This window comes from Puma concolor, chromosome C2 (genome assembly GCF_028749965.1).
Source record: "Puma concolor isolate L17-30 chromosome C2, mPumCon1.1.hap2, whole genome shotgun sequence".
Lineage (NCBI taxonomy): Eukaryota > Metazoa > Chordata > Mammalia > Carnivora > Felidae > Puma > Puma concolor.
Genome location: NC_141675.1, coordinates 56,059,576 through 56,131,664, shown reverse-complemented (window position 1 = coordinate 56,131,664; position 72,089 = coordinate 56,059,576). Strand labels below are relative to the sequence as shown.

Genomic DNA, 72,089 nt, shown 5'->3' with positions numbered 1-72,089 from the left:
TCAAGAAGGTAATTGAGGTTAAATGAGATCATTAGGGTATGACCCTAAAAAATAAGCATTTTTAAAAAAAATATTAATAAACTTTACAAACCACTAGTAAGATTCAGCAAGAATAACAATGAAAACAAATCACAACTTAAATAAGGGAATAATAGACATCAAAAGGAAAGTAAATAGATATTAATAACTATAGTAATAAATAGGAAAATTTGGATAAAATAGAAAATTCCTTTAAAAATACCACTTAGTAAAACAGACCAACGATAAAACTGAAAATCAAAATATACAGTTATCTAGTTGAATCCATTATTTAAAACCTTCCCAAAAATATAACTCCAGGCCCACACACCTTTGTCCATGAATTCTTCCTAACCAATCTAACATAAACCTTTTATATAATAGAGGGGGAAAAAAAGAAAGAAAGAAAATTGTCCCAACCGTTTGGAAGGAGCTAGCACAATCTTGACAACAGAAGCTGATGAGGACCAAAGAAACTAGAATTACAAACTAGTCTCTCTCAAAAACACATTTGTAAAACTCCCATGCAAGATATTATTAAAGATAACTCAGCAAACCTAAAAAGGATCGGACGTGACCAAGTGAAGTTTATTCCAAGGTTCAGAATTACAACATTTACAATGTGATTTTTTTTCTAAAATCTTAAAAATCTCTATTTTTGAACCAACTTAAAGTAAACTTTATTGATAAAAACCAAATTAAAACGCTAGGGCATAAAAGCATTTCTGAAATACTCTCAAAGTATATTGTGCAAAGGTCTTGAGCCTCAAGTAATCTCAAATTCAGGTCTAACTTGATTCTGCAGTTCCGTTTTTTTATCAAGGAGTTAAAATAACTAATGTTATTCCCCAGAAATAGTATTCTATGATTTCTCTTTTCTTATAAATCTTTTCTTATAAATGCATCTTTTCTTTTCAAGCCAATGGTTTACAGATCATCCTTATAAATAAAATTTATAAATTTCCAATTACAACATTATTTTAGGCTATTGCACACAAAAAAAAGATGTATTCACTTTCACGTTACCTGAGAGCAATACATCTAATTTTTGTCCAGTGTCAGTAAATAATCAAGATATCATCAACTTCTTATTGTACAGCCAGAATTTCGTATCTCTCAAAGTGGTAATACCAAATTTAAACCTGCTAAGATCAGGTAGCTTAAACATTTCTGTCATTAGAAATATGCTGAGTTTATATTATGACATGAAATTAATTTAGCTATATGCTGAATTTCATTATTTTCAAAAAAAGACCACCTCTCTAATAAAGGAAACTTCATCTCTCTCGAGTTAATTAATTGAATGATATATAATCAAATTTTAACATAGTCACTAAAATTTTCCAGGAGCTTATTTCAAATATGAGTCTTCAAAATCTTATTTAAAGTCATAAATTATAGTTAAGATCAATTTAATACTACATCCCATTAAGATTTTGAATGAACTATTACTTGCAACTTTGCAACTAACCAACTGAGGGTTTTATGGCTACATATACTGTTGTTAATCAAGTTTTATTTTCTTTATTGGTCATAATAAAGTATTAAGACTACCCCTTAAAATGTTCATAAACCTAATTCATATTTTTACTTGAAATATTTGTTCAATCATCTTGGGAAAGTCACAATACTGTAAATATATTTAAGCATCATATTTTTCTAGTTACCTAAAAAAATTAAAAATTAAAGTTAGGGTAATGTATTGTTAAGTACAGAAATACAATGTGTATAATTAAGATACTATGTTAATTTTTTTTTTTTAATTAACGTTTATTTTTGAGAGAGAGAGACAGAACACAAGCAGGGGAGGGTTAGAAATAGAGAGAGACCCAGAATCTGAAGCAGGCTCCAGGCTCTGAGCTGTCAGTACAGAATTCGACGCAGGGCTCAAACTCACAAATTGTGAGATCATGACCTCAGCCAAAGTGAGACGCTTAACTAAGCTACCTACATGTTCCAATACTATATTAATTATTTAATGCTTATTTATTTTGAGAGAGAGAGAGAGAGCGAGCATGAGCAGGAGAGGGGCAGAGAGAGAGGGGGGGGGGAAAGAGAGAATCCCAAGGAGACTTCACTGTCATCACAGAGACCAATGCAGGGCTCAATCTCATGAACCGTGAGATTATGACCTGAGCAGAAATCGAGTCATATGCTTAACTGACTGAATCACCCAGGTGCCCCAAGATACTATATTCCTGAATACCAATAAAAAAATGGGTACATTATCTATCAAACACCAACTACAGTGAATTTTTTACCCAGTTACTTTCATTCTGTGTAGAATAAATAAATTTAGAGCTATTTATTTGAAGAGATAAGTAATTGGAGAATAAGTTCTTCAATAGTTTTTGGACAGCACGAATTTATCCATAAGGATGCTGCCATCATCCTAGAAGATGTCAGAGGACACGATAAAAAAACAAGACTCATGTTAGATGTCAAAGCCCTCAAAGAAGAAGGTGGGTTACCTGGCAGTTCAGAAGAAAACGGCAACCAGAGGGGTATCGGGTTGACAATCAGGTAATGTATACATGAAAGCAGAAAAGTGTAAAAGTGACCACAAGAGCAAGGAGAGCATCAAAAGCAGAACCTAATTCAGTGTCTGACAAAGATTACATACTCATTAAATATTTGTTAAACAAGCAAATTAAAAAAGAAATAGATCAAAGTGTTAATACCACTACTGCTTCCTAGTATATCCAGGCATGGAAGAGTAAAACTATACTCAAGAGAAGAAAAAATGAAAAGACAAGGAAAAGGAAGGGAGGTGGGAGGGAGAAAAAGTGAAGTCCCTCAAAAAGAGTTTGATGTGTATTTAGTCAGGGAAATAAGGGCACATTCTAAAAGGAGGGATGTTTATGAATGAGAGAGGGGGTATAGAACAGCAGGAAAGGAGGCAGATCATCAGTGCCTAGAACAGTGACATATTTATAACTGGTGTTCAAAAATGCTTGTTAATAGGATTAATGGAGACCAAGAGGAACTGACTATGGAAGCACAAGTACATCATTCTTTTGGAAAATATTTTGTCCTACATACACTCCTAACACCCTTATAAAACACTCATTTGTTTTAGAGTCTCACTTCTCAAGTAGACTATATTTCACGACTGGGGAAAAAAAAATGTTTGGCCTTTCACTACTTAACCCCAGTACCAAGTGTGGCACACATATGAGTATGTATACACTGTGAAGGAAGACAGAAGGAATGAAGGGAAAATGAAAGAAAAAAAAAAAGGAAGACAGGGAGGAAAATCAGATGGAGGAAGGAAGCGAGGGAAATGGATAATGGGGGGAAATGAGGTTTGAAAATATAACCACACACACACTATTCCTTAAATTTCATTCTATGAGGCAAATTTCCCAGAACAAAAAAGATGCAAAAATCTTCAACCAAATATTAGCAAACAATTCAACAAGGGGTGCCTGGGTGGCTCAGTAAGTTAAGCATCCAACTTCAGCTCAGGTCATGATCTCACAATTCATGGGTTTGGGCCCGGCATCAGGCTCTGTGCTGGCAGCTCAGAGCCTGGAGCCTGCTTCGGATTCTGTCTCCCTCTCTCTTTGCCCTTCCCCCACTCACACTCTGAATGTCTCTCTTTCTCAAAAATAAATAAATATTTTTAAAAAAAATTAGAAAAGGAAACCATTATTAAAAACAAACAAAAAAACACTACATCAAAAGGCTTATACACCATGAACAAGTAGGATTTATTCCAGGAATATAAGGACGGTACAACATCTGCAAATTAATTGTGATAGACTGCATTAACAAAATGGGAATGAAAAATCATATGATCATCTCTTTAGATACATAAAAAGCATCTTATAAAATTGAACCCCCATTCTTATTAAAAACTCTTAACAAACTAGGTACAGAGGGAATATACTTCAAAAGTAAAGTTCATAAATGACAAACCCACAACTAACATCATACTCCATGTATGATCAGAAACAAGAAAAAGATGATCACTTCTGCCACTTTTATTTAACATAGTCCTGGCAGTCCTAGCCAGAGCAATCAGTCAAGAAAAAGAAATAAAAGGCATCCAAACTGGGAAAAAAGTAAAACTGTCTGTATTTGTGGAAAGATATTCTATGCTCACAGATTGGAAAAATTAATATTGTTAAAATGTCCATACTGCCACCGTGAACTACTGATTCAATGCAAAGCTTATCAAAATTTCAATGGAATTTTTCACAGAAATAGGAAAAGCAATACTAAAATGTTTGTGTGAAACCACAAAAGTTTCCCAACAGTCAAAGCAGTTGTGAGAAAGAAGAAAAAGCTAGAAGCATCACACTCCTTATTTCAAACTACGCTACAAAGCTATATTAATCAAGAGTACTGTAGCAGCATAAAAACAGACATAGATCACTGGAACAAAATTAATAACTCAGAAACACACCCATGCATATGTGGTCACAATCTATGACAAAAAATAGTCAAAAATATAGAATGGTAAAATGAAAGTCTTCGCAAGAAATGGTGCTGGGAAAACTGGATAATTACATGCAAAAGAATGAAACTGGTCCACTCTTATACCACGCACAAAAGTCAACTCAAAGTAGATTACAAATGTGAATGTAAGACCTGAAACCAGAAAATGCTGGAAGAAAACAAGCGGTAAGCTCCTTGACCGCAGGCTTGACAATGATTTTTGGATTTGACACCAAAAGCAAAGGCAACAAAAGCAAAAAACACGTGGAACTAAATCAAACTAAAAAGCTCTGCAAAGTAAAGGAACCATCAACAAAACAAAAAGGCAACCTACAGAATGGGGGAAAAATGTTTGCAAACCACATATATGATAAGGAGTTAATATTCAAAATATATAAAGAATTCACATAACTCAATAGCAAAAACAACAAAATTCTGATCAAAAACTGGTCAGAGGATCTGAATAGACATTTTTCCAAAGAATACATGCAGATGGCCAACAGTACATGGCAAGGGGCTCAACATCACTAATAAAGGAAATGCAAGCAAATGCAAGCACAATGAAGCATCACCTCATACCTGTTAAAATGGCTATTACCAAAAAGAAATAACAGGTGTTGGCAAGGATATGTTGAAAACAGAACACTTATGCACTGTTGGTGGGAATGTAAATTGATTCAGCCACTATTGAAAACAGTAGGAGTGTTCCTCAAAAAATCAAAAATAGAACTACCATATGATCCACTAATCCCACCCCCGGGTATATGTCTGAAGGAAACAAAGCCACAGTCTCAGAAAGATATCTGCACCCCCATATTCACTGCAGTATCATTTACAAAAACTAGGGCATGGAAACAACCTAGGTGTCCGTCAAAGTTTGAATGGATAAATAATATATTATACATATAATGGAATATTATGTGGCTATGAAAAAGGAAGGGAATGTTGTCATTTGCAACAATACAGACAGGCCTTGAGGGCATTATGCTAGGGGAAATACGTCAGATAGAGAAGGACAAATACTATATGTCTCATTTTTATGTGAAGTCCGAAAAAAAAAAAAGTCATTGAAACAGAACAGATTGGTGGTCACCAAAGGTAAGGGCTGGGGGTAGGGTAAATGTGTGAAGGTAGCCAATTATAAAAAATTATAATAAATAAATATTATAATAAATAAATAAAATAAGTAAAAATAAACCAGTTATAATAAATTCTGGGACTGGAGTATACAGCAAGGTCACAATAGTTAACAACACTGCATTACATATTTGAAGGTTGCTAATAAGTGGATCTTAAATGTTTTCATCACAAGAAAAAAGGTAACTATGTGAAATGCTGGACATTAACTAAATTTATTATGGTAATCATTCCATAATACATACATACATAAAATCGGTATGTTGTACACCCTAAACGAATATAACACTATATGTCAATTGTATCTCAACAAAACCAGAAGAAGAAAATAAAATAAATAAACTGAGCCCTTGAATCACTGTCCAGGTTTTGGTAAAATACAATCCCACTATCTGAATTCTAAACAATGCCAAGTGTAATAAGCATGTTTCCAAATTTCTGAATCAGTATGATTTTAAATTTTGTCCCATGTTTAGCATAAATATATTTCTCCCTGACAAATTTGGTATCTCAGCTAAAGCTCAGAAAATTATGATCAATATTATAATTTAAGACCAAGAATTTTGTTAATTTTACTTATAACCTATGCCCTTTAAAGTTATCTTGTCTACCATTTACGAAGAACCCTAGACCATTTTCTCTCCTTAAACAAGAGACCTTTCCAACATGCCTAAGAACTAAAACTTTTCCTGAAACCCCTGTACCCCCAGGGGGCTTAGTCATCTGCAAAGAGACTCCTTCCCTTATTAACCAATTGTACTAATTGGCAGATCAGTCACCAGCAATTACCAATTTCCTATGACAGTTCTCTCTTGCTTATCTCCTCTGAGCCCTTAAGCATTTTTTTAATTGTAAAAGTAATGAAAACCTTATTGTTTAAAAAAAAAAATTAAGTATCCAAAGAATGCAGATATACACACAGATCTCTTTGACTACAACTTTGAGTCTTTAAAGTCTCACTCTTCTAATAATCTAACTAAAGACATAAGTGCATATATCCTAATGTCTTTCTTGCTAGTAAGCAGTATGGCTTTTCTCCCTAGAGTTTTCTAAGGACTTTTAAACTCAGTTTAAGACTTTGGGGAGGGGCGCCTGGGTGGCTCAATCAGTTATGCATCCAACTTCAGCTCAGGTCATGATCTTGTGGCTCATGGGTTCGAGCCCTACTTCAGGCTCTGTGCTGACAGCTCAGAGCCTGAAGCCTGCTTCAGATTCTGTGTCTTCTTCTCTCTCTCTCTATCCCTCCTCTGCTGGTGCTCTGTCTCTCTCTCTCTCTCTCTCTCTCAAAAATAAAATAACCATTAAAAAATAATAAATAAAAAAATAAAGACTTTGGGGGGATAAAAGACTGTGAAAAGAAGTTCCAGAAAATTTAACATCTATTGTCTATCTATCCATATATTTATTTATGATTACCAAGTTATTTATTCAGTGGCTATTTTGTTTGGGACTGTGGGTAGTACCCTAAAGTTACCACAGTGAATAAAAGACACATCACCTGTCCTTAAGAGCTTACTATCTAGTATAAGAGGTAGGCATAGAATGATAACTTATCTGCCCCATATATTTATCTCAGTCAAATTCAGATTTGCCAGATCTGCATGTGGACAAGTCTTTCGTCCTCATTTATCTTGCTCCTAATTTATTTTGCTAGATACATCCAAGTGTGAATGCTGAGAGGGAAGAGCCCAAGGAACACTATCCCATGATTCTTCAGACCCAGAGCCAAAAAAAAAACCCAAAAACACACAACCACATTTCTTATTTCATATGGCATAGAATCAGTTTTTTGAGGTGTCTTGTTGCTACTAAAATGCCTCCATTCTGAAATCCATCAATTATTGAATCATAGTAATAGAATGAAACCTTGGAGATTATGCAGTCCATGTGTCCATTGTGAAAATTGCTTCTCCAACATAAATAGTATATTTGTATATCTCCAGGGATAAGGAATCTACAAACTTAGGAGGAAATCAGTTCCATTGTCAAATGGACCTTTGTTTCTAAATCAAATGGGAATATGTTTCCCGAGGACTTCTGTTCATTTTTCCAATTTCTATTATTTGAATCCATATAAAACAGATCTACTTCTCTTCTATTAATATTCTTCAGACTCTTAAACATGTCAAGGAAGCCAAACTAGATGAATATGTTCGTGCTTTGGAGTCGTCAGGGCTTATTGAGCAAATATTACTGGCAACTTGGGTTAAAAGATGTATGAATGGCAAACAAGTCTTGAAAGTTAATGACAGAGGTATCTCCCCTGAAGCTATTTATTTATGGTTCAAAAGGTAATAGACCCAGGGATCAGCAGTTTTTCTTCCCAGAGATGATTTATATCATTTACGTTACAGAACAAAGCTCTGTCTCATCCTCCTCCCTCCTTTCCTCTGTCTCTGTCTCTCTCTGTCTATCCTCCCAGAGGTGAGGAGTAACAGCTGTGCCATCAACCCCTAAACAAACTCTGAGATTCATAATTTTGGAGTTCCTGTCCCCGCTGTATGTGCAGATGACATCTTTCCTCATTATGTCAGCCCATGGGGGTTTAGGAGGTAGGGAACTGATTAAAATGTTCGTGAGTAATTAAAAGTCTGTCTCTGAGCCAGAAACCTCTTATTTCCTGCCATAATAAAATAAATAAATACAGATATGACAATTTGGCAAAAAACATCTATTACTAAGATTTTGCTTTTTCAGGTTGAACATCCTGAGACTCCTCAAGCCTCAAGCTAATTATCAATCCCCTTAAGCACATTAATAAGAGTTCTCCATTAGCATGCCAGTTTGCCAATGTCTTTCATAAAATAGGCCCTTAAAATAAAATCATAACCAAAATATAAGAAATTACATGTCAGTCCTTTAGTCCAACTTTACATGTTTTTATTAGTATATGGAAAAGTGCCTTTCTCTATGTCTCTGTGTTGATCGGGCATGGCGTTAGGTCTTCCTTAGACTACCTGCATTAACTTGAAAACCTATCCTCAGCTTTCTAGAAGTTTGACTGTGCATGTCTCCTATTATATTCCTTGGCACTCTTGGAATCTTGCCTGTAGACTACTGGAAGAGGTCCATAGCATTTTGAGTCACAGCAAAATCTCAGGAGAGGGAAAGCAGGCCCTAACATCTGCTTTCAAGTAGTCTTCAAATATGATCACATAAAATAAACTAAAATACGGATTCAACATTTAAGTTATATATTTCTGCAAGGTGAACTCCTTAGGCAATAGTGAATGTTATGAGGGGAGGGAGATTATTTAAGGACACTTGTCTGTCTTTAACAGAAGGACAATAAAGCCAAAGTAAAAGTTTGCCTAAAATCTCAGCGTTTGGGGCTTGTGGCTTTCAATTTGGATTCGCGAAGTCTCCGAATTTGGTTAGTCAAAATGTTTGGCCAACTCTGACATGTAATAATCATTCTTAAGCATAAGCTTTTACTCATTTGATGTGAATATTTTTGTGCCTCCTAGAAACAGCTGATGGTCTGACACATCAGGTGCTTCCCTAACACATTTACAGCTCTGAAAGTGACAATTTACTCAACACTCACATATTGTCTAAAGAGAAACCTGAATAAGTAGAAAGCCATTTTAAACATATATCTCTTATTAGAAAAATTTACCCACTAATGACATGATCTTTTGCTTATATGACCAGCGTGACTCTATTACTGTCTTTCAAAAGACCTCTATTTCATGCTATAAACAACCTCACCTACAAACTGTCAGGGATATGATTAAGTATGTATTAAAGAGTAGTTACAATCCTTTAACTCCCAACGGTTTTTAACCATTGCCCAAGTCAATTTGAAATTTTAAAGTTATTAATTCTCCTCCATTAACAACAATGATCAGCAAGGATTCATTTACATGATTACTATAAAATAAAACACAATGGATCACTTATTTTGTTGTTACCAAAGATACAAGCACTCAAAGTAATGTTTCTTTGTTCCACATCCCCAAATTTCTCACACTCTATAGTCAGTTTCATTCTCAACAGAGGGAACAATTTTATCTATAACTGGTTGCATTCCTCTTAGATGTGCCCATATTCATTATTTTTATTCTGGTGTTCTCCTTTAGAAGTTTGCATTCGGGACTGAGCAACTTTCAAAAAGAGACACTCTGTGTCTAAACAGGGGCCCCCTTTCTTTAATGCGGGGGTTGACAGGGTCCAAGAGCACTCAAAGGGAGTTTACGGAGCAAATGTACTTCTCCTTGAAATTGGCAACAGTCCACACTTCAAATGCCAGCCGTTCCCTGTGAGCCTGAGACTGTCAGCTAATTTCAGCTACAAAATGACTCCTATGGTGATTTCTTCCATTAATTATGCTTAAGAACTTGTTAATTGTCGGCAAGGTGTTAACAATAACTTTTTTCAAAGGTTTGTATTAAAGCTCCTCTGCACTTTGTTGTCACTGAAAAGCCGTGATACTCACTGCAGTGAGGCGCTCAGCATCAGGTCACGCCTCCCGTCTCCCGATGCAGCTGATCCATGCACTCAAGTGACAAGGCTGTGCCACCATCTCAGCCTTTCCAAGAACCATCCAGCTCGACGTCTTTTTATTTTTCAAGATGAGGCTCTATAGAGGGAAAATATTGGGGGAGATTACTGTTGTTGTTGTTGTTGTTGTTGTTGTTGTTGTTGTTACCATCATCACTCTTATCAATCTCTGAAAATCAGGCCATGTGTTTTCCTGAGATCACTCTCCTTCCCCAACAACAAGCCAACAAAAATAAACAAGACAAACAAAAATAAAACCGTGGCTTAGCATTCACATCAGCACTTTTAATACAGCCCAAATTAGTTTAGCTATAGCTCAAAAAACACTTTGTTGTCTCAGGTTGTTAACCACAATGTCTTATAAAATGAAGCATGTTTACTGTCATTTCGCAAAAGCCATTTCTTCCTTTATGAATTTGGCAACGAAGAATTTCAAAGATACCAATGTGGGACTGTTATCGTGCCCCCAGCCAAAGCCGTCAGGCCTCATTACCTCCAAGACAAAAATTACAGACTAACGTATTGAATGCTTGAATAAAAACACACCGCGCACCATCTCCGTCCTGCGGTAATAGGATGACACCAGCAGCCCGCACGCTGAACTACAGCCGGCTCCCCTCCCCCTTCGCATCGGCCGTGCACAGAAGTGCAGAGATGATACACATCCCCGTCAGAATCGAATTGTTGGATTTATTGTCAGCAGGACCAGGCAGCTGCCGCTCCTGCGAAGGCAGTGAGCGCATTCATTTTCACAAACCCCATTTCAAGGGGTCTGTCGCCGAGAAGACAGACACGCTTCTTATCTGGCTGAATATTAGCATGGCAGCTCCCAGGCCCAATTCATCTCTTTCAAGATGGGAACTAGAAGTCAAGTTGAGGGATTTGTTCTGATTCTATAAAAACAAATTGATTTCAGTGATTACATAATGATGTCATCCTGGCCGAAGGGGATTGGTTTCTTTTTTTTTTCAGTAGTTTTAAGTTTCCAGTCACTTTTTACAATTCGCTTTTGTTTCCCTATGAGGTTCATACTTCCAGACTTCACAGATAAGTCCTTGACACATTTTGCATCCCTAAAACAGACTAGTGAGGTCATATTTTAAAATCCATCACACTGACAGTGACTCTGAACTTCCTCTCCTCCTGCTTTTCATCTACTTTACACACCCGGGGGGGGGGGGTGTAGAAAAAAGAACTCCAAATTACCTCTTTCTGCCTGAATTTAAGCTGTGAACTCCAGCCTTATCTTCCTAAATCGTTAATGTTTATGGTGGACACCTACAAGATCTAGGCTGGCAAGAAGAAAGCGATGGAACTTAAATATATGACAAATATGTTGGTCTGCCCACGGTGCAGAGAGAACCTGAGCCTCATTCTAAACTGGAAGGAGTCACTCTCTTGTCCTCACCAGGCAAATGTATAAGCATGCCTCTCATTTTTTCTAATCTGGAAATTTCAAAAATTGTCAAAGCATGGAAAACTCATTTGGGAAAGTAAGGCAAATTAGGGAAAAAATGGGGCTTGGAGTGAAACTGACCTAGGTGGGCATCATGGTTCTAGTACTTAACCAGTTAGATGACCTTGGGCAAGTTTCCTAATCTCAGTTTTCCTTTCTGTAAAATGGAGGCAATTAATGCCTACCTCATAGGCATTTGGGAGCAGTAAGAACTATAAGGTATGAAATTCACTTAAAATAGAGCATGGCACACTGGAAAAATTCAGTGGTGGTTCGAGGTTATTATTTGATTGGGAATAATTATCTTAATTCATCTATTAAATATTTTCATTTGCCAAAATGTTATCAGCTTTATAGTCATGTCATAAAAATCTAGGCTATTATAGCAATAGTTACTAGGTTACTGCCTCTCTCCCTACACCCCCCCCCATCCCTTTTAATGTTGATCAGTGGCATTTAATGTCTATTCAGCTGTGAACAGCTTCCAAGTCTTAACTCTGAGGCTTTGGTAAGTGACATTGATGCACATGGACATGTGGACATAGTTTCACTCTTAAGTCCACACCCCAGTGTCCCCTACCCCATGGCTCTACCATAGCCAACCAAATATTGATCAGAAATCAAATACTTTATTGCCACTCATGTTTTAGTTCAATATGTCACTTCTGCTATCCTAATATAATACACATTAGTGGCTTTGGAGTATAATTTAACGCTTATTTTCTTAATTGAGTACCTATGATGACCAATGCAGCATATGTTAGGTGCTAGAATAGATCAGAACATAGCCTCTTCCTTCCAGGAGGGTGCATTCATTTCAGGAGGGTAAGATAAAATGATACCCAAATGGCTTAGAAGGTGAAATGGCACAAGTGCCATGTGAGAAAAATTAAATCCTAAGGAAATTGCATATATTAAGGGGACCAGAAACAGCTTATATGAAGAAGTATTTAGCATAAGCCTTTAGGTACACTTAGGCTTTCTTTAAATTGGAAAAAATGGGCTGGCCTGGGGAAGAATGGGTATAAAAGGAAGGACAACAATTCAGGCAGAGGACAATGTATGTATAGGGATTAATAGCTGTAGATCATATTGTAGAGGATCTCTAATGCTTTGGTAAAAATTGGTGCTGAAATTGTAAGCAATGGTTAAACACTCAAAGTGTTTGAACGCGGAAATACTATGATTTTTAAAAATTGCTTTAAAGAGATGAACCTTGTAGAAACGTGAAGGTAATATGATAATGAGGAACAAAGAGATACTGGGATTCAATAGAATCCTATTTTAGGAAATAATTAGCAAAGGCCCAAACCATAAGCCCCTGGGTGATACAACATAGTTCACCTGGTAAAATACCTATTACAAAGCTTTGTTCAATTAGGTACTTGACAATTTTGAGGGGGATGGATGCATTCATATTAAATACCCAGAACATCTCTATTTTCATGAATGGCAACTCCTTATCATATTCTCTTTCCTACATATTCATGGAAAAGCCTAAGATGGCAACTCTGTCTTACCTGCCCCTCAGTGTGGTGTTGGGAACATTGGGAACACTTTCCTGCACTACAGAAGGAAGAGTGACCAAAGAGCAGACCAGTAACTGACTCCATTCCCAGAGTCCTGTTTTCTGAGATGCCATCACAGGTCATGTAAGGACATAGGCAGCCATGAAAAAGTAACTAAAATTTTCTACTTTTATAAGGCATTTTTTTCTCCAATGGACCAAAAATGTTCTTTTAATAACTCTTTCAATAGCCCTCTGAAGGAAAATGTTGTACAAGAATTATCATTCTGTCTTTACAGATGAGGAAAACAGAGACAGGGAGATTGAGTGTCTCGCCAGAGGCCCCGTAGGCAAGTCAATTTTAGAACCAGGAATAGTGATCTTTACTGTGTCTCCAGTGTTTTGGTATCATACTATATTATTTTGAGTGTGTTCCTTGTAATCCCTGTGAATGGCAGCAAGTATTAAAATGATGCCCACATTCTAGATACTGATAAATATATACCAATCTTATGAATGCCACAGATGAACTAAGCTGAGAGGAAGATCATTGGGTTTATTCCTATATCTCACTCTTTTTCATATAGTTAACTTACTTAAAAACTTCTAGTGTAACCTATACTTAGCCTTAAATTTTTACTTTTTTTTAATCCAGTTTGTCACCAAAGCTGAAGTCTAAACAATGTAAGATTTTGCCCTATGGGATAGCATGTTTCTCAGAAACATAATTTACTTTTTCTTATTATTGTGCCTCTCACAATAAAGGACACAAAAATGTTGTAAGCTCCAGAAATGTTATTCTATGCATTCGGTACTTATATTAGTTTGAGATGATCTAGGCTATAAGTAACAGAAAACCCAACTACCAAGAACTTAAACCATAAAGATAATTATAATTTATTTAGTAAGAAGTGTGGATGTTAGATGATCTCTCAAGTGATTCAGCAACATAATGCTGTCATCAAATGCCCAGGCTCCTATACTGTTATGTTTTCAATAATGATTCTTTTTGTTACCTCATGGTAATGAGAAGGCTGCTGTAGATCATGCATCAAATCCTTGTTCAAGAAGGGAAAAAAGAAATGGGAAGTGGCAGTACCAGCAAGCAACCACTAAGTGCTTCTTTATCAGGAAATAAGAATCTTTACCAGAAGCTTTCCAGAATTTTATTTATATCTCATTGACCAAAATAAGGAGTCCACTTTAGCTTAAAGGCAAGCTGGAAAGAGATTAGCTTGGCTTTATAGGCAAGAGAAAGAAAGGAAAATAAGGATGAGAACCAACTGTCATGGCCACAACTCTCATGTCAATCACTGGAGATTCATAAAACACAGTATGCATGTTCTTCATTTAACTGACTTTTACAAAGCTACCTTTTGGTAAGGTACAAAAATAATTGGAAAGAAATTAGAGAAATGAAGGAAATAAGAGTAATAAATGGATAAATGTTAAAGGGAAATGATTTCACAAAAAGGGAGAACTTTGATATGATTGGATAAATTAAAAGGTGTCTTTTACAAGAAAATTCCTTATGCACTTTAGAAATATGCTGTGAAAATCAGCAGAGAAACGGGGCATGTAATTCAGCTTATCTGAGCTCACATGTGGAGTTCTCAATTTTTAACTCCTCCTTTAAATAATAATGTCACGGCCAGGATTGTTTTATAAAGATAGTTTCACATGGCATTACGTATACCCTTTGAGCAAAATAACTCTTAACTTTCCAATCATTCTGTAAAACACTGGAAATAGAAGAACTCACTGAACTTTCTTGTTTCCAGTATCTGCTTCAAGTATACTTAAGAGATTCTGGATGTCTCTGCATGATTGGGGCCCCAGCAGATAATTAAGTTTCCTGGCCACACACCTTGGGAGTCAGAAATTTTCCCCTGGGTGGCCCTAGCTACAGCAATGACTATCAGGAGTCAACAAAACTCTAACTGGCAAATATGCAAGGCAAGAAAACATTTTAAATGACACCTCAGAGCTGATAACGTAACAATTTCTTATTGCTACTGCCACTCTGCCATATGCATTTTAAATAAAAGAATTTTCCTTTTCAGCTATGCCCCGAGGCAAACCGATCCAGAGTGGCACCAAGTCATAAATTTAATAAATAAAATTATGTTGTCCCTTGTGACATCTTAATGCCAGGCACACACAGGAAAGGCTCTTTGTCCTTAGATTCCTAAGCTCCAGTGAGTACTAAGTGTCCTCGTTGGTAAAGAGAAAAGGTGGGCTGAACTGCTGGTCCTCCACACTGTTGGTATTTACTCCCCTGAAAATAACACAATCAGCAGCAGCATAGTAACAAGTGTCTATGGAACAATTATAATGTGTCAGCCCCTGTGCTAAGCACTTTATGTAGCTCTTCATGTGTTCCTCACAATTACTCTATGAGGTAGACCACATTATCCCATTTTATAAAGAAACTGCGGGCCAGAGATATTAAGTAACCTATCTAGGATAACACATCTTAAGTCATCTGTCACAGAGCTAGCATGAGGACCGAAGGCATACAGTTCATACCAATACTCCAAAAGAAAGCTTTCTCTTTGTAGTATAGCGTTCTGAGACTACTAGAACCTCTCAAACCAGGAAATAAAAGTATTTCTAATATAAGAGTATGTTTCAGACAGTACAGGGCTAGCCATAGTGCAAATTCTTAATAAATGGTAATTAAATTGAAATGCACTGTTTAGGGGCACCTGGTGGCTCAGTTGGTTAAGCATCCACCCTCGGCTCAGGTCATGATCTCATGGTTCGTGAGTTCGAGCCCCACGTCAGGCTCTCTGCTATCAGCACAAGCCCACTTCAGATCCTCTGTCTTCTCTCTATCCCCCACCCCAACCCTCAAAAATAAAGAAACATTAAAAAAAAAATAAAATGCACTTTTTAGTTACTTGTGTGTCTTTATTTTCCAAGAAGCACTGCCCTTATTAAAATAAAAGTAAATACCACAGAATGGAGAGACAGGGCATTTCAAGTTACTGCCACCAGAAGCCTTCATATACCATCTGACATGAGACACATGGTCTAACAATGCAGACCCAGTGGTTACAGGCAACCAAGAGGAGTCAAACAGTTCATACCCTAATTGCCTTCTAAGTTTTTATAACACCAAGAAAAGGCTTGACCCTCCCAAGCAAGCTTGCAGGAAAATATGTCTTCTTAAAGCCTTCTGACCTTGAAGCACTCATATCAAAAAGCTTCTTCCACCTATAGGCAGATAAGTTTATCCATCATTCTGGGTGTGAAAGAAAATGAGTCTACTGAGACAAGTTTCACTAAAAGAATTACAGATTAAAAAAAAAACCAAAAACTTGGGTGCATTGGTTTCTCATTTCCAAAGGAATGTCATGGGAAAAGCCATGGGAAATGCCACAGTGAGAGTATTTCCAGGGCTGAACTTTCCAACTATTTACACATCTCAGGGATAACTGGTTTCTAAGGAATATGAAGCTCAGTACCAAACAACAATTAACATTCTTTTACAAAATAGCATAAAAGTTTCGGCAAATAATGACTAAGTGTTACCCAAATAATATTGCTTTTAAAGTACCTATTCATTATTTTTACAGGACTTGGTATCTCTTGTTCTACATCTTTAAAAACTTCTTTTAAAAATGCTATGCCCTGAATACCCACCCCACCTCCACCCGAGACACACATACACACACGTGTGTTCACACATAAAGATGTCTGTTGTAGTTAAAAGAGTGATATTTTGGAAGTCCTACCTGGGCTATTACCTATGATATGATCTCTTGCCAGCTACCATTTACCTGATTTTACTGTTTCCTCTTGTGTAAAATTGAGCTAACAGTACAATGTACACTTGGTTGTCATTATTTACAGTAGATATAGTCTATAAAATAGCCACAAACACTGAATAAGCAAATACTTAACAGCTGTTCTTAGGGAAATGCAAGTTTCGGTTCCTGCAACCCTCTGGTCATATTTCCATCAGCCAATAAATATTTACCTCTGTTATGTGTGTTTCTGTTTTAAGGCATCTTTTTAAATATATATTGATGAGTTATTAACATTGAACTTATGGCCAACAGCACTATAACTCATGCTGAGAGAAGCTTTCCTGTTCCACATTTTTTTCTTTCTATAAGGTACATCGCAACCTTCTTGCAGTTAAAAATGTAGACAACACCTGAGCCTTGTGTTTGGGCGCCATATTAAAGGAAAAAATCACCACAAAAAAAAAAAAAAAAAAAAAAAAAACGTACTGAAATGTGAAAGAACTGGCATGAAACTCAATAAACCATGAAAGGGACACGTTTCTCTATGAGAGCTGAAACAAGAAGGCAGGACATAGCTTTGTTCACCTTCAACAGAGGACATCGGCATTGGGCAACTCAAATTTCACTACACCATGCTTGTCTGCCTTGAAAGTGCTAGGAATGTTGATTTTGGGGTTGCAAATAAATTTCAGCAAAATAGGTAAATGTGTAAACACAGAATTGGCTAATCGTAAGGATATACTTGGGAATATTAAAAATCAAATTCTGATTTTCTCAGATAGGATTCTTTATATTAAATAGAAGTCCTTATAGAAGTTATTTGCCATTAACATGCCAAGGGTGTGTAGATCTGCTCTAATTTTTGCATGACCTTGGGTGTCAGAAGATGAAGAGAGGACGGTGCTCCAACAAAGAGTCACGAAGGTGTTGACTTGCAAGAGCCCAAGGAGCGAAAGCAAGAACCGAAAGGCTGCTTCTGAATTGTTTATGCCACACTGCTTTGAAATGACTTCCATTCGTTCATTTATTCAGCTAACAATTTAACATCATAGGGACTTTGCCAGGCAGCGGGTACACAAGGAAGAATGTAATACAGGCACTCCTGTGCAGGACTCTTCCAAGCTTCTGTGGAATTGTACATAGGCCAGACTTTTGTAGCTCTGTGTGCTCATGTAGGAAATGGCAATACAAGCTTGTATTTGCTTCCATGTGTATCTTGTCAAACTAGACTGTACTCCCGGACAGATCACATTGGGAAAGCGGGTGAAATTTTAAGGCAAAACAATGACTACCCCCCATTCCCTGTGGGTTAGTAAAAGACTATAATGCATGTGAGAGCAAGATAGAAGTTGACAAAGAAGATATTCATGTTAACCTATTATTATTATTGATGAGGAGAACAAAACTATATTGTTAGCATAAGTCACCAGCCTGGTAAGGTAGTTGTTTGTTTTCCCTGAATGAATGACTATTTTGAAGAAGCACCACAGATTGATTTTTAGAAGGCTAATGTTTTTTAAGACATGCTGAAAACTGCTGGTATGTGCTCTCCCCTGTGGTTTAAGGATTTTCAGACCATCAATATAACCATATAACAAAGCATTTATCATGCCTCTGCTAACAGAATGGAAGCTGAAATTCAATGCCGATACAAATAATTTATATTCCGGGAATTGAATTTTTAATGTATAAAATTAAGAAACAGCAACACAAGTTCACTTGTAGATGATCTGAGTCTGAATGTACTGCCCTGAAAGTGATTCACGTCTTCTCAAACTCCCCTTGTCAGTGATGGTCGTGTCATCAATCATTCCCGTCAGTATGTGACAGAAAAGAGTTTTAAAACCTATCTCAAAGTCAGTTTTTCATCATTCTTTTCTTAACCTTAACTATCTAATTCTCAGGAGTTGGATACCATGCATATTTTTATTCTCATTTTTACTGTACTCTGTTTTAATGGCTCCTAGGATGTTCATTGCAGTCCATCATCAATTTCATCTTTTCTGTTTGATTATATTAAAAAAGTGAATTAAGAAAGGAAGTAATTGCACCATTTCTTCTTTGTTAATAGAAAGCTAGAGTACTTATAGGGTCTTTGTATGGCAAGGCAATAGCATTTACCACTCGTATAAATATTAAAATTCCAAGTGGAAGAACTCAATATCAGTAATCATGTGACTATAACTTTATCATGGCATTACCATCAGCACTAACGTTAACCTACACATTTCTTACGAATTGACTAATACTTCACAAATCATCATTCTTTAAGATCCTCAGTGGCTTCAATCATCCACCAAAACTAGCTAAATTAGGTTTTCATGCAAGAACAGTACCCAAGCCCTCGTTTATTTTTCTTTAGATATGTTCCACACATTCCAATGAGCTGTTGCTCCTTATTATTTAAGGTGTTACTCTTCATTGTTCCTGAATATGAAGTGAAGAGATCACAAGAGCAAGAACCTACTTAAGGAAATAGGGTTCAGAAATAGAATCATGACCCAATAGATGATACTCTGGGTACAGTTGTACCTATCAAAAAGTTATCAATTTTTCTCAATTTTCATAAAACCGGTGGGGTGAGGGAGTGGGGTGGGAGATGTGAGTGGTCAGTTATCACCCTAGAATGTGGAGCAAAAATGATCTTGAAAATGTTTAAATAAAGATCATTATCTATGCAGTCCATGATAAATATCAAATTGTTGCACAAATCTGAAACAAGCTCTTAAGAGTTTTGTCTTAAAATGTTATTAAATGCATGGTTCAGTCAGCTGAGCATCTGACTCTTGATTTCAGCTCAGGTCATGATCCCAGGGTGGTGGTATCAAGCCCCCCATTGGGTTCTGCACCTGAGCGTGGAGCCTGCCTCAGATTCTCACTCTCTCTCCCTCTGGCCCTTTCACCCCTCATGATCTCTCTCTCTCAAAACTAAATAAGTTTTAAAAAACAAAATATTTTTAGAGTCTCTGCCCAACCCCTGAAGTTGGTTCTGAGTATTTACTTTTTTTAAATTGACTTCCAGGCATTTTTCTTTTACATGCATAACTATGGAAAGATATTTGTATAAGACAAGGTTGATGTGTTTTCTATGGGATACCTATACTGAAAAATAAGGTGATGTAGCATCCTGTGGATTTTGAGACCTGGGACATGGTAATGTACAGTTATCATATGCACCTGCCTAATCCTGTGGCATGCCCCCCAAAAGGCAAGGCCAGTCATCCGTTCAGTGTTTAAGTACTAATTGAGGGTCTGCTACTTTCCAGGTATGGTGCTGAAACAGTGCTGGTAATGGGAAACAATTTGATCACATTACCTAATTTAAATGAAAATTCAAGTGAGGTTTCATTCTGTGCCCAATGATTAATACTGCCACATATCATTTCATGTCTTAATTAAAGAATGGAAAGTAAAATCGTATTTTGCCTGCTGACTCTGTGTTGGGTACCATACCGGAAATGTTTTCGTTTCGTTTTCCTTGTGTTGCTGTTGTTACTTTTACGAGAGATCTCATTTAATCCTCGCTGAACCCTGAAAGGAACTTCACCCAACTTTTACAGATGAAAAAGCTGAGTCTCAAAGAGCCTAAACACATTGGAACGTAACACATGATTTGGAAGTGGTAGAGATAGAAATAAAATCCAGTATAATCTGCTGTATTCCTTACCACTCTTCTTTATTTAGTCTTTGGAGCTATGAAGACTTTTCTGTCTTCAGGAATCCACTATAGCAACCCAGATGCCCTTAAGGAAACCATACCCCATGTTCCTATCAGAGCGGAAATGCCTTCATTTCCAGTCAGTGCTTCGGAAAAAATATACTGTCACCTGTACACTAGAATACAGCATTATAGCTGGAGAACAGATCAAGAGCCTAGAGTGAAGAGGGAAAAGAAATTTAAAGTTCTACTTCCAGTCTAAGAGCCAGCCTAGTCTATATAATTCTTGTTCCTTGGTATTTTGTTACAGTGGATTTACCAGAAACAGATACATTCTTGAGCTACATAAGCCTACAAAATCCCTAGGAGAAAAATGGGGTTTCCCCCTTTTGGGATATCAATATACACAACTCTCAAAGTCCCTGGGAAATAATAGGTGATCCTATTTCTCACATTCTTGTATCTCTTTTGTCTCACTGATTGCAAATAACTCTGAGTATAGACTCCCCAATGTGTTTTCCAAGTGTTTTTCTCTTGCATAAAACATGAAATTGTCAAGCGTGGAGGACTACACAGTTCACTGCAGCCACCAGAAGTCATTGATTCCTGAATTTATTTTTTCCAGATTTCAGATCTATTTTTCATGCTGCTTGTCATATAGGGTTGACATGTGTCACAAGATGCTGCTACATGTTGAAGTGATGCATAACCATCAGGCAAAATTCTCAAAGAATAATGCATTTTAAATGCTTCTCTATTGGGTCTAATGTACTCAGACAATTGCCAAAAATCGACATCTAGGGAGTAATATAAAAAAAGTTATCTCTCAATTAGACCCCTAAAAGCCAAAAAAACAAAAAATGAAGAGACAGTCTCCAGCTTTATTATTTTCTTACTTTAAATTCATAGAGTTAACAATGGTTATTAAAATGCCATTGAAAGGTTGATAACCTTTCAAGTCTCTTCTTCATACTTAGAGGGTTGGAGGTCCCCCCAGGATTCTCATTTAATTGTGGCACTGATTTTCTTTGAGCTATGTGCAGATCCCTTCGTTTACTAAGGATCCATTTTTCTCATCTTTCAAATCCTGTCTCTTCTCTGGAAATTATTATTAGCAAAAGGAAATGAGGACTATAAGATGAAAATCATTTTTATCCTATATCATGATATTTATTCAAGGATTCCTGTGATAAGGCGAATGTATGTAGTCTACATTTATAAATAAATCAGCATTACTGAGTTATGTCAATAGAATAACATTGGTACAAGGTAAGTGGTGGGGCTTGCTGTAGCTGACAGCCCATGGTCTATGCAGGAAATCTAGATTACAGGTCAAAAGAACTAAGTCACCATCTCTGTTTCACTGTGAAGTGTTTAAAAGCAAAAATAAAGACTCATCAGGGGACACTGCCTTCTCTACTGTTGCGCACACATACTATTATCTGGACACATGTCTTATACAGAAGCAGAGATAAAATGCTGGCACAATCTTCTCATTGGTCCACTGTCTTTGTACAGAGTGGACACAATGAAATGAGGCTAAAATGAGATAAACAGTAATGTGGTGAAAAAAATATAGCATTCCTTCTAACAAAATGTTAGATGCTATTCATTCTCTACTAATAGTGCTCCTACTTGATACTTGGCTTTGAGTCATTTGGAAGGAAAGCTATGTAATTCACTCATTTCACATGGCTGTCTATATGGTGCCCATTCATCTCTTCAGTGTCTCAACTCCTGCCACTTGTTCTCCTTATTTCTGCCCAGTTACTAATCTATTAGGTTGAGCTATGTGAAATCACCAATATTGAACCTTTTAGACTATAAAGACAGCAATTTCATGTTTCAGCCCATAACTCTAGTTTACTGGTCTTACCATGTTACCTCTCTCAGGACTCCAGCTTTCATTCAGTTAGCTTTTCTTCACTTGCTTCCCCATTCCCAGCCCCTTCCTACCTTTACTTGGCTAATTCTGACTCATCTTTTAGGTCTCTGCCTATATTCCTCTTTTTGCAGCAAACTTTTCACTGAAAAAAAAAGTGGGGGGGGGGAGGGCTCTGTGCTCCTCCTCATCAGAAAATATATAGGGTCCAACCTTTGCTGTTCTTACCAACAGCTATGTGCAGCATCCATTCTTTGAAACATAGCCCCATTGAATTCCTTTACCTGCTTTATTATTATGTTTCTGACAATTTATGCCACACTAGAAATACTTGCATAGATTGGGGATTTATTCATTCTTCATGGTAATTTAAACTTATTTTGATGGCATTCACCTTCCTCAGCCAAATAAGCAATCACAAATAGCTGCTGCAAATGTGCTTTTCTCTAAGTTGCATAAATTCCTCAACCTCTACCCATTTTGCTCAATTGCCTTTACATACAGACAATAGTTTCTATTATAGTCACAGAGAAAGCTATGTTTTCACCTGATTAGTCATCAGTACAATTCCAGGTGCTGCCAGTGCCTAATCTGATTCTTATCGATATGGATTGAATATCTGTTCTGACACTAGGATGCTTCAGGGAAAGAGCTCTACAAGATGCTATTATAAACCTAAATATTACTCCTACTGGAGCCTGAGCTTGAATGCTATAAAATGGATAAAACTTCCCAAACTCAGCAAAAATCTATTGCTTACTTTTAAGGGGATGTTTCTAACACATTCCCAGTAGATTGACAATAGTACAGACTCAAGTTTTTATTCTCATTTCCAGGAAAAGGGACCACCATAGGAGTATAGCAATCACTGATATAAACGAAAAAGTCAATCAAAAAGTTTTTCCTCTAAGAAAATACACCTTGACACATCCTTTGCTCTAATTATTAACAAACTTGGACAATAAAACCATTCGGACTGCCAACAAGGTGATGTTAGGTTATTTAAGGTAATTTTTGAAGAACATTTATGGCAAAAAAAAAAAAAGCCACTAAATTTAATACAGTTATAAACAAAGTTAAAGTTAAAAAATAAAAATTAAAAATTAAGAAACAAAGAACCCAGAAAAAAATAAAATAAAGTCTTATCTATAAAAAAACATAATCTTTTCCTGAAATATGTTCATAGACCTATCAAAAGGATAAATGAATTCTAGCACTACAAGTTTCACATCAAAATCAACCTGATTAAACAATCTATTGAGTGAAATGTATTTATTTCATTTAATGACTGTGCAACATCGTAACCACTGTTTTACTGAGTACCAAGAATACAAGGCCAGTGAACACAAGTTGGCACACAGAAGCTTTCAGTCTAATACAGAATAAGAATAAACAAACGAAAAGGAAAATGTATCTAACAAGCACCATGTTTCATGAGTCTACCAATTGTGACATATGGCAAGAGTTCACAAGGACATATTTCTGTAGGACTTTAGCAGATCACACAATTTCATAGGACAGTCTTAACACATCTCTTGTCACACTGAGTTGCTTCCGCCAACAAACATATTCCACCAACAGACGAATACTTAAGAGAACCACCTTAACTCTATTTGGCCATACCAGAGATTTTGGATATTTGCCAGTTGTTAATTGCTTTTGATTAATTAGCCACAGAGACATACCAAGGTGGACAAATATTACTGAGATTTATGCTCATAATCATTTTTCCACGCCTCTACTTTCCAAAGGTTCACAGGAGTTTCCTTCACATCCAACACCAACATCTCCCACACACACTCAAAGAGTTTAAAATTAAAAGGCCTTTCATGTGGTGGCAAATAATAACAGTAATGATCATAATCTCCTGACTATCCAGAAAAGATCATTAAAAAGGATTATTGTGCTATAACATAACAAAAGAAAGCAGCAGGCAGAGAAAAATGAATAGGGAACTTTAGGTATATATTTTAACAAAAGACAGGATTGATTTTTTTTTTTCTTGGAACTAAAGCTTTGAGATGAACTTAATTTTTACACAGAAAAACCCAGGCTGAGAAAAAGATTTCTTAAGTCAGGTGGGAACTTTTCTTTGTCAGTGGCCTTTAAAGTTGTTGAGCTGAACTTATCAATGGGGTCGATTCCACTGCACCTTGTAAGTACATATGGATAGTTTTTTTCAATTTAAAGTGAACACCTACCTTTAACACAAAGAGCCACCAATAATGCAGAGTGGGATTTTGCCCAAAAGGTGAAAAAAGAAATTCTTAATCTTACACACCTTGAGTTTGAAAACCTACTTATATCATCTACTGAATATTTTTAGGGCTGGAGATGTGTATCTTTTTTTTTTTTCTAAAAAATAAAAATACGTGAAGTCATTATCTAGAGAAGATACAAAGTACTTGCCAACAGTGACAAAATAAAATAAAAGTTCATGTGCCAGATGATCCTGATTGATGTGCTCAATTGCTATGTTTTGAAAATTTAGGACAAGGACTTCCTCTCCTGACCAAGATGGAGTAACAGGAACCACGTTTACTTTTCTGACTACAACAACTAATAACCTAGAATATTTAAAGGAATAGTTATTAGACATTGGACATTAGGCAGTGCATAACTGTGATTCCTGAGAAAAAACAAAGTGAGCCCCATGATGGTCACTTACTTCCTCAAAAAAGTTTCCAAACTGCAGCAGCTAGATGGAGACCAGATACAGCCTCGCCATCTCATTAAATGAGGAGATAAGCTGGGAGTCCAGGGAAGACAAGGCAGATTTGAAGGGAAAAGAGAGAGCTGAACATAGAGAAAACTCCCAACACAGCAGGGGTCCCAATCTAGTCTTAGACTGATTAACTCATGCATGTGAGGAAACTACTTGAGGCCAGGATAAGAACCATGAGAACAGATTCGGAGGAGCAATCATCAGAGTTTACACAGGGCTGGAAATAATTTGTATTGCCACCAGCCAGAGTGACAAAAGGTCTTGTAATCCACAAGATATCAGGTACAGTACTCGTGATGAGTGACAGAGTGCCTCATTAGTGGAGCAAAATCCAAATTAAACTAAACAGAGATGTGCCCCTCCGCCCAACAAATGTTAAAAGATCCAAAAGGATCAAAAACTGAACTGGGTCTTAGAACAAAATTCATGCATATTTATAGTAATAAAAAAATATCCAGCACCCAACAAGGTAAAATTCAATTTTGATATCCAAGGGTATCAAATCAAAAATTAATAGGCATGCAAAGAAGTAGGAAAGTAAAACCTGTAACAAGAAGAAAAATAAATTGATAGAAACACACCCAGAAATCACATGGATGATAGAATCTGTGGATAAGAACATTCAACTAGCTATTCAAACTATATTACAGATGTTCTAGAAGGTAGAAGGAGATTGAACATGTAAAGTGCAGACACACATTCAAATCAAAATTCTAGTAATAAAAACTATAGTTTCTGAAAGGAAAAGCACATGGGATGGGATCAGCAGATTAAACACTAAAGATTATTTAACCTTAAAACATAGAAATAGACACTAATGAAAATGAAATACAAATAGGAAAGTATAGGGGAAAAGGGAAGAGCGTGCATCTGTGAGCTGAGAGACAACTTCAGGAAGTCTACTATACATGCAGTTAGAGCCTACAAAGGAGAAGAGAAAGAGAAGTGGAAGAGAAAAAAATATTTAATAATAGCCAAAATTTTTCTTAGTTTTATATGAAGTATAAATCCTCTTCTCCAAAAATTTCAACAAACTTTTCGTACTAGACACATCAAGAAAACTACCCAAGGTAATACCATCAAATTACTGAAAAAGTGACAATGAGACATTCTTAGAAGTACACTTTTTATACAGGGGAAGAAGGATAATCTATCTCTCTTTTGAAACAATGCAATCCAAAATACAGTAATGTAGTATCCATAAAGAAGTGAAAGAAGAAAAATTAATCCAGAATTCTATACCCAGCCTTACTAGTTTTTTTTTTTCAAAAATGAAAGAGAAATAATTACTTTTCCGGCCATCAAAGTGTTGAAAGAATTCACCACCAGCAGATCTGCACTGCAGCTAATGATAACAGAAGTCCTTCGGAATGAAAGAAAATGATACCGAACTGCAATATGGATTTATGCAAAGAAATAAAGAGCACCAGAAGGAGGAAAAACCCGTATCATATAAAAGGAGACCAAAAATTGAGACCCTAATGCAATAGATACTAAAGATTAGCCGGATTCCCACGTGCAACATTTAGAATGGAGAAAGCCGGAACTACTGTGCTGAGTCCCGCACCCTCAGCCAGACAAGATACGAAAAGTGGTCAGAGGGCTTAGGAGGGAGAATACATTGCAGGCTATTTATTGGCAGAGTGTTGCCAAACAGGTTCCTGCTACCTCCTTTGGGGGGAATATGGAGTCCTTTTCCCTTCACCTCGAGCTTGGGGAAAGGAATGCATATGGAAACACTTGGAGAATTTGTCCTTGGAGTCATGGAGTGTTTGTCCCTAACTCACAGCTGAGAAAATTTAAGCCACCTAAAGCTGCAGAATAGAAACGAATGTATAGTATGTCCTGACTCATGTTTCTAAGAGCAAGGGATACGTGGCTATTTCCCCGGGGTAAGCACAGACAGTAGCAAAGAGAGCCAGTATGACATGATCTTAGGTGCTGTCGTACAGAGCAGTCCTGAAGGATGGTCAGATGACAGCAGCAAGAACATGGATGTATAAGTGAACACCAGATTTCAGGAAAAGGCATCACAAGAAACTATCTGGAAGAGAGAAGCATCATCCAGGTCAAGAGAATTGCAGAAAAGTGATCTACAGTGCAGCAGTGGGAATTAATTCAGCAAAGTACCCCCAGTGTCATCTTTAAACATTGGCTAACCTAAAAGGATACAAAGTCACTGAGCCAAGAATCACCCTAAATCTTTGCTCTCTCTCCTCAACTTTTTTCATCTGTTACAATTTATCAGGGTACAAAACAATAGCCATCACAAGTAGGGCAGGAGTTCTATGGGGAGAGAAAGCAAAATCAACCACACTCCTCCTCTTGGAAGGCAGAAAGCCACCAGCTTCAGGTCAAAACACATAAAGGGGAATGAGACGTACCTTTGAAGAAAGATTATGTTGAATTTTACAAAGTATGAAAAAACACCCAGTTAAAAAAAAAAAAGTCAAGACACCTGTGTGGTTCCGTCAGTTAAGTGTCTGACTCGGTTTTGGTGCAGGTCATGGTATCTCAGCCTATGAGTTCGAGCCCTGCATCAGGCTCTGCACTGACAGTGTGGAGCCTATTTGGGATTCTGTCTCCGTCTCTCTGCCCCTCCCTGACTTTCTCTCTTACTACTTCTTAGTAAGGAGAAAAATCATGTCTTCCATCATTTTTTTAAAGGTTATTTTGAAATCTGTTGAGTTTTGAAAGAAAATATATATACGTATATCTATTTATGGGTATGCAGGCAATTTTTGAAGGTACACACCAGGAAATGGTAACTAATTAAATTTTGGTCTTTTCCCAGAAAAAGCCCAAACATTGAGGACAGGGAAGTTTCACTTCTATCTTTTTTACCGTTTGAACCTTCTTCTTTCCTCACCAGGTACATTGTGGCATTCACTGTCAGTTGCTACTCAATACCCATTCACCCCTTCCTGCTAAAAGAATCCTGATTTTGTTCAGGACAGCAGTGTACCAACCCACAAGAAATGGATCTCAAATAAGCTACACTGGATTCCCTGTGAAACTAGAGGAAGCGTGTATTTCACTTCTAAAACAAAAAAAGTCACCAATAAATACATTGCATGGCACCACCTTTCCCCTTTGTTTTCTCCATCTGCCATGAATGCAGACTGATGGCTGGAGCTGGAGCGAACATCTTACAGCATTGGGAAAGGACAAAAGCATCACAGAGACTTTGATCCTGACCTCATGGAACCTGTAAATAGAAACCAGAACCTCCCAACCTCTTGTTATCTAAGATTACAAGTGTGTCGCTCGGGTGTCAGCAGTACCACTCAATAGCTTGTTAGAAATGCAGAACCTCAGGGGGCACCTGGGTGGCTCAACAGGTTAACTCTGACTTTAGCTTTGGCTCAACTTCCGAGGTTTTTGAGTTTGAGGCCTGACTCAGACTCCATGCTGACAGTGTATAACCTGCTTGGGATTCTCTCTCTCTCTCCCTCTCTCTGCCCCTTCCCTTTTCCTGCTTGCTCATGCATGCACACACTCTCTCTCTCTGTCTCTCTCTCTCTCTCAAAATAAACTTGAGAAGAGAAGAGAAGAGAAGAGAAGAGAAGAGAAGAGAAGAGAAGAGAAGAGAAGAGAAGAGAAGAGAAGAGAAGAGAAATGCAGGAGCTCAGGCCTCACCCCAGACCTACTGAGTCTGAAACAGCATGTTGAGAAGATTCCCCAGGTGAGTCATAGACACATCAGAATACGAGAATCACTGCTCTACAAAAAAAAAAAAAAACAAAAAAAAAAAAACAAAACAAACAAACAAACAAAAAAAAACAACCTTCCTGTTTAAGTCATCAGGTATGTAAACTGGAGTTGACATTATTTAAATCATACATGTATGCATTGTGTTCTCAATAAAAAATAAAACTACTTGAAATGATATAGTATAATAATAGAAAAATACTTACATAAACCTTTTAAAAGATGTTTAGGTGCTATTTATTTCCCTTCAGCACAGGTAGCAAAGAGCAAAAACTATAGTTGCGAATGAGGTTTCTAATCCTTTCAGAATGAAAAAAAAAAATTCAAATAAATTCCAATGCTAAAGTTTCAAATGAACTCCAAATGCCACCCTGTATTAAGGCTTAACATTAAACAGGCTCCAATAATGGCATAATATAGATACATAGCTATAATCAATTATTTTTTAATTTTGCCAAATCGTTCTTGTTTACTCTAGATTTGAATTTAATCAAATGTAAGCTCTGTGATAATTTTATCAAGGTACACTTTTTGTATATAGGGGTGTTTTGGGTTTCTTTTTTGTTTTGTTTTGCTTTTTTTGTTTGTTTTTTTCTGGTTTAAACCCTAGATGCTATTTTAAAGCACGGACTGAAATCACCTGCGCTAGTAAAAACAAACTCCCACCACCAGCATTTTCCATTTCTGCTGGCTGCACAATTGAACTGCTTATGTATCCTGGCTCTGCTGTAAAGAAATTTTGGGCTCAAATCCCAGGATTGATTCCACTGCAACAGGATTGTCAGCTACAGAATTCTGTAAAAGTTTCCTTCCTTCTACATTTATTTAACCCAAAGATTTGAAGTCTTGGTCACCTAAAGTTTTGCACTAACCAAAATTTCACAGGATAACTAAGAGAAGCAGAAGAGGTGGCTGAATCAATTTTGTTCCCATATTCTGAACATATTCACAGAACAGAAAATGTATCTATTTGATAACCCAGAAAGCTATACAGTATATTCTATAAATATATTTTGTAAATGTGCATGCAAGGTTGAAGCGGAACAAGGTTCAAGGAAAACACTTATGCATGTAATCTGCATCAAACAGGTAACAGACACACTGCCATTGAGATTTCCTAACCACATTTTATGTAAAGAAGAGAGGAAAATGATATTAAAGTAACTACACTTTGGTTTCACACTGATACTGAAAATATGAAAACGATTAGAACTACATAAAAATCCATGAAACTGATGATGCATTGAAAAAGTGTGTTGTTGTTTTTAATTTCTGACTACCTTCAGTGCCCACTTCTAGTGGCCATTTTTCAATAGGTAAAGTCTGAAGGATATCATACATCTCACAGCACTCTATTTTTCTCTATTTTCCGTATGTATATATCTGTGTCTCCTACTTGACTAGGAGCTCCGACCCTAGGATTGTGCCCAGCTCCTAGTAAGTACTCCACTTTTGTTTTCTATTTAGTTTTGTGTTGGGCTCACTCTGCTGCCACTGCTCCTAAAAATGGTTGTTCTGATGTGCTTCAACTTTATCCATTTTATCCACAGATGCCCTAGAATTTTCTCGCTTGCCTCTAAGAGACTAGTTTTAAAGGTGGAAATCAGGACTGAAATGATAAAGTTGCCATGGGGCTAGGTGGGGTTAAAATCTAAGAACTTGGATTTCTGTCTGCCAATAATTAGTGGAAAGACTTTGGGTAATTCTTCTTGTGGTAGAGCCACTCCCTAAGGAATGTGGTGAAAACCTCAAGACAGGGGAAGGCAACCTGTCTATGTGTGCATGGGAGACATTCCTCATGACTCTGTAACATGAGACCACCCAATCAGACTGTATGTTACTATATATGGGAGACAAAGGAGCAAAAATTGTACACAATGCTACACCCCACTGCACTTGGGCTCAGCCATTTCAGCTATGGCCGAGCCCATGCCAACACAACAAATTTGCTTCCTGCACAGAAAAGCCTCAGTGTCCCGTCTCTCTGTGCAAGAATCCTGCTACATCCTAACCTCTCTGGGCTTCATGTTCTCTGTAAAATGAGGGTTTTGCTCTACATTTAGTTATCTTCAGGGTCCCTCCTCATCTTCAACCTTTTGAGCTCTCTACTCTTCCAGTCTTCCAACCCCACCCTCAACACCCTCGTTGCCAAGCACAGGACTAAGAAAATAAGCTTAGATGGGATCACTCAGAGTTCATGGCTCATAACATTCAAAATCCAATCACAAAAGGCCTTTCTAACCTGATCATTTTTTAAACTACAGGTAAAAGGTCGAAGTCCAAGTACAACTTTTAATGGGTAAGCACTAAATTGTCCTACCTTTAAGTGATGCTCCAATTCAGAAACAAGTTTCTCCTCCAAGATTAATTACCGCTGTCTGACACTATTACCCATTGAAATGTTCTATAAGACCACAATACCAAGAGTTTCAAAAAGTGTCACACACCAGCAATTCCTATTACTGAAAACATGAAGATGACAATTGAATATAGAGGGAGGGGGGAAGCTGCCCCCAGGTGGTTTTTCTGAGCTTAGCTTGCACCTCGACAGGGGATGATGAAAGCTGGCACTGACCTTGGCAGGACTACCCAGAACACCTTTCTATTAAGTTAAGGTTTCCTTTAAAATGCTTTGGAACAGAGGAAATAGAGAGGAATTCTGTTGTCAACAACCAAATGTGCTGCTTAGTGTCACCTTTTCAGTTTCATGACATACACATTTGCATAGCAATTGCTTGAGAAAATCTTTCTTTTCCCTTCTAATTGGATTGAATTGCTCCTAGATCTTTCTTCTAGTCCCAAAAGCGATAATGAGGGGGTGGAATATCTTAAACTAAAAGGTAGAATTATTTAAAGCACTCACTTTGGATTCCAAAGCCACTGTAGGTGTTTCCTCTTTCTCACTCTCTCTCCTTCCTCTTTTCCTCCCTCCTTCTCTTTTCTTCTTTAATGAGTTTCCTGGGGTATATTTTTCCTTACGGATATCCAATAACTTTGTTTTCACGTTGTCTTTGGGTGTGTGATTGGTCATGTGTGGCACTGAGCTGTGCTAATGTACAGATCAGTAGGAGCCCCTGCATTAGGAGAACCTCACAGTTTTTATAAGCCTTCTGACACCCATTTCTTGGGCTACACAACCCTGGGTGTGGAGAGGAGAAAAGAAAACTGTTTTGAGGCAAGATCTGTTCCTGGTACTTGGAGGAAACCTTTCTCAGGGCTCTTCACATGGCTTTGAAAAGGGAGAAGGCAAGCTGAGGGCAAAACACAAGCTAGCACACACTGCACCCCACCCCCTCAGATGGGATATGTATGACATTTATCAGGCATTTCTGGCTGCCCAAGAACAAAGGAAAGGAAAGGAAAGAAATGGTTACTTGATAGAGATCACAGACCTGCAGGAACTGAGTCTCCATCAGTTTACAAATATCTTAGTAAATTACAAGAAAAAGTCAATCTTATCAATACCCCAATCTCCAGAAACCCATAGACTCAGTTTCCTGGAGCTCCAACATCACCCTCCCCTCCACAGTGATGTGGGGAACAGAGGCAAGAAGGAAATGGCAGGTAAAATTAAATTTCCTTATAACCTGCAGCCCATTGACAAATACTTGAGGTAAATACAGAGTATACCATTTCTAGAAGGAACACAACCTTAGCTTGACAATAGCAAGGCCTCCAGTATCTTAAGAGTCTTCTTTAGCATATCAAAGTCCATCTGGAGGCCTCCCTTTTGCCTTTACCTCCCCTAACTCCACAGTATATAACCAGTCACTCTTCACAACCCCAGTGCTGCTCTTTCTGCCCAAGGGCCCTGTCCCCATGCTTTAATAAAATCATCTTTTTGCACCAATGGTATCTTCAAGAATTCTTTCCTGGCTATCAGCTCCGAACCCCTACCACTCCAAAACCCCATCAGCTTTATAGAACTTTTCTACCTTTTCCCCCTTCCTTTTCCTCTCCCCCTTTACCCCTTCTTACCCTCTCCCTTCTCACTCTCTGAGAATGCCAAAAAGAGATCATCTCAAATAAGGATATATGCAAAATAATAGGGTCCAGATGCAAACCAAAGGAGAACATCTTTTAGCATGAAAAGGGTAAGATCTTAAAGGGGCACATCAGTTATACACTCGGTTAGAGGACATTCCAAGGAAATGCGAAGAAAACCATTGTGGACGGGGACCAGAATTTTATATTCTTCATCACCCTCACAACAAATAAAAGTACCATCAACAAAGTAAGAGTGTAATAAAGAAACAAAACATAGCAATAAAGAAAGGTCAAAAAGAGTCTAATTTGACAGAGGATTCTTAAATGGGAAGAGGCAACTGTTCATTTAATTCCAATGTGCTTCTTGTTCCCATTTTAATAAAGGACAATGGTGTGGGGGGAGGGGGGCACAGGGGATGCTTTGAGTAACCTGAAGGGGTACAACACATTTATAGATGTCCAGTTCACATGATGGCCACTGCTCTTTTAACCATTTAACACCATGGGTGTCAGGGAATAGATTAGAGGAAAAGTTTAGTTTCCAAAGATCTATTATTATATAGGGGCCAAGGGCCACCCACCCATGATAAGCCACTTCAGTGTAAAAGGTTATTTTGAGTTAAAGAATAATCAAAACCCAGTAGATTTAGGAAAAGCTCTGTATCTCCCCCTCAACTGCCTAAAAAGAATTTAGATGGAGAAGATGCTCCAGGAAGGAGCTGTCACCATAGATAACTACATTATGACATGAACCAGACAGGGAGGAACCCGGAAGACCTGTTTGATCAGTCTTCTACATCCCATTGTTTCCCGAATGGCTCAGTGAAGATTTGTGTACCAAACATCTACTCTTGTTCATTCCTCCTGAGGGTAGCATTCCTTCTCTTTGAAGACCCAGACCTCTGCTCCCTTCTCCTCACTTCAGAATGACACATGTACCTCATTTAGCCTGTTTTTGGAATTTCCATGTCTGTCTGAATTCTTTGTACATATGCTATGAAATTCGACTTTCTCCTGTTCATCGGTCTCATGTCAATTTGGTTCTTAGTTCAGCTACAAGGACCTCAAAGGGAACAGAGATTCTTGCTCCCTGACAATTTCATTATAGACCATATTAATAAAATGAATGCATCCTTTTTTCTCAGATTTCAAAAGGAACACATGTGCCTCCATTCATTTAATTTCTCAATTACTCATTTTACCATAAAAGATCAGTAAGTTAAATGCTTTGAAATAAAATTGAATTACCACTTCCCTTCAGTTGAAGTTTTCAATTTAACATTTCATAAGAAAGTTTATATTTTAAGTCAAGGCTGTTATTAGAACAATAGGTGAGATAATGTCATTACAGGACAGGAAGGCAGATAGCCTCTACTTTCCTTGAAAGAATTGTTGAAAATAGTAATTTATTGAAAAGTATAATCTGAACTTCTTCTATTCATTAAGAAAAAAATTAAGAAAAATTACTTTTTAATACAGAATACATTTATTTTGAGCATATACATTTTCTGTATACTCTCATTAAAATCCAACATGAATATTATCCAATGCCTATTAAAATTAAACACACACATTTAGGTGTAGGCCTCCCCATGTGAATGCCAACACAGGACAAGCTATATACTGTCAAAGTCTCTACCGTCAACTAGATCATTCTTGCTTCTTCCAGATTGCTCCATGAACTACTGGCCAAGACAGATTTGTTGCCATTGACCATACTGCTGGCATGGAATTGGTAAATATTACTCACTAAAACTTCAGAGTTTTGGAATGCTAAGGTCACTAATTTCAGGTACAGCTGATGTGGTTTTGGAATGGTGGGGTCCCAGAGCTGATAGCCAAGAAAGAATTCTTGAGATGTCTTTGGTGCGAGAAAGGTGATTTTATTAAAACACTGGGATAGGACCCTTGGGCAGAAGAGTTGCACTTGGGTTGTGAAGAGAGGCTGGTTTTATACTATGGAGTGGGAGGGGTAAGGACAAAAGGGAGGCCTCCAGAAGGACTTCGGTATGCTAAAGAGGACTCCAAAAAATTCCAGGGGCCTTGCTATCCTCTAGCTAAGGTTGTTTTCACTCTGGCAAAGCATTAACATTACCACAGTATGGAGTTCCTGGAGAAATGGTGTAGTCTATATTCACCTCAAGTATTTGTCAATGGGCTGCAGGTTATAAGGAAATTTAATTTTACCTACCACTTCCTTCTTGCCTTTGTTCCCCACATCACCAGGGAGGGAAGGGTGATGTCTGGGCTCCAGGAAACTGAGTCTACAGGTCTCTGGAGATTAGGCTATTGATAAGGTTGCCTATTATAATTTACTAAGATATTTACAGACTATTGGGAGACTCATGTCCGGCAGGACTGCCATCTCCATCAGTTAACCACTTATTGTCTTTCCTTCATTCTTGGGCAGCCAGGAATGCCTGAGGAATACCACACATATCCAATCTGTGGGGGTGGGGTGTGTGCTAACTTGTGCTTTGCCTTCAGCCTGCCTTATGCTCCCTCATCACAGCCAAGGCTTGTTTTTCCCCCCTCTTTTATTCCTTCATATGTATGTATGTATGTATGTATGTATATGTGTATGTATTCTATCATATATTTTATCTATTCCCACTATATCCCAACCCTCCTTCTTGTGAACATTTTTTATCACCTCTTCTTACAGTATTTGGCATACGTGTTCATTGTAGGTGATTAATAAATAATCATTGTTTATTTTGTGTATGTGCCAAGCTGCAGTTAGGTTTAAGGTAATCTCACATACTGTAATTGTTGCAGGACATTTTTAACACAATACTCAGGATTTGTTGTCTTGTCGCTTTGAAGAATCAAGAGGTAGACGCAAAATGAGCAGCAGGCAAGTTTATTAGAGTCTAAGATCAGAAAGTAAGCATAATAGGAATGCTCTCTTTACAGAGAGGGAACACTTGAAAGTGTCTATAAGCAAAACTATAGGCAAGGTTCCTTGTTTTATAAGGTTCTGGTCACCCCCCTCTTCCCTTCCCCTTCATTCCTTTTCAGGTTCTACCCTTACTGGCAGGACAACTCTACGTGCTGGATTGTCCATTCCTGATTGGCTTGACTCCATTGTGTGAGAAGTCAGACTATGTCATACCGTCCCTCCTGTAAGTTTTCCTATAACATAAGTTTTATGGTTTAGCTAGGTATTTTTTATTGTCAAATTCCTGAGGGGGACCTAAAGGGAAGGGTGTGGTGTCTGTTACATTCTTAAGAGGAACCTTATGCTTGAGGAGGCTTACTATGGTGGACACTTCCCATATTGTTCCAAAATATATGGTTTTCCCCCACCCAGAGACCTCAGGTCCTAACCTCTTTCTCTCTCTCTCTGCTTATTTTATCCTATCTTTTCCTATCATATAATCAGAAAATAAGAATGACAAAACGTCATTATTATCTAGGCTTTTAATAGCAGATTTAGGAGTTTAGATTTGATGCAGTAAGTGCAGAGTTCCTATTGGAACTTGAATAATGATACTTGGTATCAAATACACTTTGTCAAAGATGTTTCCTGCAATAGGCCATAGATGTAATTTTTCTTTTAAAATATTTTTAGAAAACTGTGACAATAAAAGAAGCTCTAATTATTTCTTTGTCCCAGGAATCAAGCACTACTCTAAATTCCTGAAACTGACAACATCCAGCCAATAAGGTTAACAAGAGGTCAGTACCAGCCAATAAATGTTTGAGTTGCTTCTGTATCCACTCCCCCCATACACAAACCTACCCTCACCACAATGTCCCAGGAGGCCAAGCAGAGCAAATGTTAAATCCTGCTTGCAGCATCCTAGTTAAGGAGCCTCGGTTTCTCACCAAAAACAAATTCCCACGGGAATTTGACCAAATTCAAATGACCAAAAATTAAAGTAGCAAAGGCAACCAAACTTTGGAGGGGATATTTAGATACAATTTTCTGAGACCAGATTTTTTACTTTGGATTCTACTTGTTTTTGTTCATACTTAGAAGAAAGCTTCAAAGAGAAAAGGAGAGGATACATGTGGCTTATGCGTGCCTAGGAAAGAAGTTTCCTTTTAATAACACACCATTTCTTATGAAAACCAATAGGTCAGGAAAACAAAATGTTAGGGAGTGTTGTATAAGAAAGGATTTGCCTGATGTTCATCATGAGTTCCTGGAAGGGAGCATCTAAGCTTTTGAAATTTACATACAAGTTTCACATTTGGGTCTCTCTGAGACCTCACCCTACATGTCTCTTCACTGACTAGTCCTGATCTGTCTCCTTTATAATAAAACTGTAATCATAATTATAGCACTCTGAGTTCTTAGTCATTCTAGCCAATGATAGGACCTGAGGGGATAGCAGAGGACCCTGAATTTATAGCCTGGGAACCCTGGAGTTTGCAGCTGGTGTCTGAAGTGAGGGGAGTTTTGTGGAGGACTGTGACCTCAGCCTGCAAGGTCTGCACTAACTCCAAGTAGTTAGTGCCAGAAGGGTAAATAGCAAGCTCAGAGGAAAATATATATATATTAGAAGCTTAATTATTAATTCCCATTCATAACTTAATTCAGCTTTTTTAAATCACCCAGCTAAAAACATTTTAACTGGAGCATTTATTCCATTACCACGTGCCATGTCACGTTGTATTATTCATGTAGCTGTATCTTTTTTATCTGCTCCTGCCTCCCCACAAAAATGGAATAAATAACTCAATCTGGACTATAGTAATTTTGTGATAAGTTATTCTGATAACTGCGATTGTGAGCACTGGCCATTTATAATAAAAATAATAAACTGTCAGTGTGACCTAAGCCACAGAACTTTAACTCATAATTCTTGATCTTCTTATTCCTGTATTGAAAAGTATCAATCCTCCATCTACTTGGAAATCCTTTTCAATGGTCTCATGATTATATTTAATTTACTCAGCAAACCTAGCCTCCCTTATAAAGTTAACTGAAACTAAGTTCTGCATATATAAGCAAATGTCAGCATTCCCAGATCTTCTTTAGGCCAGTACCTATGTGCATTATTTGTACAGCCAAAAATTGGGGTGATCAACAAATTGTTAAAATTCTATTGACAATTCAGTAAAAGAATACAGTGTCTTTCTCCATCAATTAGCAATGATCTAAATTAACAATAACCCAATCTAAACTCTAATTTCATTCCATTTTCATTCTAAGTAAACATCTTAACTAACTTTTCATTTAATATAATTTACCAGCAATGACTAATCAGTATATCACACAAATTTCTCCTGATGTAATTCTTCCTAACATAATTCAATTTCTCCTAATATAATTATTATTCAATTTTTCTTCCTGTATCAAATCTTTAACCTATCACCTTTCTAACTCTAATTCTCTGTATGTGCGTGCGCACATGTGCACATGCTTATGCACACACATGCACAACAATTCTCTAAACCATATACCTTCTATAGCACTTGAAACAATGAGGGGGTAGCAGACGTTAAAACAAATCTTTTAAGTTACTAATGTGGCAAAATCCCCCACTCTTAATACCAGGTCCCTACAGCAACAACAACAAATACAGTAACAACAAAGGTCCTCTTTAATACTCCAAATACTTCGTTTTAAAATGCAATAAATCAGTAATTCTGGTAAGAACACTGTCACTTACCAAAGATTCCTGATGTCTTACTTGCTCTTTATTGGCATTCCCTAGGGTAGCCACTTCTCAAGAAGTGGCCTTTAAATGATAGCTAATGGCTTTCAAAAATTTTTTCATTAAATATTTCAGCCATAGTACACTGTTCACCAAACTCCTCTGACTCAATAGCTCTTATGTACAAACTTCTTTCTTTTCCATCTCAGTGGCAGATAACCATGAGTCAATCTCAAAACTTTACGGGCACATACTGTTATGAAAAAAGCAAGGACTTGAAATCAGAGGCAGGTTGTACAGTATGTATGAGACCAGGGAGTGCCCACAGAGAAACAAGCCAGTTTTTGGAGAATCTGATGGCAAGAAAGCTTAAGAAATTATCAGTTACAGCAAGGCTGTGATGGGAGACCTCAAGCCCAGGCAACAGCGTATTCTTTCCTTTAAGCCTCAGTTTAAAAATAATTGTGATCATTAGTCAAGAGGAGGGAATAGGCATAAGTATATAAGAAACTGAAATGATATTTTGACCTCTTCTTTATAAGCTGAAAATATTATTAGCCAACTCCCATAACAAAATGCAAAGCACCACCTATAGGAGTTGAGAGCCTTATGTGACTTTTGACTCTGAAAGTCTCAGAGAGAACTATTATGCAACGTTTTGCAAATTTTCAGTTAAAGTAAAATGAGTATCAGACATCTCAAAACACTAAATTAATTTGCACATAGTAGTAACATCAAGAAATTTACCTTTAGTACTATATGAACCATTGTATACTTACCATATAAAAGCCCGTAACGTTGAGAAACTCCAGTTATTTGGACTGATATACAGGTCATCCTGATTTAGGACAAAACTGATGCTATAAACTACCATTTTAAAACTATACGGTTACAATAAATACAGGGGAGAAGAAATGCTAGCTCTTCTAGGTCCCTGGAAGGCCTGTTGTAATAAATCACCAGCATGAAGTTAGGGGACGGTCCCAAGACCACCCTCACTTCTGACACCAATTGCAATTTCAGGGTTCCCAAAATCATCCTCAGGTTTAATAATTTTCTAGAAGGACTCAAGTAAGTCATTCAAAGCTGTTATGCTCACAGGTATGGTTTATAATGTGGAAGGATACAGATTAAAATCAACCAAGAAACACATGGAATGGAGCCCAGAAAAGTCACACACACACACACACACACACACAGCTTCCAGGTGACTTCTTCAACTGGAGTTGGGGAAATGCTAATTTCTCCCAGCAATGATGTGTGATAATATGCATGGAGAATGGCCAACCCAGAAAGCTCACCTGAGCTCAAGTGTGCAGAGATTTTAGTAGGGCTCGAGCAGGTGAACACGGTTGATTGCACATGTGGCAGACCTGTAGTCTCTGGAGAGAGCTGGTATGATGTGTCCTAAAGCCCTCACCATAACTAATATTGTTACACTATCTGGAGTGGATCCATGAGTCCAAGTAAACAAGAGTACTCTCATTAGGCAGAGCATTCTAAGGACTCAGTGATCAGTTCCTTTGCTAAGGGCAAACGCTAAAGCTTTCTTGGGGCAAGTTTTATTCTTTATTACATAGCCAGGACTATTTTTTTGAGGGGTCCAGATGTTAATTTTTCCTTTGAAGTTTCAGAGGAAATTTAAATTGTCACTTACTTATTTTTTAGAAAGCAATTATATATACCTGCTATAAGTGCAGCAAAAATTTATCAAGATAATCAACATTCCTATCTTATTTTTTATACACTATAAATTAGTGACACCCATTATCAAGTAAGCTTATAAAATGGGATTGGCATATTTATAATTCTAAACATCATCAACTAGTGTATCTCTCTCCTATGGAGATAATATAATGACTGAGTAGTAAAGAAGAAGCAGCAGAAGCTATAGTTTTATACTTTTTCACCAAGAAAGGGAAGATATATTGTGGAACATGTATAGTACCCATTTACTTAAAAGGCACTGGTGGCCCTTGGGGCCCCTCAATGGCTTGACGGTGAAGCATGGAACTCTTGGTTTCAGCTCAGGTCATGATCTCATGGTTTGTGAGTTTGAACCCCATGTAAGTCTCTGGGCTGACAGCATGTGCAGAGCCTGCTTGGAATTCTGTCTCCCTCTGTCTCTGCCCCTCCCCTACTCTCTCCCTATCTCTTAAAATAATAAACTCTTTTTTTTAAAGGTACTGGTAGCTCTTAACAGAAATAGAAGAAACTATCCCATATGAATGTACATTTACCATGATGGAATATGTCACAACAATGACATATTTTTGCTCACAAACACACAAATGTGATGTTCCAATATACACTAAGTCCTTTTTTAGATATTCCTTTTCTTGAGAAGAATGCTACATATGAGTTCCTAACCCGAGCCAACCTAAAGCCATGGCAACTGCTCCCCACCACCAAAAAACAAAAACAAAAACAAAACAAAAAACTATTGTATGTCTATGTGTGTCAATAGAAAATTCATTGAAAAACTAGATACAATATGAAGTAAGAGCAACTCCCATCAAAAGAAATCAAGAACTAAAGACGCTGATGCATCAACTCCTTTGGCAGAATAACCCAGAAAGGAAGTATCATTATCATTGCAACACTGTGTTCCTCATACATATTTTATGAACTAAGTTTTTCACACACTTTAGAGGTTAGCAGTGCATTACATTTTTGTCTGCTGCTTGATTTAACAGAATGAAATGCCCTGAAGGCATTTATTAAAACCAGAGGAGGAAAAAAAATGCGATTACTGTTAACCTCTGCCTATAACTTATAAAGGCTTTCATGAAACAGGTATCAAAGTGCACTCCAATCACAAAGTGAAATATGAGCTACTCTGGCACTTAACAGTCACTGTTATTTAGCATTTATTTGCACACTGACAGGAAATAGGTTTGTGTCAAGCTTAAACCATGGCATCTGTGCTCCAATTTCCAACTTCCTGAGTCCAAATGCAATAGTATTTTGTAATTACCGAAACTTGTAAAGGTTTATCTTTTAGCAAATACTGAGTTGTTTGCATGTTTGTTCCTTTAACTGAACTTATGGGGCATCAACCACATGTAAGGTGCTGTGGAATAGCAGCTCCCCAAATATCACCAACAATTATCTCTACTGCTCTGACAATTATGAGTTTTTTGCTCATGTGGTCAAGATGGACAAAGATTGCTATATCTCAGAGAGGAAAAGGTAAAGTTGGAATTTACTGAGAATTTGAAGTTTGGTGTCACTGGGTCTTTCAATGTAAGGGAATGATTAGGATTCCTTGTGTACAAATTGTAACATCACCGCTTAGAACTGCAAGAAACAGCCAGATGAGGATTTTAAGGGCAAGGGTTTGTGAGTTTTGGGCTTCAACAATTGGTACTTCCCACTGAAGAAGGGATGGGTTTTTCTTGAAGTTTTCCCTTCCAGTAAAAAGTTATGCTGTGAAGGCAATGAGTTGGTAAAAATCACGTTAAGTAGACAGTAAGCTGAATTGTGAGGAGGTAGTTTGGTCTTTAGTGTCCTGCTAGTTGCTGAAGAAATGAACAAAACTGTGTCTTCAGTGTCTGTAAAGTGGAATTATAGCATTAAAAAATTATAGCTGGGTATAACCAACTTAAACAGACATACAATATGGAACCTGAGACTTACATAATCGTCAACTAGGCAAAGGGTTTCTAAATGTCATAATAAATGCATGTGTGCAAATCTCTTTGTGCCTTTAAAAATAGAATCTGACTATATCCCTTTGTTTTTGCACATACCATTAGAATTATATCAAGTGCATAAAATGATGTTTGAAATCCCTGTTGTAGAGAAGTATATGAGAAAGAGTCAGGTAAAATTCACTGGCAATGTTTAACAAAGGAAGTGAATGTTAAGGAGAGTTTTGAAAATAAAGTGGGGAACATATCTTTAAAATTGCACTGTAGATCACATATAACACGTGATACAAAGACTTCCTACCAGAAGGAAAGGGCAGGGGCCAGAGTAAAGGTGAAGAATACATTTATAAGTGGGAAGTCAGCAATCTGGAAATCAATGTTTTGAAGTGGAGAAGCAGCCATTAAATGGGCCTAATAATATGAAAGCTGCAACAGAAATCTTTTCAGACTCTCCAACCTGAAGAAGCTTCCTTCTGAGGACCACATAGCTTCTTTTTGGTGCAGATAAGGGTGATTAAGTAAATAGGAGAATTGGGAAAATGGCCAAGTTGTGAATGTATTTATACAAGAAAAGGAATGAAAATATGCACGTGGGAGGAAAGCAAAGATTCTAAAGGAAGGAAAAGAATTATAGACCGAGAGGACACAAATAAGGGAAAAAGAGAAAGGAAAAATAGAGAAGGACATAGAGGCAGACAGAAATTGAAAGAAGCTTAGGCTAAAGGTTCAGAAGGTTGGTAAAGAATCACTGCCAGGACAAGTGTGACTGGGAAGAGATGTCTAGTATGGATTTTAGGCAGTTTTGCTATGTGATGTGTAGTGCAGTTGTACTCCTGTACTAACCCCAGCACATACAATGCACACGTAAGACCACCAAGACAGGTCTTTCTTAAAAGAGTGTCTTAAAGCAAGGTCCATGCAACAGACTATGGGGCAAGGCAAATCCCAATCAAGTATTATTTAGCTGTTAAAGAAAATGAAGTCCACACTAAAGCAAAACTCAACAATCTCCAAGGTTTGGGCAAAGAGCTTCTGAAAAGGTACTGCCAGATGATAAAGCTGAGAGGGAAGAGGAAGAGAACTTATTTATTGAGTGTACAGTGTGTGTCAAGCACTTTATATTTTCTATTCCATTTTACAGTTTTCTCAGTGCCATGAAGTGAGTTTCAGTGTTCCCATACTAGAGATGAGGCAACAGACTCCTTAGTCTTCTGCTGCACCACCTTGTCTCCAGTTGATTAACATGTCATAGAGACCAAACCTTGCCATTGATGGAACTGGCAGCCACTCTTCCTTTGAATCTTTAATTCACTACTCTCAACTTAGGAGAATGTGTCAACCGCCTGAGTATATCTGTCTCCTTCAAGCAACTTCTCTCACTAAAAGCCATGAGTAGCAGATGAGAAGGAGGCAATCAATCAATTGAAGGATAAGGAATAAATAAGTTTTAGTTTGGAGCGGGGAAATCATTTCTAGTTTTTGTCTCCCAGCTCCTTACCTATACCCTCCTCCCTCACTTAAGCCTCTACGATCACTGCAAGGCTATGTTCATCCAGAGCACTGATAACACATGAAGCAAGGAAGAAAATCCCAGGGAGGAAGAAAATATAGACGTCACACTGAACCAGAGTATGAAGAAAGATTGTGCTGACAAAGAGTTCTAGAAAATGAAAACCCTCACTAGTGATCACAAATCAAAGGGTATCAGGATAAGGTAGAAGGAGCATTCCATTTCCATAATGTAATGCAGCCTTGAATAAATTTGACAGAATTATATACATTAGTGGGACTTATAAATGTACTCATTATAGAGAAAAAAGTAAAGGTCACACTTTATTAAATTTAGTCATAACCCAATTTGTCATCCCTGTAAATAACATAAATAAATATACAAATTAAATGCATGGCATTTGCTTTTTCATAAAAAATATACACTAGGATGATCACTAATTTCTTAAAAGTCACCTATATAGCATTGCTTCACAGTATCATCTACACCCTGAAGTAGGAAAAGCTGTGTTCATTAAAGGAAATAAGGAAAAAGAAAAGGCACCATGGGTGAATCATAGGAGTAAGAGGAAAATGAGATTATTGCTGAAGGTGTAGGCAGGGATGATATCATATAGCCTTATTGAGCCACTGGAAGGATTTGGGGGCTTTATCATAGGAGCAAGATAAAGGCACTGTAGAGTTCTAAGCAAAAGAGTCACAACATTAGGTTTGCCTTTTGAAAAGATCATTCTGACTGCCTTATGAATAATGAATCACCAAGTGGAAAGAGTGTGCTCTTGGGAGGAAGCATTTCAAGGACAACTGCAGAATGCCAGACAGAGGTGACACTGGCTTGAACTAGGGACTTGCCAGTGGAATGGAGAGAAACTAAGACCTGAGAAAATTGAGGAGAGATTAGAATACTCCTGAGATTCGTTGGTTTCATGGATGTGTGGGGTAAGAGAGATGCTCAGAATGGATCTCAGGTAGTCCCAGTTGGATGGTCAGCACAACAGTATGCTGAGTAAGGAAGTACTGACAGCAGGTCATTAGTTCCATTTTTAGGATGTTCAGTTTGAGGTACTTGAAAGGCATCCAAGTACAGCTATAATGTACATAAACAAGATCTCGTGTTCACAGGGGAGGTAGACTAGAGACAGGAACTGGGAAACCGTCCTCGTATACACAGAAATTGAACTCATGTCAATAGATAAGAGAAGCAGGAAGACAAAAGAGAATTAAAAAGTATTATGGATCAATCTGGGAAAAGCAAACACTCATAGTTTTGGGTAGAAGAGATTTCCACAAGATGATCCAGAGGCAGGAAGGAAAAACAGGAGTTACTGAAACTTCTGTGGCATGTATTGTGGATATTTTTGGCAGATTGTTTCTAATGTTTCTATCAACTATATAAGATTAAATGGAAAAATGTATGAATGGATATCTTAAAAATATCCATCCTGGAGAGAAATTAAGCCTGAGGACCTTCTATAAGGTCAATTTACCTTTAATGTACTCCATGCCACCTTATATTTACCCCAAAGACTGTGGACAGTATAACCCAGGAAAGTTTAACTGTGCAGACAGCACCAGTCACTGCTACATTGTATAAATATGGAACGAGTTTAACGACAAAAACATGAATTTTAACAGAACAACATGACATGAATTTTAATCAAATATACTGAAAAGAAACTTTTGAGAAACAAAAAAATTTTTCCTTTCTTTCCTCTCATTTTGATACCTTAGCAATCAAAGCTAAAAGTAATATTTTAAAAATGTAAATTGTGGTATTTACACATTTCAATTATCTTCCACTGGTAGATTTAATAATTTTCAAAATCTTGCTTTAGGATGAACGGAGCAAAACTTAAGAAAGCCAATAATGAGAGGAAAGCAGGAAAATGCTACCAGACTAGGTGTTGTAAATCTGAGCAAGCAGAATCCTGTATTTATACAATTAGAAGAGATCTTTACTTGAGGGTTTAGGACTGGATGACAGATAACAATGAGTCTTTATCTCAGCTTCTTATCTGTAAATCTGAAGTAGTGTCACCTACAAGATAGGACTCAGAGGGTCAAAACAAAAGATGCTGGTATGGGGCGCCTGGGTGGCGCAGTCGGTTGGGCGTCCGACTTCAGCCAGGTCACGATCTCACGGTCCGTGAGTTTGAGCCCCGCGTCGGGCTCTGGGCTGATGGCTCAGAGCCTGGAGCCTGTTTCCGATTCTGTGTCTCCCTCTCTCTTTGCCCCTCCCCTGTTCATGCTCTGTCTCTGTCTGTCCCAAAAATAAATAAACGTTGAAAAAAAAAAAATTTAAAAAAAAAAATAAAAACAAAAGATGCCGGTAAAACTGCAGTCAGTACTAGGCTCACAGGAAGCATTCAATAAATATTCATTCTTGGAAAGTCAAATTCACATTCCAAAAAAAGAAGAAGAAGAAGAAGACTGTCGCACTGGCAAATGGAGTAAACAATAAATGAATACCACCTGGTCTTCTAAAATCCAATCAGGCTTTGTTGGAGATCTTTGTGAAGACAATCTAATACGGTATCTAAAAGCCATACCACTGATACCAGACTGCCAAGGTTCAAATTCCACCTCTACCATTTACTAGCATAGAACCTGGCTTAGTAGGTCAACTTCTCCTGGCCTCGATTTTCTTATCTATCAAATGTTAACAACAGTATCTACTTTATAGTGTTCTTGTGAAAATTAAATGAATTAACACATATAATGTAAATATACGTGAAGTTAATAGATATAAAGCACTAAACACATTCCTACACAGGGCAGGTGCTCAAAAAAGATGACCTTTTATTATCTACACATGTGAAAACAGTAATTCTGTGGCAGGATAGGAGATATTAATTTCTACAATGGTCTTGCTGGTATAGGAGAGAACAAATAACAAATTTTCTCTTTTACTTTCCTCTCAGAAGAACAGACAAGGGGCATCTAGTTGGCTCAGTTGGTTGAGCATCTGACTTCGGCTCAGGTCATGATCTCACAGTTCATGAGTTCTAACCCACATTGGGCTCGTGTATATCAGCCTTCAGCGCAGAGCCCACTTTAGATCCTCTGTCCCCCTCTCTCTGCCCCTCCCCTGCCTGCGTTCTCCCAAAAATAAATAAGTAAAAAAAAAAAAAAAAAAAAAAGAAGAGCCAAGTCTTGTGCCCAAGGTCTAAGTTCCTTATTATTTATCCCTTTAAGTTTTTGGCTGCCTTGAGATCCATAGGCATAACTGAAGAAAAACCACTAAGTTCTTAGATCATAAAGTTAAGCAAACAAATGTCCATCGACTGATGAATGGATAAAGAAGATGTGGCGTATATAAACAATATTACTCAGTCATAAAAAATAATGAAATATTTCCATTTGCAACCACATGGATGGAGTTAGAGAGTAATTATTCCAAGCAAAATAAGTCAGTCAGACAAATACCCTAAGATTTCACTCATATGTGGAATTTAAGAAACAAGACAGATAAACATAGGGGAGAAAAGGGGAGAGAGGCAAACTAGAAAACACACTCTTAACTATAGAAAACAAACAGGGTTGTTGGAGGGGAGGTGGACAAGGTGATGGGTTAAATGGATGATGGGTATTGAGGAGGGCACTTGTGATGAGCATTGGGTGTTGTATTTAAGTGATGAATCACCAAACTCTAACCTGAAACTATTATTACACTGTATGTTTAACAAATTTAATAAAAAACTTAAAAAAAAAAAAAAAGTAATTAAGCTAGATGTCTCTAAAAAGAGATGGGAAAGCAGATAGTGCTAGATAGCCAGGAAAGAATCACATTACCTAAAGATCAAGATTCCTAACGACCAGAGAAACTGAGGCAAGTTCTACAAAAGCCATAGAGTTATGTCCTCAATGCGTGCAGAAGCCCAGATTGGGAGGAAGTTGCTGGATGCCTTGAATTCTGAACACAATAACAAGTGTTTGCATCTAATCAAGTTTTTTTGTACATCCCAACTACTCATGCCTGCTATATGTCTACAGCCAGATATGGACACATCGATGTCTCACAAATTTCAGAATGCTGATGTCCAACTGTGGAAATAGTAATAAAAATGGTAATTAACATGGCTATTGCCATTTTGGTGCACCTAAGCCCTAAGTTATCCTTATAGGCAATGGAGATCTAGAAGCCAGTATTAAGTAATATACAATTTCATATCAACACTGTTGTGTGGGGACTTGAAATCAACTTTATCTTTAAAAATATTTTTAATGACCTTTATTATATCTGAATTTTGTGGGTACAATTCAAACAAGTCAGAGTTCTGTTATGAATGTGGAGTACCTATTATATTGATCTAGGTGAGGTTGTTCTACCCTTTTTCTAAACTAATTGCACATTGGCTGTTTTACAATCCTTTTTGAAGTCGCACCTAAGGATATAATGAATGTAATAAAAATGGTGCAATGTCACATACTTTCTGATAAATCATTTCTTTTTATCTAAGTATGTGACATAAAAAGGAGGACATGACATATTACTACCAAAATAAATATGTCTTAGGAGTTGAATTGGGTATGAAAATCACTTAAAGGAACAAGACCATAATATATAATCTGATGTCTATATTGAGTTTTAAGAGATAAATGAGTCTTCAAATATAGAATTAACAGGTAAACCATATTTTGCACTAACCTCAATAACCCAAGACATATTTGAAAGTTTGGAATAATGTCTTCTGGAAATTTCAAATAGTCATAATGATTGAGAGAATTTACTCTATTTGTTTTGTACACATCATATTCCCACATGTCCATTTTAAGAAGAATATTAAGAAAAACAGTCCTCCCAACTAATCCCTCTGTCATCACACCATCATACATAATATACTCTTTTTCCTGCTTGGAATCAAGAATTATGTGGTCAGCTCCCCTAGAGCCTATCTAAAATATTCTTGTGCCCTCTAAAGTGTTTCTAAAAAGCAAAATCCAGCAACCTGTGGCCGAGAAGAAAAAAAGAAAACATTTTTACTTGTTCTTCTCACATTACTGTCTCTATACATCACTCCCTCATGTGTCTCTTCACTCACCTATTCCCTCATGTGTATCTCTCAGGCTAAAATGTAAAGCTATAGGTTTTCTGATGTACCCCCCCACTCTGGAAAATTTTAATGGCACTCTGCCATTGAAGAAATTTCCACAAAATAAGACTTTTTGCACCTTATCTTCTTGCTCTTGTATTAATGTGGTTAGTTTTAATGTAAAAGTAAAGTAGTTTGGTTTCTGGGTCAAGAAGGTACATTTTAAAAGCTCCCTCTTCCTGTATAAACCCTGAAATGGTAAATAATAAAAAAGGTCTTTAGATTTTTTACAAAATACCTTCCTGTGCTTGGAAGAAAAAAGAAAAAAATCTGTCATTTAAAAAGAACGGGGCGCCTGGGTGGCGCAGTCGGTTAAGCGTCCGACTTCAGCCAGGTCACGATCTCACGGTCCGTGAGTTCGAGCCCCGCGTTGGGCTCTGGGCTGATGGCTCAGAGCCTGGAGCCTGTTTCCGATTCTGTGTCTCCCTCTCTCTCTCTCTGCCCCTCCCCTGTTCATGCTCTGTCTCTCTCTGTCCCAAAAATAAATAAACGTTGAAAAAATAAAATAATAAAATAAAATAAAATAAAATAAAATAAAATAAAATAAAATAAAATAAATAAAAAGAGCACTACCTCTCCATATATATATATACATATATACACACACACACACACACACACACACACACTCACACACACACTCCATATATTTTTTTTCTTCATATATATATTCCATATATATATATTCTCCATATATATATATATATTCTCCATATATATATATATTCTCCATATATATATATTTTCTCCATATATATATATTTTTTCTTCTCTCTCTCTCTATATATATATATATTCACATATATATACATATTTTCTCCATACAATGACTCCATAAAGTGACTGGGAGGAAAGAAAGGAAAAGGAACAGAGAAAAGGGATAAGAAATTAAGAGAGAAAAAGAGAAAGAAGAGAAGCAAACTGTAAGACCACTTCACACAGAAATTGCCCCAACCCAAGGCACACAAACGAGAAATCTTTTCTAGAAGTTGAGCTCATAAAGTATAATAAGTTTATGAGAAACACCTGCACCACGAAAGTTGGTACTCAAAATCCACACATAAGAGATTTTCCATCTAAGGAAATAGATATAAAAGAAATCCATAAAGAGCTTTGAAGTACGTATCTGTGAAAATCCTAATAAAGGTATAAGTACCATCCACAAAATAAAATGGGAAGTTGTAAAATATTAGACAAGTATTAAGTAGAGTTAAATATTTTAAAGGCCAACTTAGAAACCTTAGAAAGGAAAAAATGCTTATTAACATTTTAAAAGGAAATGATATACTGAATAGAATTGACAAAACCAAAGAGTAAATAAATAGGAAAATCAAAAAAAGAGAGGGCAGTATGGTAACAAGATAAAAAGCTCTAAAAATTGAGGAAATACAAAAATAGACTGAAAAAGCACAATTTAAACATAAGAGAACTTCAAAAAGAATGACAAAAGAAAATGGTGAATAGAAAGAAATGATGGTAGAGAATTTCCGAGGGTTGAACAAAAAGCTTGAGGCTTAATTTAAAAAGCCTCCTAAGTATTTAGAAGGCTGAAATAACACACGCGTGCACGTGTGCACACACACACATGCACACACACACACACACACACATCACTGATCATGTGAAAATCAGAAGATACAACCTACTGGAGAAGTATCATTACCTACTTCAAAAGCTAATAATTGTAAGAATATCACAAAGGCAATGATTTAACATACATGGCTACAAAATGCACAGTTAACATGTTACTCTGTAAAATATGACTTTTCATTTAGATCAAATTATTGTTCTTTAACATTTATTTTACTAAAGTTTTATTCCCAGTTTTCACATATGCAGCATGTTACATAACTTTAAGTCTGTTAACTCTATTAGTAGAAAACCCAAAACTATAAATTACATCAAAAGCAATATAGAAATTAGACAAGATTTAAAACTGATTAACAATACACCAATATCAAGACTAAACCAACACTTAAAGGAGAATCTATAAACTTAATTGTACATGCTAGGAAATCAAGAGAATCCCCAAAATTTTAAAGCTTAAGCCAAATAAAGCAAAAGAAGAAATAATAAAAAGAAATAAGTGAAATGGAAAATACACAGTAATAAGCTAAAAGACTAGTAGACAAACCTCTGATAAAATTGATCAAATAAAAAAGAGAGAAAGCACACATAAACAATATGTACATATAAAGATAGGATATGTATTTTAACTGTAATAATTCTATGAATATTTCATATTAAATTGGAAAACATGGAAAAAAAAACTTTTATAGAAAACATAACTCACCAAAACCGACTTAAGGAAAAATAGCAAATGTCAAAAAACCTTCAAACATTACCAAAAATCTCAAATTGTAGTTAAAATTCTATATGTACAAAAACTCACATGCACAATCCACCAGATTCATATGGTTTTATGGGTATGTAATGCAAAATATATAATGAACATAAATCCAATAGATTTTATAATCTGCTGCAGAGAAGTAAAATAATATTCATTATCTATCTAATTTGGTGAGGCTGATATAACCTTTATACAAAAAGAGATAAGGATGGAATGTAAAGAAAAATCATTAGGGAATTTGACTCATGAACACAGAGCCAAATCCAATAAAATAATTAATAATAACAAACACACACATTCCCTACAACTATATGGTCAATTAATCTTCAACAAAGCAAGAAAGAATATCCAATTGGAAGTTACAGTCTCTTCAACAAACGGTGCTGGGAAAATTGGAGAGCAACATGCAAAAGAGTGAAACTAGGCCACTTTCTTACACCAAACACAAAAATAAAATAAAAATGGATGAAACACAAATATAAAAACAAAATGGGTGAAACACCTAAATGTGAGACAAGAAATCATTAAAATCCTAGAGGAGAACACAGGCAGTAGTCTCTTTGACATCAGCCATAGCAACTTCTTTCTAGATATACCTCCTGAGGCAAGGGAAACAAGAGCAAAAATCATCTATTGGAATTTCATCAGAATAAAAATCTTCTGCACAGTGAAGGAAATAATCAACAAAACTAAAAGGCAACCTACAGAATGGAAGAAGATATTTGCAAATGATCTATCAGATAAAGGGTTAGTATCCAAAATCTACAAAGAACATATCAAACTCAACACCCAAAAAATAAATAATCCAATTCAAAAATGGACAGAAGAAATGAATAGACACTTCTCCAAAGAAGACATACAGATGAACAACAAACACATGAAAAGATGCTCCACATCACTCATCATCAGGGAAATACAAATCAAAACCACACTGAGATACCACCTCACACCTGTCAGAACGGCTAACATTAACAACTCAGGCACAACAGATGTTGGCGAGGATGCGGAGAAAGAGGATCTCTTTTGCACTGTTGGTGGCAATGCAAGCTGGTGCAGCCACTCTGGAAAACAGTATGGAGGTTCCTCAAAAAGTTTAAAATAGAACTACCCTACAACTAGTAATTGCACTATTAGGTTTTACCCAAGGAATATAAAAGTGCTAATTCAAAGGGTTACATGCACCCCAATGTTTACAGCAGTATTTTCTGCAATAGCAAAATTATGGAAACAGCCCAAGTATCCAATGACTAATGAATGGATAAAGAAGATGTAGTACATATATACAATGGGCTATTACTCAGCCATAAAAAAGAACGAACTCTTGCCATTTGCAACAACATGGGTGAAGCTAGAGAGTATTATGCTAAGTGAAATAAGTCAGTCAGAGAAAGACAAATACCATATGATTTCACCCATATGTGGAATTTAAAAGATAAAACAAATGAAGGGCACCACTAACCTCAGTCAGTTAAGTGTCCAACTCTTAATTTTGGCTCAGGTCATGATCTCACAGTTTTGAGAGTTCAAGCCCCACACCAGGCACTGTGCTGACTATTCAGAGCCTGCTTGGGATCCTCTCTCTTGCCTTTCTCTCTGTGTCCCTCTCCATCTTTTACTCTCTCTTTCAAAATAAACAAACTTTAAAAAGGGGGGGGGGAGAGTGCCTGGATGACTCAGTTGGTTAAACGTCCAACTTCGGCTCAGGTCATGATCTCACGGTTTGTGAGTTTGAGCTCCACGCTGGGCTCTGTGCTGACAACTCAGATTCTGGAGCCTGTCTTTGGATTCTGTATCTCCCTCTCTCTATGCCCCCCCTCTGCTCACCCTGTCTCTCTCTCCTTCTCTCAAAAATAAATAAAACATTAAAAAAAATTTTTTTTAAAGAAAACAAATGATCACAGAGAGGGGAAAAGGACAGAGGAAAAAAACAAGAAAGACTCTTAACTAGAGAGAACAAACTGATGGTTACGAGAGGGGAAGTGAGTGGGGGGATGGGTTAAGTAAGTGATGGGGATGAAGGAAGGCTCTTGTTGTAATGAGCACCAGGTGCTGTATGGAAGTGTTGAATCACTATACTGTACATCTGAAACTAATATTACATGGTATAATAACTGAAATTTAAATAAAAACTTAAATATATATATAATATTTATGTCCAAAAATAATATATATTATTGTTTTGTGTTTTTAAAAATATTTGTAAATGTATTATCATTGTGTTTCTTGCGTTAACCCCAATGAATCATAACTGAATATATATTGTGATTCATTGGGGTTAGTGCAAGAAACACAATGATAATAGCATTTACAAATATTTTTAACACACAAAATAATAACATGTTTTTTATGGACACCTACATATACTAAAAGTAGACAAACTTGAATGGGAATAATACAGGACTAATTTCAGGAAAGTTGGCACTCCTGGAGTGGAAGGAAGGAATTGGGAATAAAGGTGATGCCACTTTCATGGCATCTAATTTATTTTTCTTAAGTTGGACACTTTGAAGCTAATATGGCAAATATTAGCATCTTTTTTAAAATCTTGATAATATTCATGGATGTGTTATTTTCTCTGCTTTTCTATTTGCTTGAAGTTTTAATAATTACACATACACTGTAGTGTCTGTTTTACATACACTAAAATCTATGGGGATTGTGGAGGTTCATTGCTACATGGTTAGTGGGGACTCACAAATACCACTCTCTGCGGGTTTTTTTAGAGGTATTAGTTTCTCCAAACCTCCAACTTCCTGCCTGGGGTGTTTATCCAGCTGCTGATATCTTTGCAGCCCAACATCTGTTTCCAGCACAACACCTACACCTCTCCCTCTTACATGTCAGTACCACAGAGTCCAGGATATTCTTATTTCTCCTGAACATAAATAGTTTTCTTGAGGACAGAGCTGGACTAATCACATTACTGTGTAGGATAGGAATGGGTATCTAGGACTTTTAACTTGTCCTTTCAGCTCTTCTAAAGATCTCCCCCCTCAGTTTTCATCACATCCCTTCACCTCTATCTTTCTAGTGTCCTGGGTCCTTGAATTGCTCAGTTATTCTAGAGTTTTGACAGACTAATCAACTGACATTGGTGGCATCCCTCTGTATTTCCTTAGATTTTAGCTGCTCCCACTCTGTTACTCCCACCCAATAGTCCATTTCCTATCTTCAAAACATCTAAGATCCTACCAAAGCTCACGTAGTACTGTTACCTGCTCCCTCCATTCCCTTTGCTCCTGTGGACATGTACTTTAAAAAAAAAATGTGGGGCACCCGGGTGTCTCAGTTGGCTAAGCATTGGACTCCTGATCTCCTGGGTTCATGAGATCAAGCCGCATGTTGTGCTCTGTGCTGGCAGTGTGGAGCCTGCTTGGTATTCTCTCTTTCTCTCCCTCCCTTCGTCTCCCTCTCCCTCTCTCTCAAAATAAATGTAATTAAACAAATATATAATTACTATAACTTTAGAAAAATTTGCAAAGAAGCATAGTTAAATGTGTTTTCAACATTGTCAATCAGAAAACTTGTTTTTCCAGTTTAAAATAATAGCATAAAATAAATGTATATTTCATTTTTAATGTAAAGATTTTCCATATAGTACTATCAGATGCAAAGTTAAAGGACTGTTCTGAGATAAACCGAATAGTAGAATATTACAACTCCAACAAAGACTGACATCCTTGCTAAGACTAGTCAAACAATGCTTCAAAATACTGTAGGTATCTGTTTTGAAATAACGAGGTAATTTACCCCAGTAGGTAGATTCTTAAATCTTTTACTGGAAGTACTAGTGTTTAAATCCCTTTCCTCTCATACTGTGGGAATATCAGGGTGTCTTTTCAACCACTAGTTTCAAACTGGTGGCTTAAAGGGGCACCTGGGAGGCTCAGTTGGTTGAGGGTCCAACTCTTGACTTTGGCTCAGGTCATGATCCCAGGGGCATGGGATTGAGCCCTGTGTCAGGTTCCGAGCTGAGCATGGAGCCTGCTTAAGATATTCTTTCTCTCTCTCTCTCTCTCTCTCTCTCTCTCTCTCTCTCATCCTCTCTCTCTCTCTCTCTCTCCCTTCTGTCCTTCTCCCCCATTCACACTCTCTTTTGAAAATAAATACAAAATGAATAAATTTTGAAAAAACCTTGTGGCTTATACACATCAGCAGTCTTACTTGGCTTGTGTTTAAAATAAATTTTAACATGCATTTAGGTCAAGGCAACAGTGTCCTGTTTGAAACAAATCCCATATCCTCTATTTTCTCAACCCTCTTCTTGACTTACATATTTACATTATCTCTCTATGCTCTGTAGTTAATTTGGGTTTACAACCCTCATTTGGAATTCTCAGCAAACTGAAGCCAGAGCCTTCTAAATGAACCCAACTCTTAACAAAGAGAACAATTTTAAGGCACCAGCATTATAAAGACATCTGAAGTGATACCTTCCTTTTACAGACAGTAACAAAAATATAAAAGAAAAATATAGGTTCAGTAAGTCACAACAGAACTAACTGCTTTCTATGAGCATCACTTTGGATGTTTTCAGAGAAGCACAGAGCAATCCCTGACTCCCTGTGTTCTTAGTCCAGATTAGTTAATGAGTCGCCCTCAAATATTTATAAGGAAAATGCTGTATTTTGCTTGGGGAGTAGCCCAAGAGTTTCAGCTAAAATTTGGTGGTTTCACCTTGAAACGTCTGCTACCTCGACTTACAACAGCTGGAGGCCAGTGCTCTGAGAAAAAGCCTGGCTAACGGAGCAAAGCCTAGCAAACATCCCATCTCAAGTTTTATGACTTCTTAATGGCTTGAATCACTTGTAGGTGTTTTTAATACCTGCTGTCAGTTTGGAAATGTTTCTCACTTGGCAACTGGATAAGGACAATAAACTTGTCAAGCAGGCAACTAACTATTCAATCTATTATTAAAAACATAAAATCCAAAGAAATGGAAAAGCTGTTTAGGTCTATGGCTTCTCACTAACACTTTTCATCCATAATGTCTTTTAAAAGCACTTCCCGAAGTTTATTCCCTTATTAAGAGAATTATCAGAGAATAAATTATGTGGCAATAATCTAGTGCTCTTTCTAAATAACAAAGAGGAGCAATAAATATGAGAAGATATTTATATTATGCGCTTTTAATAACTACTGCTAGTCACACATTATTTTAATTAAGGAAAGGTTTAGCAGAAATCAGTTATGGAAAGTATCTGTGGCTAACCCTCTTCTTTCCAGAATAAAATGCAAAGGTAAATTTAAATTTTTGTTTAGGAGAGAGTAAGTTCGTTGAATACACGAATGTCATTCCCAGACTCAGGGTTTATTTTGTTGCTCCTGAAATAAACTTCCAACTCTTCTTTCACATACTGAAATATGTACTTTCAAAATAATTCCTATCTGTTCAGTAATAAAATGAAGCCCGGTAATACTGGAAGAATTACAATTAATAAGACCTCTTCATTTTTATTCAGGAATAGGGTTAAGATACTCGAGAGACATTAACTCTACAGAGTACATCCATGTACTATGGTTCCAAAATCACTGCTAAGAAAACTTGCAACCTCTGGATTTTAAAAGAGTTCAATCAGCTAAATATTATTAAAATTACCTATGGTACATGGACTATTTCAATATGAACAAACACCTTATTCATTTTGACCAATAATCCATTGGTTACCAGTTATCACTTACTTATAACAGGATTTTATTGAGGGGGTCACAATTCAATGTATTAGAAACATGAAATGATTTAATTTTTCCCCTATCTACTCTAGGAGCTACAAACTGGTAGCCTAAAAACTTAAGCAGTCTTCTGTTTTTCCTGTAGAGTTTAAAATAAAACTGAATATGAATTTAAGTGAAGCATGCACTCTCTTACTTGTCACAGGCTCCATACTCTCTGTGGCAGGTAGAATCCAATTACAAGATGGCCCCTGAATTCTCATCCACTGGGACACACCCATGTATGTAATACCTCGCTTTTGACTGTGGCTAAGACCTGTGAATAGGATGGATGATACCACTCCCACTGATGGTTACAATATATTGCCAAGGTAAAGTTCTTTCCAGATTCAGTTAAGGTTCCTTATCAGTTGACTTTAAATTATTCTAAAGGACAGTATCCTGGTGGGCTTGACCTAATCATCTGTGCTCATTCGGAGAATGTCTTGGCCCTTCCTCAAGCAGCAAAGATGCTTTCTGGCTGGCCTTGAAAAAGCAACCAGTCATGCTGCGAACTGCTTATGAAGAGGGGCAGCTGAGGGCCTGAATTCCACCACTGTAAGGAACTGAATACTGCCAACAGCTTGACTGAGCTTGGAATTAGATCCTGAGCTCCAGAGGAGAATGCAGTCTGTCTGACACATTGATTGCAGTCTTGTGAGATCCTGAGCTGAGGACCCAGCTAAGTCACTCCCACACTCCTGATCCCCTGGAAACAGTGAGATAATAAACATGTGTCACTTTAAGCCACTCAATTTGTGAAGATTTATAACTCAGCAATAGAAAAATAATATCCTCCGTATTGCCTCAATACTCACCGTGATTCACACATACCCTCTTTTCCATCTTTTTACAACTTAGAGAATTTCTTTCATGTTATCAGTTTCAGTTACTAAAACTTAGTTCTATCCAGTTCATAGTTTTAACTTCATAGAAATGTAAAGATTGTCCTCTCACCTAGTACAAGTTATAGCTGTAGCCCTGCCTGCTTGGAGTAACGTGGGTAAAGTTCTGTCTTTCCCACTTTTTTCAGGGTCTAGAGTTCTGTATTAGGTTCTGTAAGGAGGAAAAGGAGGGAGATATTACTGCATTGGTGTATGTGTTGGGAGGTTTGAGCTATGTGGTCTGATTTACTGTCTACACAGGTGGTATTCATGCCTTTCTGAAGCATGTTCAGCATCCTGAAGCCCCTGTCTGTTGCTGAGGATTCCCAGAGAAGGGCAGTTGGATTTCTCTTGGTCTCTTGCCAGTGGACTACACCCCTGTCTTTTCCACATTGAGAGAATGACTCCTTGTCCCTGAACCTGTCTGAAAGCCCAGTGTTCTTCCCCTAACCGTACACTCATCCATGGGGGGAGACCTGGGTACCCAGAGGTTCTCTTCTATGACTTCTGAGGAGAACTGGGACAGGATGAGGTTGCCCCCACCTCCTGGCATGTTATGTTACAATACCTTCAAGCCCTGCTGGAAAGCTCCTTTAATTCTCCTGCCTTGAGAAATACATAAGAGGGAACTAGTCTTGAAATTCACCAATGCTTTCCAACTTCAGGGAACGCTTATCAGGCTCTCTCACAAAATCAGGAGTAGTACCACATTTGGTCTACATAGACTTTAGTTCAATATTCATCCAGCCAGAGAATAAAAAGAAAGATTCCTTTTTTGGACACAAATACTCTGTATCATTGGTACCTTCCCTTAAAATTTACAGCACAAGAGATTTTTCCTCAAATGAGCTTTCATTAAACTTCCTGGACAATAGGAAAATTCTTACATCTAGTGGCATAATTAATTTATACAAGAATAAAACCAGCTATTTAAGGAGAGAAAGCTGTAAAGCATTAAAGACCAGCAACATCTATACTCTGTTTTCCTCCCCACAAATAAAATTTATACTTATTCACCATTCAAGGAAACAAATGTCAAAACATTTCCATCAATTTTTCCCTCCTACCATCTTCACCAAAAATAGAAAAGGAAGAAGCCCAGGCCCTACGTTTGATTTTCCATACAGTTAATTCTCAGTAAACAGCACCAACCGGTCTGAAACCCATTCACAAAAAAAATCAAAAGCTTACTCCAAGTAATTGTGGATCTATCATCTTACTGATCTCAGAGCTCAACCCACCTTCTGTCTGCCGTAACTCCTAGAAAAGGCTCTGGTGCACAAGTCATCTACCACAGTCAGAAATGGAACAAACATCAAACTTGAAAAGCTACACATCCATTCAGGAAAGCACACATTCAGTGCCATCTTAAACTAATCAACTTTATTTTTTTTAGAGAAATTTTATGTTCACAGCAAAATTTAAGGAAAATTGCATGCAGTTTCCACATACCTCCATTTCCCCCATTACCACACAACCTCCTGTACTACCAATATCTGTCACCACAGTGGTACATTTGTTACAACTGAGAAGCATCCTCTGACACATCATTATCACCCAAAGTCTATAATTTACATTAGACTTCAGTCTTAGGGTTGTACAGTCTGCAGGTTTTGATACATGTATAATGATATGTAGCCTGCATTGTAGTATGGACCATAATAGTTTCACTGCCCTAAAAACCTGTGTTGACACATAATCATACAAAGTCCAATAGTTTATATTAGAGTTCACTCCTGATGTTGCACATTCTAGGGTTTTGGACAAATGTATGTCATATATCCTCATGTACAATATACAGAGTATTTTAACTGCCCTAAAAATCCTCAGTTCTCTATCCAACCCCACCCCCCCTGCCAACCCCAGCAACCACTGACCTTTTTAATGCCTCCATAGTTTTGCCCTTTGCAGAATGTCATATGGTTGGAGTCGTAGATTATGCAGTCTTTTTCAGATTGGCTTCTTTCAGTCAGCAAGGTGCATTAAAACTTCCTTTACATTTTTTTTTTTATTGCTTGATAGCTCATTTCTTTTTAGTGCTGAATAGTCCATTGTTTGAGTGTGCCATAGTTTGTTAATCCTTTCACCTACTGAAGGACATTTTGGTTGCTTGCAACTCCTGATACTTAAGAACGAAGCACCTATAGACATCTGTGTGCAAGTTTTTATGTGGACGTATGTTTTTAATTCACCTGGGTAAGTACCAAGGAGCAAGATTGCTGGATCATATAGTTAGGCAATGTTAGTTTTGTAACAAACTGCCAAACTCTCTTCCACAGCAGAGGTACTGTACTGTTTTTTATTTCCACCAACAATGAACAAGAGCTCCCGTCGTTGTTCCTCATCCTTGCCAGCATTTGGCATTGTCAATGTTTGGAATTTTGACCATTCTAATATGTATATAGTAATATTTTGTTGTTATTTTAATTTGCATTTCCCTGATGACCCAAGATGTAAAGCATCTTTATATATGCCTTCTTGCCATCTGTATATCCTCTTCGGTGAGGTATCTGTTAAACTATTTGAGTCACTTATTAATCAGGTTGTCTGTTTTCTTATTGTTGAATTCTAAGAGTTCTATTTTGATAATATCCTGTATTAGATGTGTCTTTTGGAAATATTCTCTGATGCTTGCCTTCACATTCTCTTGACATTGCCTTTTACAGAGCAGAAGTTTCTAATTTTAATAAAGACTAGCTTATCAATTCTTTCTTTCATGGATGGTATCTTTGATATTGTATCCAAAAAATCATCATCATACCCAAGGTCATTTAGGTTTTCTCCTATGTTATCTTCTGGGAGTTTTATACAGGTAGATGGTTGGTTACTAAAATAACACCTAGTACCTAGTAGCCAAATTTTTACTGAATCATTTTATTTATTTACTTATTTATTTGGTATACCTGTGTGCAGTATAATAAAGAATTTGTTTGGTTTTTGCCTAAGGTTTCTGACAAGGAGTTTCAAAAGCTCTTAGAAATTCCTGAGTGATCCGAATCTTTGCAATGCTAAAGACTCCTGTGGACCCCTAAGTAGCTTCACAATGGAGCTGGTCACCAGGAAGACCAACAAATAATTATAGGGTTGAACTTTCTTCCCCTTCACACTCCAGGGAGGGGAGGGAGACTGCAGATGGAGTTCAATAGCTCGGTCATTAATTGAATCAATTAATGAAACTCAGGGGTACTTCCTGTTTGGTGATCACATTGATATGCTGGGAGAGAGAACCACCCCAGTGCCACAGGTAGAGGGCAAGGCATCTCTGTATTTGAGATGCTCTCAGACCTTGCTCTATGTGTACGTCATATAATAAAGTCTAGGGCTTTCCTGAGTTGAGTTGTTCTAGTATATTATCAAACTTGTGCTGGGTAGTGGGAACTCTCTAACTGGTGGTCAGTTGGTCAGAAATGTAAGTGGCTTCAGGATCCCAAGAACTTGTGCCTGGCTTCTAACATCAGGGTGTCTGGATGGGGACTCTATCCTTAAACCTGTGGATCCTGATCATAACTCTGGGTTATGCATCGGGAACTGCACTGAATTGCAGTTCCCCAGGTGGGACTAAAACAGAATACTGTGTTTAACAAACCATTTAATTGCATTTCCACAAGTGTGTACATTGTATTTGTCTAGTATCTACAACCAAGGCCCAGTCTCAAACTACAAACACTCACAATTAGTGCACAGAATAATTTTTAAACTAACTTCAATAAAATGACAAATAGGAGTCCAATCAACACATTTATTTTTTCCATGCTGCTGAATATTTGCCTTTATTTCCTTTTTAGCCAGTGACCTATGTATATATTTGTTTCTCTGAGTAATATCATTAAGTAAAATTTTATAGATATAAAAATAGAATTGAGATGCCAGGAACTACAAACTTTGAAATGCATTAAGGTAAATCAAGCCATCATTAACAGTACCTGAAATATATTGTAACTACTACATCAATACATAATGGGACACTCATTAATTTTATGCATTCCGTGAAGATTATATTCTAATAGTTTCTAGGTTAGCAGGGGTAAGTAAATTAGGCAAAACATTAGGCAGGCATTAGAAAAGCAGGTGATTCCTATTACATTGGGTTTTCATAAGCTGAGATAAGTAAGGATCTACAATAGAGGCAATCAATTATCTCAAAAGAAATTCAAATTCAAAAATCAATAACTGGCTTTCTTTGTGCAAGGGGAATATCTAATAGCAGCAATCAGTAACTAGGGCAACTTCTAACCTGATACATTTAGCCAAAATGATTTCAATTTCTATCTCCAAGTATGTTTTAATGCTTCTATTCCATCTTATTACTTTGAAATTTTTCATTAGAGATTCAAGGCTTTTCAGAGCTGAAAGTCACCATAGAAATTATTATAAGAGAACATCTGCTGGAGACACCTTAGGAAGTTAAATTTGAATTTGCTTTAAATATGTAATAAGGGTGATTGTTAATATTACACTAATTCTTTTGCTTAATGAAAGCAAAGTGAATAAATATAGGTGCTGTGTTTCATATGTAAGGACTGTAAGAATGGACAGATTTATATCATCACATATAAAATAGATTTGTTAGCAAATCAATAGAGCAAAGGAAGAAAATGTTTCTTCTACTGGAGAGTAAAGGACAACCCCTGTTTCAGTCACCACTTAACAGCAGTGTTTGCATTCAAACAATGAACGGTTAATTACAAATGATTGTTATCTGTATGTAAAAACAAGTTCTCAAAGATATATATATAGCCCACTTCTTCCTCCCTGAATCCCATCAACAAAATATCTCTAAGCGTTTGAACCTACCCCAACTAAATTACATTTTTTAAATTTTCTATAAAAAATGAAAATATTCTATAAATTTGACTTCATAAGGTCATATTCCCTCTCAGCTAGGACAAATTAAAAAATTTTTTTCAATGTGTGCAAAGAACTAACTAGCTTAAAATCTCTTGATTACTATTCTTGCAGTGGAAAAATTTTAAGGAATCTTTTTTTAAAATAACCCAGAAATGAGCCCAAACTAATTAATCCCACTCCCAACAGTTTATTTAAAATTCTACATCTTTCTACTTTTTCAGTAAAGATCATTTAAAAAGAGTTCTGAAAATAAATACATAAACAAATGGGGTGCCTGGGTGGCTCAGTCGGTTGAGTGTTAAGCATCTGACTTTAGCTCAGGTCATGATCTCACGGTTCCTGAGTTCAAGTCCCGCATCGGGCTCTGTGTTGACAGCTCAGAGCCTGAAGTCTGCTTTGGATTCTGTCTCTCTCTCTCTCTCTCTCTCTCTGCCCCTCCCTCGCTCATGCTCTCTGTCTCTCAAGAGTAAGTAAAACATTAAAAAAAAATTTGTTTAATACATAAACAAATGATGAATACATAAGTTAAATAATTCTAATTGCCAAATATAGATGATACCTGCTAGAAACGTAGATTTTAAATTGTGTTGGGTATAACAAGACTTCTTAACCTCAGCATTATTGACATTTTGAGTTGGATAATTCTTTGTCATGGAAGGCTGTCCTGTGCATTGTTGGATGTTTAGTAACATCCCTGGTCTCTGTTCACAACATGCCAGTAATACCTACCCTCTACCTTAGTTCTGACAATCAAAAATGCCTTGGAACACTGCCAAATGCCCCCCAGGGATGGGTCCAAAATTACCCCCAATTGAGAACCACTAGATAGTTTGTTGAAAATACAGAATGCTGAGTCCCATCTCCCAGCATTCTGATTCACAAAGTCTGAAGAGGTCTCCATTTTTTTTTTTTTTTCACAACCATTCTGCATTTTTCTTATGTGGGTATTCCCAAACACCATTTTGAGAGCCACTACATATTTATTTGCAAGCAACTTCATATGGAGGGGAGAGACATTCACAAAACACTAAGTGTTCAGCAATCTGACCTCAAACAGCCCTTCTGACTGCCCAAAGTTGAGAGGCAGAAGGAAAATCACAAAATGGGCTCTTATTAATCAGTAAACTGTATATCTTTTTGAGCCTCACAGTATATAGAATGTCTTCATGAGCTCTGGAGTCTCTCAACAATCCTCTGAGGGACATAAGATATTTTATAAACAGGCTTCCTACCATTTCTACCTCATTAGGAGTTACGTTTCTATTTTCTGTGATCATGAATATCAGCACAACAAAAGCTAATCAACTCTTTCAACTGGGATGGCATCCCTAGAGGAAACAGATGCAGGGTCATCTTATTTAAAATTATACACCTAAAATCTGCCAGAATTCAAAGCTTGGGACTTTTCACATGTAAAAGTTTTTTGGGGTTTTCTTTTTTTTCTTCCCCCCCCCCCCCCATGATCCACACCTCCTCTCCTTCAGTAGGCATAACTAGGTCAAACAAATCAGTTCACTATAAACTGGTCATTAAGGAGTTCTATACTCTTACCTATACATGTCACTAAAATCATATGTGAATATGTGTAAGCAAAGATTTTTGAATAAATTTTAGTATTTTTCCCATCAAATCATTTACAAATATAGTACTCATTTTAATTAATCTCTCATCTTCTCTGCAAGCTGAATGTTTTTGTTGTCTTTTTTAGAAGTCACGTTACTCCTTATCTACCTTATGGTCAAATAAATTCTCTTTTCCCATGGTCTACTGTCAAACCTATCCTGCACTGTGCAACTGACTTTTATGAACTAAATACAAGACAAGACAGTTATTGCTGTCAAATTTATCTTCTTGATTCAACCCAAATGTCCACTCTGTATAAACCAAATAATCAAACTGGTGATAAGGCTAGATGTAAATTCCTGTGCAAGTCCGATATAACCTCTATCTTTCCTTTTAATCTTTTCCCCAATCATTATTAAGAGATATTTATACTTCTAAGGTCCTCTGAGCAAGATGAAATCATAAGGACATGTCAGGTAAATAGAACAGCACCATAAATAACTGAATGGATCAGCCCAGAGTGTATTGGCTTTCAACAGTCCACTAAATAATGCCCGAGGACATGGTATTCAAGCATCTCACTACCAGCTTTCAACTTCTCTTTTCAGACTCATCTCACCTTGATCTTCATCCTCTATGCTCTACTATGAGCCAAAAGGACCATATCCTATTAGTCGAATTTCACAGGACTTCCTACCTTAAATCTTTACTCACTCTTTTGATCCACCCATTCATGAGATTCTAACTTTGCCTAATCTTTAATGTCCAACACAACCTCCTCCTCCATAAATCCTGCCATCATTACCTCTCATTGTCCAACCTTTTTGAAAGAAATTTCTCCTCCTGACTTCTCAGAGTAATATATGAGTACATCAGCCTTAAGTTACCATCATTTGCTGATACCCTGTTCATACGTTGCATTTACCTAATACCTAATATAATGTTCCGTACTTGGGAATTTTTTATTGATTTAAATGATGAGGTAATATCATATCGCAAACTTGAAACTTTCATGTGAACATTAGAAAAAGGTAGCAGCTAGAGACCTAGTTACCGTAGGCTTAAGAGTAAAAAAATAAGAGTGAATAGGAAAATACTTCATAAACAATTCTGCATTGAGAAGGAACAGCAATAAAAATGTGCCTCTTCTAACCCAAGTTTTAAAAATGAGATTAATCAGTCTAATGGGCTTTCATAACCATTTCTAGCTTCTTATGATTTTCATTTCTAGTTACTATGATGATGAATAACAACCTAACAAAAGCTAATCAACTCTTTCAACTGTAGGGCAACACCAGAGGAAATGGAGTCTGATTTCAGAAAGAGCACTTCAGAAATGATGCAAAACCTATAGTGGTTACAGATGCCAAAGTAGGTTTGGGCCAAAATAGCAAATTACTTAACCAGTTCTCAGGTCACTAATTCATTTCAAAACCATTTGACCTGAAGTAAGCCTGGTGAGCTTAAGTCTGTCTACATGGAGATAAAAACTGTTTAGAGGTACTAGGCAATTGATTCCCCAAAGGACTCCAATAAAAAACAACTTAAGTTAGAGAAAAGAAAACAAGAAGTTCAGACCTTGAGCCACAAATTATTTATGCACTCCTATCATGATTGCTGAAACAGGATTTAAGTTGGGAAAAGCTTTTAAGTGAAAACTTAGATTTTTTCCTAGAATCAATAGAGTAAATTTACCTGACTTCATCAGTTTAATAGAATAAAACAATACCAGTCAAATATATTTCAACAAACACTATTACTGCAAAAATATCCCTGCAATAAAAATTTGCTTAAGTAAACTAAACATATGCTCTTCTTAAGCAACAATCAAATGGCAAAATTCCAGTATGAAGAAGAGTTTTTTAAAACCTTCTACATTCACTTCAATAGGGTATTTTATCAAAATTTACATAAATTTGCCTTACAAAATCTAGTAATAGTTACCCACCAACATAGTTTATTATTACATGTCTCTGAATATACATATATAGATACATGAACACACTAACGTCAACGTGATATATAATTAACACATGCTTGAGAGCCCAGAGATCTGGATTTTAAATTCACCATCCTTACTTTAACTCACTTTATGCCTTATGGTCACTCTACCTCTTTAGAATTGATTTCAGATGTGGAAAAGACAGATGCTTGGACTATATGAATTTTGGACCGCGAGAGCTTCCCATATTGTCTGTGCCTTCATGATCTTATATGATGGAGGTATGCAGTGCTGAGATAATCTACACCTTAACCACAAGAGTCTTAAATGTATTCTTTTTGGCACCAGTATGTTAATAAAAGAAAAAAATGACATCCAAACAACAAAATAAGATTTTCCCTACACCCTACCAGCTGTCTCTAATGTTCTAGAATTCAATCTATTTCTTACCTTTCAAAAGCACAAAAAATTAAGCATTTGTTTATTCATTGAACACATCATTTTAGGTCCCCTGTTTTGTGCCGGGGACTGTTCCTAGGCAGTGGGGATGCAGTGATAAACAATATAGACAAGTGATCATAAATATCACAGATCTTATAACTCGTTGAGGAGACAGATCATAAATAAGGCAAGATAGATACGAAGTATGGTAGGAGGTGTGAAGGTGGCTGAGATATAGCAGGGTGATCAAGAAAGTCCTCTTTAAAGACCTGAGATCTTGAGCTGACACCAGAGAATAGGTCATAAGCCAACAATGTAAAGAGCTGGTGGATGTGCATTCTTAGCAGAAGGATGTAAAGCCAAGGGCAGGCCACCTAAAATGTGCCACTTTGACTATATTATTTTAAATAAAAGTTACTTAAGAGACATCCTGTCCGAGGACTCTCGGACCCTCCTCTGTTCCTGTGAATGCAAGAAATAAATCTCCTGTACTAAAAGTCCCCTCTTTGTGCTAATAAAAAGGAATCCTCATCACCAGAGATAGGGACCTTAAAGCAGAGAAAGCTTTATAAACAAACCTTTTTACTTTTTACTAATCTACTACCTCAACCCAAATTCCACTTAGAATTCCTTACTAATTGAAGCTCCCAAAGTTAAGGTTTTTTTGTCCTTTCAATTCCTTACAGATTTATTGTCTTTTCATCTATACAGTATGAAAACTGCCTGCCTTGGTCATTTCTTTAGTCCCCAGTTTCAATATTGGGCCACCATGCATGCATAATAAAACTTCGGAGTTTTTTTCCTGTTAATCTGTTTAATGTAAAGATAATTCTTAGTCCAGCTAGAAGAATCTTGGCTAGAGGAAATTTTCTTCTTCCTTCACAGGGACCAGCAGAGACACAGGTCTTGGGAAGAGAAAGGCAGTGCTGTGTTGGTCATCAGGATCCACTTACAAGCAAGATCCACATGGAGCACTGGTTTAGAACTTCTATAAAGGGTCGTTAGGAATCATTTTTTCTAGATACAACAAGAAAAAACAGTCTAGGCTTTGCAAGAGTTCTTGACTGCTTTCCTAATCCCACTGGCCACATCCAATTGATCACCAAGTCCTATTAACTTAAATCATGATAATCTGATACTAAATGCTTAAAAGTGCCAGTCATCTGAGAGTTCTATATTTAATAATTCATTTAACCCTTACAACCTCCCTACTTTGTAGGCATATTACTATTACTATCTTTAATATGTGACCCAACAAGAGATATATGGATTGAGTAACTTTCATGAAACACAGCTATAGAGAGGTAAAACTTAGGACTCTAAGCAGCATCTCTGGCTCCAGAACCCACATTCTTCTCCATTACATTTCACCAACCCTTATGTGTCAATTCTGTCTCCTCCTTACCATCCCTACTGCCTTGGCTTTATTTAATTCAAGGACTTATTTTCTCTGGGCTGGTTTCTTGCAAGGACTCTAATCATTTTCCCTGACTCCACCATCTCCACTTCCCAGAACAATACTTTTGTCCACACTGATGCCAGTGTGGCATTAAGCACATAGTTATTGGAAACTTAAAATGTGTCTGGTCCAAATTGAGATGTGCTGTAAGTATAACACCAGATTTCAAAGTGGAAGTGTGGAAGAAAGTGTGGAAGAAAGAATGTAAACTATCTCAATAATTTTCCCTTTGATCACGTGTTACTGGGTCTTATTGCTTCAGGCCCGAATGAGCTAGCAGATTCCACAAAATGTTTAAGCCCTCTAAAGAAGACATCTGCCAGGGGTGCCTGCGTGGCTCAGTTGGTTAAGCATCCAACTTCAGCTAGGGTCGTGATCTCATAGTTCGTGTGTTCGAGCCCCACATCAGGCTCTGTGCTGACAGCTCAGAGCCTGGAGCCTGCTTCAGATTTTGTGTCTCCCTCTCTCTCTGCCCCTTCCCCACTCACACTCTGCCTGTCTCTCTCAAAAATTAATACACCATAAAAAAAAAATCAAGAAAATATCTGCCAGCATTTTGTGAAAAATCCCCAAGACAAAGAAGGTAAGACACCTAGGACCAAAGCACGGCATATTGTTTTTCCACATGTCCTGCGACACAAATGTTGGCTACATTGTTCTGAAGAAACAGCATCCTGAAAAAAGAGAGAAGCTACAAAATATGATAAAATTTTGGCCAGGAGAATAAAGGAGGCCAAAGGAAATCTTCAGAACAGATTTCCAAGACACTGAGGTTGTCCTTTCTGAGAGCTTCCATCTCTAAAGTTGAGTTTATTCAAAAATGAGATTTTTCTGAGTAACAAATAAAACTAGATATTAAATAAAAAAGAGGGGTACGTGAAGAGATAGAATCCAAAAATGTGTAAGCAGGTGGCAAGAGGGGCTGTTTTCTAGAGGAAATATATATACATTTTGGAAAGGCTGCATTAAAGGGGCACCTGGGTGGCTCAGTTGGTTAAGCACCCGACTCTTAATCTTGGATCAGGTTATGATCTCATGGTTCATGGGTTCAAGCCCTGCATTGGGCTTGGTGCCAACAGCCTGGAACCTGCTTGGGATTCTCTTTCTATCTCTTTGCCCTTCCTCTGCGCACGCACGTGCGCTCTCTCTCTCTCAAATAAGTAAATTTTAAAAATAAAAAAAAAAAGAAAGCCTGCATTAAAAAGGTTCTTGACCTACTACTTCTCAGGGTCTTGAATGTAGTGCTAATGTGCACACCCAGGGCATTGTTGGCAGGTTCCCACTACCTCCTTGGACAACAGTGAGACGCTGTTTGTACTCAGAGTGAACACATCTAGGGAAACACCTGCACCCATCATCTCGGCCTCTTCTGTGTTCCTGTTCATACACGCTCTTACTAACCCAGCACGGACTCTTTACCAGCAGGACGTGCCACTGGCCCCTATTTCCTGCCAACCTGCTTTTGTGTCTGAGAAAAACAAGAGAGTTCCCTGGGTACCCATTCCTTAAAACATTGTTTAAATTTTGAAATTATAATATTTGAATATATTGAGTTAAATAAAATATATTATTAAAATTGATTTTACTTGTGTGACAAAGATGGGAGGGAGAGTGAGAGGGAAATACCCCTGACAAACAGCATACTAGTGAATTAAAGTCAACTGTACAGGAAGTTTGCTTCCCAAGGATAACTGGAACTGAGAAAGACCACTTAAAGACCATAGAAAATGATAAACCGAAACTTTGTAACTATTCTTAAATGTTTAATGCAGATTTTATATTGAACAATACCAAAAATACTATGTTAATTTTTATCTTGTGTTGAAAAGATTTATATTATAGTTGAAACTACCCTAGATTCTTAAAATAAACTATGAATACACCAATAGGGCAGGACTCATTTTTTTCTTTTTTTAAATTTATAGCCCCACAGAACTTCTCTTTGCATTTACCTTTCACAGCATGATTACAAACAAGGGTCAGTTACACAGATGTATTCAAGGGCTTCATTAATTTTCCCAAGGTCCTCTTTATAACATTTTCAAAGTCAAATCATCCTCTTTAAAATAATTATCTTGTTCTCATTCTCGTCAATTTTTATCTTCTTGTTTTCTGGTTTAACTTCCACATCCTTGCTTGTCAATAGCTTTGTTCCAATTTAAGTAATTTGTCAGTATTACTAGCATATGCTTTATCCAGTAACTTTTGTGAAAATTATATTTTTACTTTATAATCATTTAGTTTTCATTCATTGTTGTACTGCCCTAAGTTCTATCAAGAGATTGATCTTCAAAGATGTTAGAATAATGGGCCAGAGATACTAGCAATGAGCAAAGAGGACATTTGAATGATGACTAATTTTTATAAGAAAGTTTACTAAACGAAAAAAAAATTAAGAATAAAAAGGGGTGCCTGGATGGTACAGTCAGTTAAGCATACGACTCTTGATCTCAACTCAGGTCATGATCTCACAGTTCATGAGTTTGAATCCCACATTGGGCTCTGCACTGATGGCATGGAGCCTGCTTGGGATCTTTCTCTCCTGTCTCTGTCCTTCCCTGTCTTGTGTGTGCCTGCTCACTCGCTCTCGCTCTCTGTCACTCTCTCTCAAAATAAATAAATTATAATAAAATATATCAGTTCATAGTAAATAATTTCTGGTTACAATAACTATCTCTTCTCTATCAAATGTAGTAATTTCAGGGATACAGATACCAAAAGTGCTGTTAGAAGACTTCTGTTAATTAGGAGAGCAAAATTAAGATTGTAGTCAAGACAGTAAACTGTTACATAGAAAACCATAAGAACTCAGGATATAGAACCTAGTGTATTCAACAAAATTCTTCATTTGGTAATTAGAAAAATGTTCTGTGAAACCTTTAGAGGGAAACCCTCTTAGGAGAAGGAAGTCTCCAAGAAGAGAACAGAGACAGAGGGAATATCCTGCATCCCTACATGAAATGGAGAGTGTCTTTGTTTTTCTGTGCACTACACTAGCTCCTTTAAGCAGCAGAGTCAAAACTATGTCATTATTCCACAAGATGCACAGAAATGGCTCAAAATTCATATCACGTTTAAGGCCTGAAGCTGAGAAAAAAAATGTCTCTGTTTTAAATCATAAAATACCCTATTCTGAGCAGATTGTGTGGGAGGGGCAACTGAGAACCTCGTTCACTGGTGTCCAGATTGACACCAATCTCATTAATAATGTTTTTTTTTTTCTTTTACAAAAGTTTCCCCTGCCTCAGGCTATGTAGGCGTCTAGCCCAAGGTGACACTGAAGTGGCTGGAGAAGCCAGCTGCAATCAAAGGGCTGTCAAGGATTTGCCGTTGGAGTTGACATAACCTCAGTAACTAACCACTTTTGTAAAGAGGTATTGATAACTTTAAAAATCATAACCTCAAATCACAGTGTTCTTCCAGAACTGATAGTTCAACCTTATCTATTCAGCATATAAAAAACAAAGAATTTATGAAATCTACAAAAATAGCCTGTAAGTATTTGGGAATGAGCTATCTCCATAAATCCATAAATATACCACATGTCCACTCCTCTTTGGCTGGGTCCACCTTCGTGCACTTGGCAGATGCTGACTCTGAGCCCGCAAAGTGTCAGACACTCTGCTAAGAGTGGGGCAGCATGGATGAAAAAGGCTCAGTGTCTTCTTCATATAACTCAGCAGATGTGTAAACCAGTTAGAGCAGATTGTCAAGCTAGTAGAACACACAGTTTGATTGTTGTTCCATTGATTTGGGATTGGTTTTATATTGATTTGGCAGAAAAATTCTATAGCATGGTCTGCCTGACTCCCAGTCCCATATGTTCTATCTTGGCACGTGCAATCACTCAACCCCCCACCTACACACTGAACTGTCTCATTAACTGTAGTAAATAAAGGGCCCAATTAAGTTAGCTCCCTCAAACCAGCCATGCCAACGACTGTGTCCAGCTTTGGTAACCCACCACTTGGTAAGTACTGCTCTCCTGAGCTTCACTTCCTTCACTTCTCCTTCAGCTCCCTATTCTTTGTTTCCTACCACTGAACCATCTGGACAAGCCACAGACCCCATTCGTCTATTTGATGTTTGATAAAGTGTGGTCGATGAACACCTACAACAGAATCACTTGCTTGCTGGGCCCCGTCTACACCAGCAGAATCAAAGTGGGGTGGAGGGTAAGAGAGAGAGAAAAAGAATGAGTTTTAGGGTGGTATGTCTGAGTCTGAATTTTACAAAGTGCCCTC

At 37.2% G+C, this 72,089-nt stretch overlaps 1 long non-coding RNA gene across 2 annotated transcripts; it reads left to right on the top strand.

Moving 5' to 3' along the window:
* The first annotated feature begins 28,415 nt into the window (after window positions 1-28,415).
* LOC147577272 (uncharacterized) lies at window positions 28,416-68,986 on the top strand. 2 transcript variants are annotated; one of them, XR_015255780.1, is made up of 4 exons: window positions 28,416-28,769; window positions 35,804-35,907; window positions 36,402-36,463; window positions 67,272-68,986. It is a non-coding gene; the product is annotated as an uncharacterized LOC147577272 (long non-coding RNA). The 2 variants fall into 2 exon arrangements; XR_015255781.1 differs by lacking the exon at window positions 36,402-36,463.
* Window positions 68,987-72,089: the final 3,103 nt, after the last annotated feature.